Source organism: Gymnoscopelus microlampas, assembly GCF_963454915.1.
Source record: "Gymnoscopelus microlampas genome assembly, chromosome: 14".
NCBI lineage: Eukaryota > Metazoa > Chordata > Actinopteri > Myctophiformes > Myctophidae > Gymnoscopelus > Gymnoscopelus microlampas.
In genome coordinates, this window is record NC_139951.1 from 21,233,899 (window position 1) to 21,286,399 (window position 52,501).

At 41.1% G+C, this 52,501-nt stretch overlaps 1 protein-coding gene across 1 annotated transcript; it reads right to left on the reverse strand.

The window, feature by feature from the left end:
- Positions 1-6,302: 6,302 nt before the first annotated feature.
- On the reverse strand, positions 6,303-48,336 carry fmnl1b (formin-like 1b). Its single transcript, XM_084077700.1, has 26 exons — positions 47,338-48,336; positions 34,602-34,685; positions 33,294-33,377; positions 32,960-33,033; positions 31,994-32,077; positions 31,217-31,360; positions 26,644-26,731; positions 25,673-25,749; positions 25,099-25,192; positions 20,118-20,192; positions 19,219-19,329; positions 18,709-18,858; positions 17,923-18,024; positions 17,294-17,537; positions 16,377-16,628; positions 15,755-15,879; positions 14,318-14,520; positions 13,591-13,825; positions 12,215-12,283; positions 11,573-11,653; positions 10,909-11,038; positions 10,290-10,453; positions 9,577-9,678; positions 9,294-9,392; positions 8,761-8,884; positions 6,303-7,689 (listed from the first exon to the last, which is right to left on the reverse strand). The coding sequence occupies exons 1-26, from the start codon at positions 47,494-47,496 to the stop codon at positions 7,589-7,591; spliced, it is 3,255 nt and encodes a 1,084-aa protein (XP_083933826.1). The 5' UTR covers positions 47,497-48,336; the 3' UTR covers positions 6,303-7,588.
- Between the last annotated feature and the right edge of the window lie 4,165 nt (positions 48,337-52,501).

Genomic DNA, 52,501 nt, shown 5'->3' on the forward strand with positions numbered 1-52,501 from the left:
GCACTTAGGAGCACTGCATATGCTGAGTCCACATCAGCATTGTCTGGGTCCGGGAGACAGGCTGACGTTCTCTCTGTCTCTGCGGTGAATGCCTGCCAGTTGGCCTCACGGAAGTTCCACCTACGGACAGGTTTACCCCCTACCGGCTGCACCAGTGAGGGGACTTTGATGATAGACGGTCGGTGGTGTGACCGGGGGAACCTATCGATCCGGAATTGGAAACTTGGTGGCTCTTTGGGGTCGAACAGGAGCTGAGCATTGGCGTTGGAGGCCCACTCACACAGCGTCTCTCCGTCTGGTGTCGTGTGGGAGTATCCCCAGTCAGTGTGCTGGCAGTTAAAGTCCCCTGCATAGATGGCAGGTGCCTGGACAAGCGGTAGGGCCGACACGGTCAGTGTAGATGGTGGAGGCTTGTACACATTTACGACAGATTTTGCCTGTATCCTGGTGGACAGCCACTCAACGCTGGCACCTGGTGGAGATTGGCCAGTGACTGTCCACCCAAGATCAGACCTCACAAAGGTTGCAATACTGTGCTGAAGAGTGAACACCTAAACATTGTGGGCACCTCATTGTTAAATTGGCTATTCTTTGCAAAATGTAAAAATATAAAGAATTTGGAAAAGAATCTGAAGTAATTAAGTAAGTATACATGATATGAACATGCTTGAACATTTAAGGCCTAATACTTCTACACTTGCAACAAATTGCTACAAAACCTCTGATCAGCCAGTCAGTAGGAGCATAAACAAGTAGTTGAAGGGTAAATTTAGGTCTCTTAATGGTGTACCATGCATGTTCAAATCCTGTATAGTTTACATTACTTCAGATCATTTTCCAAGTTCTGTATTTTTTTCATTTACAAAAAAATAGCCGATTTAACATTGAGGTGCCCACAAGGTTTAGGTGCCCGCTCTTACGTATACCGTTCGATTAACTGTTGCACGCCTCCAACAAAGTTCTATTGTCATGTGAATCAGTTCATTTTTAATCAATTTTGTTTATGTATATATTGTATATATATCAGTATTGGTGTACCCACCTGCTCCGCTGTGCTGCAGAACCTCAAATGTATATGTAGGCTGTCTGATTCTGCAAACAGCATAATTCAAAAAAACAAAAAACATTATACATTATTACAAAAAAACTTGATATCAAGATATTCTAACATTTTACTTTATGTTGCGTAAATGGCTAAAAGACAATAATCTTTCATCAATTCCTTAGCTAGAGTAAAAAGGAGTCTTATCTGCCTACTATGTTTAGGTACTGTAGCTTGTGTTTATGGGATAGGGTTTAAGGCTGGATTCAATTCAGAAAATGTGTTCAAAGTAACTGATGTGTGATAAACGTACAGTAGTTTGCTGGTAATATACTGTACATCACAGGGTGTCCATTGTAGAGCAGCAGTGATGAACTGTAGGTCATGGTGGGATCGGGCTCAGTCTGTTCTCCCCCCCCCCCCCCTTCCAATGAATAGATAATTATGATCTCAGAGTTCAAGTTTACATCTGGTTTAGGGTGCATCACTCTCACATTTAGTGTGAGATTTCGGAGACCATAAGGGTCCATTTGGTGCCTAATCTATCATTTAGCTGGGAACTCCCTCAAGGACCCCTGGGGGTCCCCGGACCCCACTTTGAGAACCAATGACTTAACTGACCTGCTCCCACATTATGTGTCCAGCAGGACCCTAAAGTCTGCTGAACAGCAGTGTTCATTTTGACAGCAATTGTGAGCTTGTAGACGGGACATGTGTGCACATTTTTCAACATGGAAACGATTATGCTAAACAATTGCGATTAGGCGATTATGTAATCATTGTGACAGGCCTAAATGTCCACTAGTCTGACAGCCTATTATTCTGAAACCTCAGGAACCCATACTCTTCGGAACATCTCAACACAGTGGGCCACAGTGCTCACTGTTCCATCTCTGTTTTGATAGGTGTTTTAACCACTTAAACCCCATTATGGTTGAGCAGAGTCCCTCAGGGCTCTATGATTTGTCTTTGCTGTTTTCGCTCTACATTAAATATCTTTGCAGAAAATATTTCATGCGAATGTTTTCCGTCAGAATATGGATCCTGGTGTGTTTTAAGTGTGAGGAGTCAAATATACTTTTTACTCAACTAATGTTTTGACAGGCTAGCATTTGGTTACTAATTGCAGTAGTTACTTTGCAGATTTAGATTACATACATTAACCACTTAAGCCGTATTATAATAGCCAATCTACAAGTTCACAACACTTCGCATCACAATGTGTTGTGAGCTTGTATATCTGCAATTTTTAGTTGCCTACTTTTGCCTAGTTTATTTTGATGCCAATACTTTGTTACAAGTAAAAGGCCTGTATTCAAAATTGTACACGAGTAAAAGTACCAGAGTTTTTCTATGGTATTGCTTACTTACGTACAAATCGGAGTACTTCTTCCACCTCCACCACGGCAAAACACAATGTGGACTGAAAAATTCACCAACTTCATCAAACACTATTAACTATTCATGTTTATTGTGATCTTAATATACTGTATGACAATTCAATTGATCAGCTATCCTTTAAAGATTTCAAGTAAATAGACAAGTCTTCACTTGACAGTAACATCATGATGGCAAGTGTACAGTGGGATGTCAATGGAGAAATATTCATCTCATGGAAATAACTACTGCTAAAGATGAAATATTGTCCATGTTCACATAACTTCTATGTCATATTCAAATGATAAAAGGAATATATTGACAAATCTTGCCAAAGAAAGTAAAATATAGAAATCCAAGTTGTCACCAATTGTTGACATTCACATAAAAGAAAACAATAAACAAGCATTTGAATAAAATGCCATGTGTGTCTACTAGTTAAAACATTTTACACACAAACTCAATTATTTCTAAGCTGTACATAACTAACTTATTTTGTTATATACCAAAACATAAGTTTGAATGAAGTCCTATCAGTAGAGGATTTGTCCTCTAGCCTACACAAATAAATTAAAAACACATTTGAAAACAGTTTTGACAACTTACAAAACTTCACATACACCGATATAACACAAAAGCCAACCAGGGCTTCACATTCAAATAAATAACATCCAAACACACATTAATCTCAGATTTAACACAGTAAAGAAATGTTACATTCAGAAATTAGGTTGAAAGGTAAGAAAGGTTCTCTGTCTGAAGGATCATAAGATGCAGTTTCCTCTTACTTAGGCTATAGAACGTACTGATCAAAGACAATCCTCGCGTAATACCATATCCCCAGTTATCAATAATCAATGACTTGTGTTGGGTAACACAATGGCCAACTCTCAGCCTCAAAACCACTGGCAATGGAATTACATTTGTCTATCTCATCTTCCTAGACCACAACCTGCCCCAATTGCCTTACAAAGACAACAATTCTGCCTTGCAAAGACAGGAATTCTTAGTGGTAAGATACTTTACGAAGATCAAGACCTATATCATATGATACTAATGGTCACTGGATATATTCCTACTTCTCAGGGTCCTCCCACCCATGCACATAGGGCCCAGAACCTACCGTACATGCAGCTATACCATAGCTCGGAGTAGCCATAGATCAGTGATTACTTCATTATTATGATACAGTATCCCAACAGAGACAATGAAAGCATACAGGCATGAGGACATAGTACCTTGCTATTGCACTAAATCTTCAACATTACTTCTAGGTCCTTCACATTTCATGTGTACTGTGTATACACATAAAAACCCTCAGGGCCAAATCGTCCTCAGAACAAACCAAAAAAAGTGTCACTTAAGGTGAAATAAAGGGACTCACACTTCCATTGTGTACTGTTCCAAGTTAGAAGAGTGTTGTTAACATTTTTATATTTTCTCCTTGGACAGTACAGTAGGTGACTTGTTAAAGTGTGATTAAGTTATTAGAAATGTCATTACGAGGGACAGAAAGCGTTAATAATGAAAATTGAAAACATGAGCAAACTTGTGGACATATAATCTAGAAACAAGTTAGAAATTAGGGCCAACAACCAGATAACCCTGCCAGCAGAACCTTTTGCCACAGCAGACATGTCTGCCTATGGACAGTGCAACCCCGGCGCAAGCTCTCAAAAGTCCACCACGCGCAGGTCCCGACAGCCTGCCATGGACGCCTCATGCAAGAGGGAACTGCGGTTACAAAAGAACAAGGAACATGCCAAAATATCAAGGCAAAAGAAGAAGGACTTTATGGCTTCACTCAAGGAACGTGTTGAACAGCTGGAGGCAGAGAAGAAGCAGCTGAGTCCCAGGGTGCAGTACCTGGAGGTCATCTGTTCTCTTCTTGGATGTGATGACCCTTGATGGTTTTTTGCTCAGATACCTGTTTTATTTACCCATGTTTTTTATGTTTTGACGGTGTTTTGTAAATGATGTGGTTCAAAGGGAATTTATTAACATATGTATTTTTCAATCCAATTATAATTTATTGTAAATATACTCTTTTATGTAATTCTGTAAATAATAAATATTGCTTGTTATGAACATGTTAACTGTGTAAATATAGTTTATTATTAACATGTTAACTGTGATTTTAACACTATACACAAACATGTTTTGGATCTGGTCTATAAAAAACAGGAAACCGACAATTTTATCTAATTTTATCTTTTTAATTCAGCAGTTCCACTGCATTTCAAATTAACAAACAACCACAGCAGTATTTCTTAAAGCCTTATCTATACTCACGGGATCAAAAAAGGCCTCATCACACATACATGGTGTTAAAGGCTACATTTTGAATATCTACTGGGGATGAAAATATGTTTCAGTGATGCGAATTTCACTGATCAAGTCTTAAATGGGGGGAAAAAACACCACCAACTATCACCGAAGGTACAAAAACAGCAACTTTCATACAAAACAAATGACAGGAGAAAATACAGATGTCATCTGTGTGTATCCATAAATATCACAAGGTACAGTATTATGAGGTAGTGTCTGTAATTTGGCCAAACACTTTAGTGGGGTATTAAGAATACAACATTATTTTAACCAATCTGCATGGTATACAGTAGTATGTACATGTTAATACAATCTAATTAACACCCTGGTTTTGGGTAGGACACCTACAGTACTGCCATCTTGGCTGTAGTTTGGACATTGTTGCTATTACCTCTCTCCGTCAGCACCAGGGAGACAATTACATAAAACTTACGGGTTGTAGCTTTAAGAACACTTTCAAAGGATTGTTTGTTAGTGTCTCATATTAAGAGTCCTTTAATAAAATCTGAACGTCATTATGTCTACGTCGACATACATTCAAAGCCCACATTTTCTCAATAGTGTGCTCAAATATTAGTTGATACCACGCTTCATGATTTGGAGACCGTCTCAGGGTTAATGGGGTTACCCTGGGCGTCGATTCCTACTTGACATCATGCCACTGAGCATGAGACTCCGGCCCCTGGCAGAAGGACTGGAGGTCGTTGTGGAGCAGCTCCCTGGACACGAAACAAACGATTAGTAACATGTATTCTAAAGTCCCATTCACTTTCCAAGAGATATGGTGGTGTATGCGGTTCGGTTCAGTGTGGTTTAATGGCTATGTCTCTTGGTGCTGGTCATTTATCCTCTCCTCTCTCTCTCTCTTTCTACCCACACAAGTGTTTTTTTTTTCTCACTGTCTTGTTACAAAAGTTGAAAAATATAGTAGACAGGAAGATAGTGCCCAACTCCAATATGGATTTTTAGCCAAACTAATGACAACAGCACCCTCTAGAGATGATGAGGGAGGTTTGTGTCAAATGATAGGAGCCAGCCTCACACTACAGTATGGAGTGTCTGCAGACTTGGAGCAGGCAGATACGAGATCGGAAATAACCATATCTACACATTAATAACCCTGTTTATGGACATTGACTGAGTGGTTTTGTGTACTTTAATATAATAATGGAAAAGGCAGGGAGGTCACCGTTCATCATCCACATCATATTTTTCTCAAACAACCTGTTACTTACTGTAACAGAGTTAATGATGCATGTGGTCATCATATTATCATACATATTGATTGTTTTTTTGCATAGGTGGTATAATGTTATGAGAAATTATTTAATTGATTTGGAGATTGCACTTATTAGAGTTTCAGGAAATGCATCCAAACAATTGATAATATATATTAACTATTTAAAGTTAACATAAGTAACTCATATGACATTCATTTGATACACATACAAAGTATTATTTAGTGCCATATTATCAGCTGCACAGCTTTATTATATTATGTGGCGGCCCTCTCTTCTCAATTTTACAAAACACAAAAACATGAGGCCATTAATGATTTAAAAAAAGATGTTTTTATTTGTTCAATCCCCAAAAGCAGAAGCAAGGACTAGGGTTCATACACATCCATATTAAAAATAATTTAAATATAATACATATCTTGTTCTGGCTTCCTCCTGAACATTTCTTATTCTCTGGGACATACAGCCGGACAGATGGGAGAAGATACATAGCATTTAAGAATTAAAAGCAGTTGGAACAGATGCAATGTAAAATGCAACTAATAAACAAAACACTTGTGGCGTCCCCCCCCCATCCCCTAATCAATCAGCATGATTCATATGAGTGGCCTACTACATTATTTTTAGTATTATTTTTGAGTGTATTCAACCTTCCATCCAGTGTCTATGATCAGTTGCATTACAATGATATACATTATTAAATCAACCATGGTTGCAGTTCACTGCTCTAGATGCAGTTAAAGCAACAGTCCAAGTAGTGAACAGTAGGGGTTTGACCAACCATATTGTAAATAGGTTACTGTGTCTGAACCACAAATGCATAAGCTTAGGGGTGAATTTAGCGCTATAGCACTTTCTATAACTGAAGTACGGTAAATTGTTGTGTTTCATTTTGGGGTGTGTGCGTGCACAAACAGTACAGGTATGCAGGGTTCGATTTGCTGGGGATGGGGGGCCTTTTGGGAAATGTAGACGTTCTGATATTAATGTTTGATAATGTCACAATTTAACAATTTAATAAAAAAATAATGTAATCCATATTAACCCTGGAATCCCTATTTTGGGGAAAAAATAAAAATCTGTAAAATAAATTTGTCAAAAACTGTTAAATATTTCTATTTAATATTTTGTTTTAATAAAAAGTTAAAATAGCAGATCTACAAGCTCACAACACGTGGTGATGCCACACGCTGTAAGCTTGAGCATACCCCCCCCCCCCCTCCATTTCTTTTACGAATCGCACCCTGCAGGTATGGGTGAGTGTATGCGAGAATGTATTTTTGGGAGAGAGCATGCGTGTGAGGGTATCCACATGCTTGTACACATTTACTCTGCCTTAAGGTTAATCTATATACGACTGTGTTCTATGCCAAAAATTATGTATTTTCAATTAAAACGTGTTAACGTGTTTGTTTATGCATAACCCTTTAATGCACATCTGATCATTTCCATACTTGCTAAACGATAAAGCACAAAGCCATGCCCACCCCAACACATGCCCTTTGGACAGGCCTGGGAAGATTAAAGCTTTTCGACAAATGGCTGACAACCCAGTCTTCAGAGTCCAAGTGGCGTTTGTTCATGGTGGCATTTGTGGAGGGTTTCAGAGGGAGATGTCTGAGGAGACATGAAGCTGTTGTCCTTGTTTCCACTTGGAGCTGCGTCTGCCACCATCTGCCCTCCTGTAAGGCTGGTTTCTAAGATCTACAGAGCAGAAAGACTGTAAGGATGGTTCCATAGAGCTACAGAACATAAAGACTGTAAGGCTACTTACCAGGAGGAGCACTGTTTATTGATTGTGTATTTAACATAAATAATTTGCTTGTTGTGAGTGGGAAAACTAGGTTGCAACAAGGCAATACAAATGTATTGGAACTGTCCATAAATATATACAGAAACCATTAGAACACATTATATTACAACAAAGCAGTAAAGAGTTGTTCAGCAAGTCTACTCTCTAATTAAAAACAATGACAAAAACATTACAGGCTGTAATGACAAAGTGAAGCCCAATTTACACTTCATCATTGGCTGAAGATTACTGCTTTTTAAATGGATGAAAATCAGTTAGTTTCAGCGAGCACCATGATCGTAGGGCAAAGTATAAATTAGCCATGATCAAGAGAGATGGTGAGCAAAAGGAAATGTACAGTAGACCTACGTGTTAACAAAGGAACTAGGAGAGGCTGTCGTCACTGAAGCCAGCATCACAGAAAAGACGCGAGGAACGCTTGCCAGAGCGCGCAGTGAAGGGCACAGACTTAAGAGCTTGGAGACGCCAGAGATAAACAGATACAGAGAGAGAGAGAGATTATGAGGGAAAAGCAGGCAGGAAGAAATTGGGGAAAGATTGACAAAAAAGTTAAGGAGTAAAGATCTAACTACAAATACAAAAAGTATACAGGGGAGAGCGTTAATGAAAAATGCATGGGGATTACCAGCAAAAAATGAGAAGGAAAACAGTTGAAGGTAGGGAGAAGCAGGAGATTGGAGGATTTAGTAGCATAAGCACGTGGGACCAGTTGCATAATGATAAGAGTAAGGATTTTAGTCAGACTCGCTATAGAGAGATAACTAATTAAAAAACGTTTATACAACCAGGTCTTTGACCATTGACTGTGGAGCATGTCTTATGAGCATTACTGAATGATTCTAATGCTATGTTAACATTCACTTATGAATCCCACAAATTATAATAGAGTGATGGGACCTTTCTAGTGACGGACAGTTTGACCTGTGTGGCCCTGTCCCTCTTTGCATGGTACAGTATGATACCTGTGATGATGTCCTCTATGGCTCCGTCCTTGCCCTCCCTGACCAGAGGACTCATCTGTTTCCTTTTCAATTCTGCTATCAGATCCATCTGGGGGAGCCTTGGCATAGTGGAGGCCTGAGAATTCTAAGGTCAGTGACAAGAGATCTTTCAGTGAACTGGACTCAGTGTGTAATACTAACATCATCATGAACTTATAAAGCTCAGAACCCCCCCCCCCCCCCCCCCCAAAAAAAACACACACACACACACACACACACACACACACACACATTATCATGTGTGTGTGCGTGTGCGTGTGTGTGTGTATGGTGTGTGCATGCAGATATATGAATGTTGAAGACACGTAAATGTGCCCAGTTACATTGCATGCTTCACATAGATCTCCTTTCAGACATGTTTTGATGCCAGAATGCGAGTGCAACCTTTCTATTTCTTAGTTTGTTTACACACTTTGAAGGGGTGAACTAGCTCTATTATTTTACACGTATGTAGCTCACACTGTACTGTATCTGAAGAGAAGCTAAGGCAATACCTTATTTCCTATAGATACTTCAGGCTTGGGCTGAGTGGATGGAGCTTCCCTGTTCACAAAGTCCTGTTTTTTCCTCTGTTCATTCTCCTGTTCAGCTTGCTGTCACAGAGGACAATAATTTATATTGTGACATAAATGAATAAGTGCTGTAATGGCATTACTTGGCATTGTACTTAGCAGCAGTTTGAAATTGACAGGTTGTTTTGGCAGCGAAATCTTTAATTTTAATTTGACTGTCAACCATCAAATCATTTAATCCATCCAGGAGTACATGTCATCTGACCTTATATGCCTTTATGAAGCGGACAAAGACAGGGAAAAACACGGAGGGAGGCGTGGTTTTGGGGTTCTCTCCAAAATACTCCACAGCAGAGTCGTATGCATCCTGTAGGGCAGACCAAAAGAGCAATCACACTTTCATGTCAGCATACACAAATAATGATCTCCGCAGGAAATCATGTTTTCAATCCTGTGTGCGTGCCTGTGTGTGTGTGCGTCTGTCACAGTTAATCTTGCATACAACTAAGTCGATCAGCGCCAGATTTATTGTGCCCGTCCAAGCTGCATAAATGGTTGGCAAGTGGTTAATGCCTGAATTTAGTTCATTAGTGGCAGTGGCTCAGGCCAGCGGCCGCTTGGGTTCGTTACTGTCGAAGTGTCCTTGAGCAAGACACTGAACACTCAACTGCTCCTGATGAGCAGGTTGGTGCCTTGCATGGTTTCTTCCGCCGTCGGTGTCTGAATGCGTGCATGAATGGGTGAATGTAATGCACATTGTTAAGCGCTTTGGATGAAGACGCCATAAAAATGAACCATTTACCATTAGTAATAAACAGGTATTGCTGTTAAGACTACAGATGACAAACAGTGTATGTAACACACTAATGCATTGCATTTAGCAATGTGCATGCATGCATACAACATGTTTTTTAGTTACTATAGTTTAGTTTATTTAAGTTAATTATTTTTCCAAACAGCACTGCTTATAGGGCTGACCTGGGCAGTCTTCCCATCGGCTGCTACAGATTCCAACAGTGCATTGTTGTTGGTGAGGAACCTTTGGAGTACGGGGTTGTCTTGCTCTATGGAGAACTCTTTCTGGGTCACCTCCATGCCTCTCTCCAGGGCATGCACATCCTGCAGAATGCTGTCCAAGGATACTATAGGGGGAAGAAAAGGTTAAAGTAAGCATAATTGGCATTCGGAAGTATTCACAGTGCCGAGGTTCAGCTTAAAATGAACATACATATAAATTGTGTTCATGTACTATTACGTTTTTCCTTCTACACCAAATCGCTTCGCCGTATGGATCTATCAATCTACAAGCTCACACCGTGTCTTTGTTTTAGTCAATAAAGAAAACAATCAATCAATCAATCAATCAGTCAATCCACGCTAGAATACCAAAATTACACAAATCAGATGGTAAAGGTCAGAGATGTCCAGGTCGTCCTTGTAAATATGAATTTATTATTTAAGTAACCTGCCTGGTTAAATACAGGTTAAATAAGAAGAATAAAGAGAAAAGGCTTAAATGCCCTGACATAGTAAGTACTGTATTAACTGGCAGGTTACAAAACAGTGAAGCCGGCCAGAAGGAGCAGAGGCCTCGCACCCAGAGCAGCCTTGTCCATGAAGTGTAGTTCTGTGTAGAAGGACTGGATCTGGGGGTACTTCTCCTGGATGACGCCGACAATGAAGTGCAGCAGGGTCCGCTTGCGGTCTGTCGATTTGGTGTCCAACAGCTGGGACAGAGGAGAGAGAACAGCAATGGTGTGGTTGTACAACATTAAATAAGGCAAGATAAGCCGCTATAAGAATAATAGGTACAAGAGGGTAGATTATTTTACATTTAATTGATGACAGTGCAAGTGGCGTTGTAAATTCTGAACGTGAAATTTCATATGGGTAGACAAATGACATCTGTGGTTGTGGTATAGGGCACAGCAGTGGTGGCCATTTTGTGGTGCCACCAATTGAAAACCCATTCATTTCCCCCATAGAGATTTCCGAAAATATTTATATATTTATAAATTATAAATTAATATAGTATATAATAGAATTAAAAAAGTATTCAAATATTTGTAGGCACAGAATCAGGAGCCTGGATGGCTTGGTTCCAGGCTTAAAACATTTTTTATAAATATTTTCGGAAATCTCAATGGGAAAACGTAATGGGTTGTCTATCTGTGGCACCACAAAATGGCCGCCACTGCGATGCCCTATTGTAATTTAGAGGCTACTGAGGGGCTTTAATGTGACATCTTTTTTTCACTTACCAAGTCTAGACTTTGCAACCTGAAGCCATAGGCTGCCCCTCGCTTGCTGCTGTTCATGTAGTTTCCAAATGCCAAGATGATCTGTGGCACATCAGAAGAAGTCACAATTCTTGTCAAGGACACATACTGTACATACAGTACATGCTGGGATTTCTCATCTACAGTTGCTGTAAAATGACAGCATTGAATATGCACCGCAAGTAACAAGATATACAGTACTATCAACAGAGAATCATTAGTACTGTGCCTCACATACAGTATAGGGCACAAGAGATAGTACAAGTCATACTATTGCAGGTGCTAACTGTGGTACATTGTATTAATCTGCAGTTAGCCGCATAGTATTGTGCAGCCCACCCCTCCTTTTTCAGTAAATATACCTTTTGCTGCGACTGGAGCTTTTACTGACACTATGTATGACACTTGTATCGTATTGTATGTATTGTACTGATGAATTGAGTACAATGGACCACAATGGAAACATGCCCCTGGGGCTTTTTTGTGTTGTCCTTTTAGCATAACCTTTGACTGTACTACATGTACTGTTAGCGATCTTGTTAATTAAGTATTCAATCAATCAAAGCCAATGTTATACCTATACATCTGTGTTACTGTGTATAATGTATTGAAATATGACTTCACCTCTAAGATCTTCCTCAGCTTTCTGGATGATTTAATTGACATTGAGGCAGCAATGATGGCATCAAGTTGCTATCAGGACAATGAAGAATATAGTTACTTGTTTGTTAAACACGTAGATACAGTATGAATACAACCAGTCCAAAAATGTGCATGGCATAGAATAGTATAGAATAGAATCTCTATCCATGTAAATGCGCCTTTGTCTTTACTATGACAGAAGTAAAAATGGAACAGGTACAAGAGGACATACAGACATACAGTGTCTTCTACTGTAACAACTATAATATATATAATATAACTAGAGTTTCGGGGGGCTACGCCCCCCTCAACCCCAGCCGCGCACGGGGCTTTGCGTTTGTTGGTCCCTCCGTGTCCCTGTCTCTGTAAGTAACATTTGCAAAAAGGGAAAAAAAAAAAAAAAATTGTAAGAAAGTGTAATGTAAAAGTGACAAAATGATGAAAAATAAGTAGAAGAAATTATATTTTGTATGTTTCGCGGACCACCAGGGGGTCCGCGGACCCCCTGGTGGTCCGCGCGGAAATCGTGGGATGAAAATTTCCAAAAGGAAAAAAAAAAAAAAAAAAAAAAAAAATATGAAGGTGGTTGCTTGTTTTTGTGAAAGCTGGCGAATGGCAGCCCTTTCTGCAAGATGGCGGCCGCCTGGTGTTGTTGTGATTTGGTCGTGCGCACGTGCTCTCGGTTACACAGCGTTGTACTGGCGAAGTATAGTTCTCGCTTACACAGACATGTCCAGACATGTTGTAGGTCCCTCCGTGTCCCTGTCTGTGTGTCCGTGTAGCTGCAGCACAGAGTGGGCAGTAGAGATTTCTGGCGCAGGCTGTGCAAACCTGGCAACGCAGCGCATGCTGGCGCACGTTACACCAGAAATGGTGCCTGGAGAAAATGGTGACCAAAGAAAAAGTTTTGAAAAAAAGGAAAAAAACCCCGCAGCGGCTGGCTGGTGTTGTGGTGATGAGGTCGTGCGCACGGTAAACGGTACGAAGCTGGCTCCCCTTCCGTTTTGTCCGACATTTGGTGAGTAGAATTAATTATGTTGCGCGGTGGAAACGGTGTAGTGAGCAGTGAGATGTCCCCTACGCGAGGCGTAAATTCAGCGCGGCGGCCGTGGCGAGTCAGTAGGCGACATGTGGTCTGGCGGTGCGTTGTTTATTCGATAACAGAGCTGTGGGGTGTCATCACCGAGGCTGCGGAAGTTGCTCGCCATTTATATAGTTAGATATATATAATATAACTGAAACTACAGTGCAAACGCAAATTCATATGAACAAAGAACAAGATTCCTGTCAGGAAACCGTCTGATTCAGAAGTAAACAAAGTCTTTGAAGCCGTCTACTGAAGCCCCTAGGGAACTCACAGGCTGTATTAGCTGAATAACGTCAGGGAAGTTGCCCATGAAGGTGAGAGTGCTGATGCGCTGGGACAGCCGTGGGATCTTCCCAAAGCGCACCATGAAGTGGTCCTCCATGCTGAGCTCCTCTGGGGGCCGGCCCTCACTCTCGTAGTTGTGGATGAGCTTCAGCTCATACTCTGATGGGATGAAACGCTCCAACAGCTCCAGGAAGTCCAGGCTCAGAGCTTCCTGGTTGTATCTGGTATACGGAGGGCAAAAGGGCACAGTGTAGGGGCCATTATGGTTGTATCTACAGTAGCATATGGTGCTCAACAGGGCACAGTGTAGTGTAGGTGCCATCTAGTGTTACTACACTTGGGCCAACTGAACAAAAAACGTATTTGAGAAGACGGGAGGGGATGCAATCTGTGGGGCAGTTTGTAGACCAGAGATGAGTGACTACGTCAGAGAGTGAGGGGAGGGATACTGGCTGAAACTGATCAAAGACAGCAGCAGGGCATGGAGAAGATGCGGGATCTGGTACAGTAAATGTATGCTGACCTAAGATCAGTGATTTTTAGGAGGGCAACAGGTCTCAGCGTAGGGGCCATTTTGTGACCTGAAGGTCACAAACGGCTTACACTGAATGTTAAGTCTGGACCCATTATACAAAATAGAATGTACTAGTTGTTTATTGTTCACTAACTCAAAACATGTAGAATGAAAATAGAGAAAACAGGTAAGTACATACGTCTCTATGGCAGTGCAAATGTCAGAGTCAGCCATTCCTGCTTTGCGTAGTGTAATGGCCAGGTTTTTGGCCCGGTTGGGATCTAGTAGGGACACCTTACTGGGTGTCTTGTGGGTTGCCTTCATCTTGATAGTACCCAGGTCAGTAGGGGCTGTCTGGGCCTTGGTCTTGAACTGCTCCTCAAAGGAATCCATGTTTAGTTCCTGGCGGGGAAGATATGATAGACAGAATAAAAGGAAATGTCTTGTACATTTCAAAATATGAATAATATCTATCATTAAATTGCAAAAACCTGTGTCTGTCTGTCTGTCTGTCTGTCTGTCTGTCTGTCTGTCTGTCTGTCTGTCCCAGGCATAACTAAGGCAATGACCCGGGCGTGTGCACTGCCAAGTGGGAATCGGTCAGACCGATGATTGTCCAGAACCCAAAAATAACACAATGTCGACAACTCTGACAACAAGTAGTATTGAAGCACTGGAACAACTGCTCTATATAGGCTAATAATAATCTTTAATTATATAGCATCTTTCTTAACAAAATACAAGATTGGATCTAATAATGAATCTCTAACTGACATATTGATATCAGTCTTGGCCAAATATAGAGGGAATTCACAAAACTAGGACGATGCCCATTGGGAACGCACACCTTTTGGTTATGCACTATCCATTGCAGCACCCGTTATCAGAGTACTTAGTGTACAACCATTATCATTGTAGTACTATGACTTCAGTACCATGAGGCAGATTTGAAAAATGTAGGGTGGCATTTCTTCCTTGGCCTAGTGGGAATGTGCACGCAAAGTTTCATGGCAATGGGACGCTGCGTTCATGATTTGAGGCATTTTGTTCAAAACAGGGCACTCCTGCAAACTTTGGAAGCCAATTTTAGCCAATCAGGATGGAATATGAAAAGTTGGACAGATCCATCTTTATCACATGACTATAAAAACAATGGTTCAATTACTATAATGCTATCAAACTTAAATAATCAAAATCAAAATAGATAATAAGACAAACTGGTGTAGCCAAAGCCTACACGTCTGGTACGTGAGAAACGTAAACCGTTTTTTGGGTCTGCACAAGCTTGATAAATGAGGGCCAAAGTGTACCGATTTGCATGATGTTTGGACAAAATATGTAGGAGTAATATCCCAAAAAATGTTTTGCCAAGAATCGGCCTCCTGGTGGCGCTATAACAGTCGAATGTGAAAAATGTGGGTCAGAGGTTCTGCTCTGGCATTCAGGGAGTGTGTGTCCAGTTTCACGCCGATCGGTCCAACGGTGTTGGAGACTCGCTGTACACGGACAAACGGACACACACACACACACACACACACACACACACACACACACACACACACGGACGGACGAGACAAAAAGCTGATCTAGAGGCGGTGACGCAATGAGCAGTACAGTGTTGGTACCATGCTCTCACCTCTAGCACATGCTCATCATCCAGTTCATGGAAAATGGTCCCGGCCACCTGGTGGGGTTTCAGGGCCTGCCAGTTGAACAGTGGCATGCGGTATTTAGTCTGAATGGTCCTCTTCTTCCTGGGGCCTGAGAGAGAACAACTCACCATCACACACTGAAACAACATGGTGCAGTTTCTTGTAGGGCTGCAACTAACCATTGTCTTCACTATAGATTAATCAGATTATTCGATTAATCTATTCTATGCCATTAATTTAGATAATAAAAGGACAGTAAAATTAGGTAATGAAGTACAAAATGATGGGAAAGTTATCTGAACCCAATCAGACATCTTACAATTGCTTAAGCTCACCATTCAGTCAAAAGACATAACTTTTCATTTTATAATATACCATAAAGACAAACATTTACATTTTGGTTAATTTACATGATATATCACATAATTAGAAATGATCAGTAATACAGCATTTCTTTGACTAAAATAAAAATGATGCATTTTCTAATTGTTGACTAATTATTTAATAAGATCAATATTTGATAATATTATTTCTCACCCCTAGTTTCTTGATCAAATACAGTATAAAGGAAATAACAAAACAGTCTCAGCTCCATAAACTCCTCACCCAAGTGCCCGCTGGGTGCACCTCCTACCGGCAAGGGTACACCCCCTCCTGGGGCAAGCAGTGATGGTGGAGGTGGTGGAGGAGGTGGAGGAGGTGGTGGAGGGGGAGGAGGAGGTGGTGGTGGTCCCGTCGAGCCTGGGGGAAGAGGCGGAGGTGGTGGGGGAGGAGGTGGAGGTCCTTCTACAGAAGCTTCTGGTGAGAGGGGATCAGGTTCTGTGGAGGTGGCATTCTCACAGCTATCAACTGCATCACCTAATAGATTGGGAAGGAAAAGAAAGGCAAAAGAAAATGTGGAGTCATTTAATACAGAGTAGAGAGTTGATTCTGTGACCCGATCCGATCCAGAAATTAAAACATACCAGTGTATTAGTCTACCATAAGCTTTTTGGAGCCTTTTCAAAGTGTTTTCACAACATTATTATACTGTAGCAGAACCAAGACATGCAATTCTGATCATTTATAATGGTTTAGGACATTATGCAATATATACAGGCTTTATAGTGCTTAGTCAAACGCAAGTAAAGTTTTACTTTGTCTGATACGTTTGTCTGTTGTACTACTGTAGCCACTTTAGCAGACAAGTAAACCACATTCAATCAGTTCAAAAAGTTACTTTAGCTCCTAAGAAAATAAAACTGTCATTCTTAATGAATTAGCCAAAGGGGCTTGTGGATTGGAAGTACCTTGTCTTTCAGATTCTATTAGTTATTCTTGAATTGGCCAATGCTGTTATGCTCTCTCACACAATGTGGTAATTATGTGGATGAATTTCACAACTGAAAAAAAATGTTATTTCAGGCAAAGACAGGAAGCTGAGGACAGAGAGGGGAACAATATGCAGTATATATCTCTGGCCAGAATCGTGCTTCCCAAAAAACATGAAGACTCCACATCAGACTTGATGTAGGATGGCATACCTGTCTGTGGGATGAGTTGGATAACTGGGATCACTTGGATGTCCAGGCTTCCAGAGGGTCTGCGCTCCATTCGGACCAGACCCTGCTCCACCAAGCCTTGAACTTTGGCCTCCAGCTCTCTCAGTGCTTGGGCTGAACGATCCCTGTCCATCTCTCTCTCTCTCTCCCTCTCGCGCTCTATCTCTCTCTCTCGTTCCCGCTGCTGCAACACAGCTACTTGGGAGCAGGACTCTCGTAGACTCTCCTGTAACACAAATAACACGGCAATATACCGTATATGATACGATGGTTATAATTTGGCTTAATACACTGTATCATCAATAAATCAGAACAAGGTTATGAAACTGTATATATAATTTCTATAGCTCTACATTTGACCTATGGTGCGAGTTACTGAACAAAGGTCAAGGTCAAGGAGGTCAATTATTAACACATTATGTTACGTAACTTCTGATCCATTCACCACTGAAGGATGTGGTAAGATAATTATGTAAAGTGATCACTTTACATAATTATTGACATGTGGCACTTCACGGCCCAACAGCAGTATGCCAACCTCTACTGTAGGTTGCCCTTGTTCTATGTCACAGGAGGGTCAGTGTGATGTTTTATATTTGGGTGTACTGTACCTTTAATAGCTCCACGTCTTTGGTGGTCTGAATGAGTTTCTTCTCCAGTTCTGATACCTTTTCCACAGCCTCCCTTTCACTCTCCTGGAGTCTGATGTTGAGCTGTCACACACACACACACACACATACACATACACACACACACACACACACACACACACACACACACACACACACACACACACACACACACACACACACACACACACACACACACACACACACACACACACACACACACACACACACACACACACACACACACACGTTGAACACCATGAAGAAGAAAGATGTCAGGTTGACCAAGTACAAGCTGAAGATGGAAACAACAAGAGAAGGATACTGCATATGGTGTAATATTTAAAATATATTATTATTACATAAATAATAATAATAAAATAAATAAACCAAGCAGGTATTGCCTATTGGAATTCAATGTGAAAAGGAACCCCCAAAATATAAGCCCATTACACATTACGAACATCAACCACTTAAAGGGATAGTTCACCCAAAAAATGACGTATCTTCTATCAATTTTTGTCACATTCCAAAGCCAATAATTTGATGACCGGTGGAGTCTCCGGTAGGGGACTCAATGGAGACTCTTTGAGTCTTGAGACTTAAAAAAATGTCTTTAATTATAAAAAAGTGTATAACATAAACTCTCATTAATTGTAATTTAGGCAAAAGTTTGAAATCATCATATCGCCCAGCCCTATACAATATATTAATCCATTCAATCAGGGAGAGCATCTGTGTCATTTTATCATTTGTGTCAACACTCACCTGTGCGTTGTGTTCCTGCAGCTCTTCCATGTGCTCCAGCAGAGTATTCTTGGTCTCTGCATCCTCCAGCAGCGCCCCAACGTCAAACAGGTTGTCCAAATAGGCCTGGATCTGCACCAGCAGTCGGTCGCTCTCTGTGAACTTTAACCTCTACACAGGGGCACAGCAGGAGACAAGCATAGTTTGTAGTTGCATCAATAAAGGTGTTGAAGAGCAAAAATTCTGATTTATTTGCATTTTATAGATTTATAGATTATTGTGAAATGTATATAGTTTTCACACGGTTGAGAAAATCTTGGGAGTTGAATAATTTCACTGCTGTGTTCAATGTTACTATCATCTGTGTTATACAGTATGTGCAGGTGACAAATAAATAAGTAGAAATGATCTAAGGCCTCGTTTACATGTATTGCTCTTTGACCTAAATAATAAACAAATATATGAAAATAAAATCTGCACTTATGACTAATTATTATGGGTCATGTCTTAAGAGTGTTCAGAAGAACTTGCCTCAAGGTATTCATCGAGGCCATGGCAGGTGAACTCATACTGAAGGTGGACTCTGAAGTTCATGTTTTCCACCGAATGGACCACAATGTTGATGAACTGCATGCACGCCACCTGGTGGGCAAGGGTTGTAAGTTACCTACATACTGTACATTTCATGGGGAACATGAAACAGCATTGAATAGAAAGATTTTTTTTCTCTTACAGAGATTGCAAGCAAAAACACGGAAAACCTATAATTATCAAACATGAATAGACAATCTTCCTGTTAATGGCTTTATGATAAGATTTTGCATTTGTGTATAGTCTTGAACATCTTACCAAACCTATCAATAATTGAATAACAACAAAGATGTTTGAATTTTGTTAGTAAATCAATAAATATACCTTTGACAAAAAATAACCACACATTATTGTGTGTTGGGTTACCCATCTCAAGCAAGTCATGTCTCTGCAAGTCTTCCCTGATCTATTTTCTATTTGCCATGACATTAAAGGCCAAAACCACAAGTTCAATACGGCATTCTTCCATCCCAGTCTCACCAGTATGTTTATTTGAAACTGAAACTCTGTTTACGAGTATTGTAGTGCAGCTGAGCATCTACTGTAACTAGTGTGAGCCGTGATCGTTTTTGAAGTGGTACGGTACAACAACTGTCTATGTGCTGTTCAAAATGATATGGCATTTTGTACGACTTCAAATGACCCTTGGCACTTACGACCTTTAATCAGAATCAGAATCATGCAGAAATTATACTTATATTTTATATTTTAAGTCCACATTGTGAGTATCCAAACAAACAAAGGGGCTGGGGCTAAAAGCCCCCTTTGGATCTGACCTATGCACACAACTGGACATCAGCTATATATCTTAAATACATTTTCAGTCACATTAACTTTACCATGAAGTCAATATTGTTGTCCTCATTGCAGAAGTACTCCATAAGTTTTTCAAAGCGGCTCCTCTCTCCACAAACCTGGGAAACAATGCAAAAGGTCAAGATTAACTATTCATTATCAGAACTGAGGCACTTCGCAAAGAGAAAACAATGTTCCATCATCTTAAAGAAATGTCTGCTTCATAAAATAGCATAGCAGAGTACAGAGAAAGCAACAAGATGATGTACTGTATGTAGATAGGATGACATGCAGAAACAGGCCATGATCTGATCAGATTCAGCATTTGATAGAATCATCCTGTATCTATTTGATGTTGAGTCATAACACGCACGCACGCGCACACACGCACACACACACGCACGCACGCACGCACGCACACACACACGTCCCTTAGCACCTAGTGCAAATATCTCAGTCTTGTCTTTGTCTTTTTCATACTACTGAGGTTATCTGGTGAAAGTGAGATCTACAACTGCGTATTATGAGCATAAGAATGGCAGAACACATTGTGTCTCTGTATGATGGTACCAAGTGGGAGCATACAGTATAGTAGATTCAAAAGCAATGCACCAAGAACTGACCCTTGTGGGACCCCACAGAAAGGGTTGTCTTCATCAGATTTGAAAACCAGATAAGAACAGGAAGTACTTCACTCTAACCTAGTTACTTTGTTTATACAAACCTAAGGGACTAACTAAAGGAAGTGGGTGAGGTCGCATCTAGTGGTGCGGAAGTCCCACCCTGTACTATCCGCTGCCCCGTGTTTCTATGTGACACCACCCTGCCAGCCACAGCTTTCGCTTGTTGATGTACCGCAACTGTTTTTGTGGTTTTCTGAACCCTCCAAAGCAGATGGGGGAGGGGGGCATTTTCTTAACCACTTATGCAAAACCAGATCTAAAGATCCAAAAGGACGCGTCATGATGCTTGCATCTGCAAGATTGAAAGATTGTTGGAAAATGTTGATAATTTACCCAAAATAGGGACACTCTGTTAACAGGGTTAACATCATTTTGTTATTACATTGTCAATATATTATATTTAATTATATTTAATATATGGAATCCATCCAATTCCATAGTCCAGATGACATGCCATGTGTTTCAGAAAAAAATATTCTTTTTAAAATTGTGATATTATCAAACATAAAAATATGTCACAGTCTACAGTTCCCCAAAGGAAATGCATGTATTTAATTCAGTCTGACCAGAAGCAGGGATAATAATAAAAAAAAACAGAGGGGGGCATATCGGATCCCCCAATCCCCCCAACAAATCAAACCCTGCTCCTTGTCATGTCTTTAAGAGCAAAGTTACCGAAACCTTCATTTGAAGGTGTGAATATGAGACTAACTTCACTGTGTCCACATGGGGGCAGCATGTACACACTTAGCGCCTCCCTCTCTCCCTCTCTCTCTCTCCTTAACTTAACTCCACCATACTGTCACAATGTTTTAGCTTGAAGTTTTTTAAATGACAATGCTGAGCAAAGGCGTTTTTTTTAAGTGGTCCATTTTTGTGCAATAAGGATAATGAGACATGACAAGTCAGTCATACTGTACCTCAGTAACTTGACATGCATGCAATCTAATTAAAAGCTAGTGTATGTAGACAGTGATCAGGATTAATTGGCCTCTGTGATCTGCAAGTTCAGCATAGAGTTCAGAGGTGAACAAATGTCACTTAAAGCTAGTGGTGTGTGTTGTGTAAAGTACATACTGTATATTGTCTAGTGTGTTCTTGTATTAGCTCAACAAAACCTCAGTCTTGGAGCATGCCGGCAGCTAAAAAGGCTGGGTTTCCGAGGCTAGCCGGCAGCTGACTCAATATCAGATCAACCACATAATTGCAAGGTCCCCAGTTCGATTCAGACTAGAGTGTACTGTACTGTATGTTATTCCCCTTCTCAGTTTCCCATCTTTCTACTATCGTATCTAAATAAAGCAAAAGAAACTGCACAAAAAGGTAATTACAAAAACTCATTCTTAGTACTGTACAAAGTGTTTTTTTTATTCCCACTCGCCCAGAGTTGATGAAGATGAAGAAATTATTGCAAAAGCTATGACAGACTACTGGGTAGTTGGCAAGAAGTCAGACCAGAGAGAATTGTACGTCATCCTGAACCAGAAGAATGCCAATCTGAATGAAGTAAACGGTACGACTAACATGAACGACTCTCCTTGCTTTAGCTTTGTTCAGTGGTTTTCAGTGGCAGAGACCACTGATAGTCTTTTCTTCTGAGAAGGCAGTTGCCTTCACCTGGGAACAGGTGAAAGATAAGGGTACAGTGATAAGCACATTGGTTAAATACATTATTTTTTAAAGTACATCAAAGAGAGGGATTACAGATTAGTGTGTGTGTGTACACAGGATGAGAGAGACATTTGTCTCAAATTGTGACAACACACGCCTCCAGTCTGAACCATTAGCATCAGTCTGTGCTGTGCCTTAACCACCACCCCCTCGCCCACTCATGTCCTCTAAATAATGCACCATGCCAGGCCCTCCTCCCTGCGGAGCCCAAAACAATGCCCACGCTCTGCTGCCAAGGGTCACACGAGCCAGCCCTTGGCACAGTGCCTGTCCACCTCTACTTTACTCCTCCGCCATGTGCTCTCTGTTTATCTCTCCATCTCTACCTCCTCTCTCTCTCACCCACACACATTGCGGTCGTCGTCAGTGTACCAAAACAAGTGCCACTTGCTGTGTTACAGGAGATGCCATCGTGGTAACCGATAGGCCTCTTCTCGGCCTGGCACTGACCAGCCTCACCAGATGATTTGGTGGATTGAAAAGGACAGGTTCTGACATTGCGGTTGAAATCAATCTGTTCATATATTCAGCTCAACGACCACAGATTCTCATGTTATTTACCATCACTATGATCAGGTAAACGGTGAATTTTACTTCTAACCATACAAATTAGCCTCCAGAATACACCTGAAAATGTGCGGTGCAAAAGCCTCAAATGTGACTCAGCAGTAAGTGAAACGGCATCACAAACAGTAGTTAATCATGTCAATTATTAACTGCATTTATAGTTTTCTTGAAAAGTGTGGACAGGTGTAGTCACTCGTAGATGTAAATATTTCAGAACCTCGTGTATATCGTTGAGATGATGCCTATCGCTGACTGTGTCATATTACAGGCCCTTTAAAAGAAGTAAATGTACCCACAACTGCTGCATAGTGAGCCGTACTAAGACCAGACAGTGTATATCCAAAATGCAGAGTTACAGGAAAGGAGGCCAGAGGGATCAACCGTATGCCCCCATCCTCCCCATGGAGGATACATGGAATCCTTCCAATTCCATAGTCCAGATGACAAGCCATCTCTTTCAGCAGATACAACCCAAATGGAACTATGGTGCGTTCATAACAGTTTGTTATTTTGGGAACATTTTCAAAATAATTACCAAAATCTATTTAATAGATTTTTAAAATTGTGGAAATAGCAGATCTACAAACTCACAATGCCACACGATGTAAGGTGTTTTGGGCTTGTAGATCTGCTATTTTAGCTCTTTGTCATACAATGAAGTATATAGGGCTTATTAAATGATCTCTGAGAATAGACAGGGTAGGCAGTTGGTCAAAACAATGTAAATTCTCAAATTCAGATTAGTCCATGTAGAAAAACTATACAAAATGCTGATCATTGACACTACAAATGCATTAAAGGTAGTGGAAGTGATTTTTTGGGGTTCTTTGTAAAAAGAAAAAGCATATTTTCTGATAGTAATCATTGCTGTATAGAATGTTTGTTCAGTAACACAGGTCTCCACATCTCTCCAGTTCTTTAATAAACAGAAAATACATTTTCAGATGGTTTGCCAATTTCAGCCAATCAGGAGAGAGTACCCATTTATCACTTCCAATTTCTCTTGTGTATCCTGTAGCCTGCATGCGTTCTCTATCCTGATTGGATAACATTGGTATCCTGACCTGAAAATGCATTTTCTATTTACTAAAGAGCTTGAGAGACAGGGAAACCCACGTTATTGAACAAACACAATAGCAATGATTGCTATCAGAATATACATATTGAAACACTTTAAAAAGAAAATCGTCAAGAAATGTTTTCTGAACTACTCTGAGAGAATTCTAAATCTTCAGTGGCCATATGATGTAAGTTAACTTTGTGCCCTGTTCACAGTGACCAACCAACACCAGATACTGCTAAGGGGCCTGTTGCAGGGTAGGGTCCTAGCATCCTCCACCATTGCTAATAATAGCCTATCCTAGGTCGATGCAAGACTCCATTCTGTCTTGCTTGTTGTAACCACAAGAGGTGATCTGCTGACAACAGTTGCTGCCTTCTCAGACAGCGGAGAGAGAACGCAACAAGTGTTTCACATATCAATGTCTCATCACTCCATTTAGGCTGTTTGTGGAACAGCTGGGCTTGACAGCTGACATGAGGGTGGGGGGTATGGGAGTGAGCCTAACCTGATTTTCAACACGGTGTGAGAATAACCAGAATACCAGTCCCTAACATTCAATTGTAGGAATCAAAATCTACCCTATGTTTAGTTAGGGATAACTAATATTAGAAAAATATTCGTCATATCATTCATTATAAATAACTTTTGGTCAACTACAATACAGGGATTCCATTGTCAAAACTTTGACAATGAAATCATGCAAATGTAAAGCAATGTAGAACTTTAGGGGAAGCTACAGTAGCTGGCCAAGATATACTGTAAGTCCAAAAACTGTCAATCATCTTTTGATGCTTCTGTGCCATGCTGAAAAAGGTCTCAAAATTCAACTTTTAGCTCATAAGCACACAAACAAAGCACATTCTGCCATTAGGAAAACAATGACATGGTGACGTTGTAGATCTGCTATTTTCGCCGAATGTTTGCCCCCAGAATAGGGATGTTCATGCAGTTCTAATATTAGGGAAGCATAATAATAAATTCGCATTCAGAAAAGAAAAGAGAGTGGCTCTGAGCCTCCATCATCTTGGAGGGCCATCTGACCTCTTTGAAGTTGTCGAAGGCAGAGAGGATGATGTCATGGCCTCCTCTCACTAGACAAACAGCAGCTAGCAGCTCCAGCACCAGAGCCTTGGTCCTGGGGATGGAGGCATGGAACATTGTTTACATGTTGGTCTATGTGAAGTTATTGTCGCTGTCAAGTGGAAACCTTGTATGTCCAAAAACTGTTACTTTTCAGGAAATGGAAAGAAGAGCCTGTGTTCCAATGGATCTAATGTAGTTGTTATTTAGACACAAGCTCTTATTAACTTTTCATTGGTTCAATATTGTATATAAAACCCACAGACACACTTAGCAGATCTACAAGTTCACAACTTGTATATCTGCTATTTTTGCTACATTTGTGTGACACTGTAGTATGACGAAATAGGGCATTAATTAACACAAAAAAATAAAACATTTAAATATGGAGATACAAGGTTTCAGCTTGACAGCAATGTTATGTAACATATTACAAATTAACATTACTCTGAACACAGCACCTAGGGGGATGTGTGAGAGATCAAATACACACACGCCATATATTGTGTCCGCTACCACACACCACAAGCCTTACCGAGGATTCCTATTGTTGAGGCTAAGAGTGATCTCGTTGACACAGCAGGGGTGGGTCATCACCAAGTTGAAGCCAGACTGCACGCACACACGCGCACGCACACACACACACACACACACACACACACACACACACACACACACACACACACACACACACACACACACACACACACACACACACACACACACACACACACACACACACACACACACACACACACACACACACACACACACACACACACACACACACAGAGTATGCATTATGGGAAGGTCGCTATCATTATCATTACAAAACCCTACACAGTATAGAGGTTCCATCTATCATCTAAGTAGATCAATCAACCAGTTGGTTTAATGGTACGTATGCAATTTTTTTAAACATTTTTCACGTAATGGGCATTTGGAATTATGGGTCCTGAGGAAGAAGTTATATGGCTGCTTATATCTAACCTTGATTATACCATCCCTTATAATACTTCTACAATAAATTATATTAAGACAGCTTTCAGAGCCTAGATGTCCCACTAGGCCTAATAGCTATTGTTTTGGTACAGCCTACTGTATCATGGTTCAGTTTGTCCTTGAAGCAGCTACAGTATAACAATGATCTCTTCCTTGTGCTCGAGGCAGAACTACCGTACCACTGACATGAGTGTTAATGTACTTCTGACCATGATATCATGTACATAAAGCATAACCACCTCCACCTAGAATATTGTCGCGACTCCTATGTGCCTTATTGATTGCTGATTGATCTAGAATTCCACGACAGTCCAAAGACAACATATCAATGTGGACCCCAGAATAATAAGATCTATAAACCATGGTATCTCTGAGGGCCCCTGTCAACCCAGGGCCCTTATCCTAGGTGTAAGGGCATACAAGCAACAAAGGATAATGGACAGAAGGATTATGGACTATTCTGTGCATAGAGAGGCTTAATCATTCAGGGAAAGAGCCTGGTACCTGGTAGTTCATGATGGCACGTAAGCACATGATGCAGAGGTGAACATCATCTCGCTGGCTGGCAACGCGTGAGGTCCTCAGGGCTTTCCTGTGGTGGAGAGAGTTCAATTCCTTCCATTATCGCTGTGTCTCTCACTACATAGCTAGAGCAGTGATAGCACATAACGTAATAGTCGGCGTAGTGTAATTTTGAGCTCCCATTGGATCACATATTATTGTAAAATGTTTGGGGAAAAAGGAATAGCATGAAATGGTTCAGAATGGTTCACACCCCAGCGTATATTAAATCCATATCTTAAAATGATTTTAATCAAAAATTACAATATGGTGAAGCACAGGGAAGTAAGAAATGTTTTGGCCTAAGCCTTCATCAGCGTATATGTCATAATGCACAGTATGTCAGAATAACAATTATTTTCATTGCCAGGTATGTTTGAACATACAAGGAATGTATTTTGGTGAGGTTGGTGCATTACACTGAAAGCAACACTATAGAAACATTTACTCATTATTTACAGCAATATCCTCAAAGTATCAAGATAAGCCAAAATAAGCTAGAAACTATATAAATACGATATGCAATAGTACACTGTAAACAACAGATCATAGAGGCTGGTAAAGTAGCAAAGGTGAGAAAAGAGTTCTTAATCAACCCATGAGCATTCAAAACAACTTCATGAATGAATGAATTCAATGCATATATGAGAGAGGTGGGGAGACGATGGGAGAACAAGTGAAATAGAGTTGAAATAGAGTTGAAGAGCTGACAGACACGGAGGCAGATGGGTGAAAGGCCTTCGCGGGGCCAAGGGCGACGGCTGAGACATCATCACAATCACACCCCCGTTGGGACATGGGAGGCATCAGTGACAGTGTGTCCTCAACAAAATGGAACCGCCCAGTCGCCGCACGACGAGCAGGAGTTTCTGTCAAATTGAGCATTGCAGACATTTCTGACATTCATACACTCATACGTTCAAACCTCACACGGATGCAAGGATCACGTTGCCAAACTGCAGGTCCCCTGATAACATACATAAGTACAGTACAGTACATAGTAATTATCCTGACAAGAATGCAGTTGTTCCAGATGAGAAAGATTAGACCTCTGAGACAGTTTGTTGTCTTAGATTGTGTGCATGCGGTTTGCATGCATGTTTATTCGCACGCTGTGTGTCAACATCATTACAAATACACGGACATTATGAAGACTAGGACACCGCAAATGTAATACACCACAGGACAAATTACACAGCCTAGCTATCTTCTGTTCAAGCTATGTGCTAAATGTAATTAGACGTTTATTATTACCCATCACAGTTTATGAAATATTCACAGCGCTGATTATGAAGGAAAACCAGAAAGCCTGTCAGATTTTTCTAACGAACATACAATTTCCAGACGTACACCGCACCGTACCGAATTTTAACCACTCAAAGAGATTCTACAAGCATACAATGCACCGGGAAGTCACACGTGAGCTTATATATCTGCTGTTTTTGCTAATTTTGAATCAAAAATCTAAATATGAACTATACAACACCAAAATCCCAGATAGATGAGGTTTTCATGTGGCTAAATTAGTTGTAAAGCGGTTGAAGGACATCTCTATACGACTGACATTTTAATTTAAGTGGAATGCCACAAGAGAACTATAGGAATGTCAATGTAGTTATTTGCTCTGCAGCTGCAGCATAATGCATTCCTCTCCCTCTTTAAGAATAGTACAATTCTGATGATTATGAAGAGAGGGCACTGTTCCTTTATCCCTTTGTCCATTGTAATTGTCTTCATTGTTGTATAATGATGAATCTGTGATATAGTTTATGACACAATGCACAATATATTGTGGATTATCATATTAATACATTTAATTTAATTCACACGTGCAGGTACGCACACCCATTGATATGATCACTTATTTTCTGTCAATATATGGACCTAATAATAAGAATGATTTTGAAATCTAGATTGCTGTGCATGAATTTGAAATGCCTAATTCCCAAATTAAAATCAAATTAAACTAGAAAAAGTGCTCCTCGGAGCACAGGTCTCCGCCAGGTCAGGTAGGCTATTGTGGCCTCCTGGTGGCGCTATAATAGGCCAACGTGAAAAGGGTGCCATTTCTTCTTAGGCCTTGCACGACAATCGGACACTGACAGCATTCATGGTTTGAGGCATTTTGTTAAAAAACATTTGTTTCGCTAAATTAGACCTGCTGGTGGCGCTATAACAGGCCAATGTTAAAAGGGTGGCATTTGTTCCTCAACATAGTGTGAATGTGCGTGCAAAGTTGGACCGCAATCGGACGGTGCGCGCGTTCATGATTTGCAGAATTTTGTTCAAAACAAGCCAATAATGCAAACTTTAGATGTCAATCTTAGCCAATCAGTATGGAATATGAAAAATCAAACACATCCGTCGTGATCACATGACTATAGAGATCATGTGTACCGATTTGCGTGAAATTTGGATAAAACTGGAAGGAGTAGTATAAAATAATGTGTTTTACGTAAGTCGGCCTCCTGGTGGCACTATAAAAGGCAAATGTGAAAAAAGCAGGGCAGAGGTTTTTCCTTGACCTCTAGGGAGTGCGCATACAAAGTTTTACACAGATCGGTGCAGTTATAGCGCCACCATGAGGCTGATTTGAAAAAATGCAAATGGTAGTTCTTCCTCGGCCTAATGGGAATGTGCGTGCAAAATTTCACGGAAATTGCATGCTGTGTTCATGATTTGAGGCATTTTGTTCAAAACGGAGCACTCCTGTAAACTTTGGAAGCCATTTTTAGCCAATCAGGATGGAATATGAGAAATCTGAAAGACCCGTTTCGTTTAATAACTATAGAGATACTGTGTACCGATTTGCGTGACTTTTGGACAAAATCTGTAGGAGTACTGTCAAAAAAGATGTTTTCCACAAATCGGCCTCCTGGTGGCGCTATAAAAGGCCCATGAGAAGAATTTGGGGCAAAGGTTCTGAATTGGCATCCAGGGAGTGTGTGTGCACAGTTTCGCTGCGATCAAGACAACGGTGCCGGAGATTAGCTGGTCACAGACGGACGGACACACGGACGGACGGACGGACGGACGGACGGGGTGGAAAACATACTCTCTCGCATGCCTTTCGGCCTGGCGGAGACAAAAAGTCTTGATGAAGACTGCTGGTGAGATAAAAAAAAAGGGTCAAAATATCTGAATGGAACTCCCCCCAAAACGTGTAATGTTCTGGTGTCTCTGAAGCAATCTCCCCTAATTGGTATTGGAAACTAACTTTGATACTAAATGTGTGTGTGTGTGTGTGTGTGTGTGTGTGACGGTCTACTAGAGTTCTCAAAATCTGCCCGAACCCGACCCGCCGTTTTCGGGCGGGCCGCCCCCAAAATGTATGCTAATTAGTCGGACCTCAACTTCCGAATAAAAAAAATAATAATAATCTATTACCCTCAACAAAGAAATTTCAACTGCCCCTAGCGGCCTAACGGAAATGCCAGTGGATGTGTTGGATGCCGCTCAAAGTGAACACTTATCTCTGGAAAGGAATATCCAATCTGCTCAGTTCAAAGCTTGTTGGATGCGTGACTTTGAGGACATTAAGCACATAATGACATCTTTTCGTTTTTTGGGGGGGTTTCGGGCCTAAAAGTATGATAATTGTTCAGGCCGGGCTGAGCCTCAGCCGGCCCAGTAGGGCCCAGTCAGGGCCGGGCCTTAATTTTCAGGCCCGTTGAGAACTCTATAGAGTGTGTGTGTGTGTGTGTGTGTGTGTGTGTGTGTGTGTGTGTGTGTGTGTGTGTGTGTGTGTGTGTGTGTGTGTGTGTGTGTGTGTGTGTGTGTGTGTGTGTGTGTGTGTGTGTGTGTGTGTGTGAGCAAGCATGTGTTTGCATGTGTGTAAATGTATCTACATAAACAGCATGAGAGCATGAGCAAGCTGCCAATGCACACACTCAGTGTGCTATACATGCATTTGTGTGACCTGCTTTATGTAAATACAGTGAAACTGGCAGCCGTTCACAGTGACTCTGAGATTCAACGCAACACATGAAAGACAACACGCACAGTGTTTTACTCCTTTTTGACTGGTCAAATATTACTCAACTACAAGTGAAAGTTGCTCCGTCAAATGTGTACTTCAGTTAAAGTAATGTAATACTTGCTTTTAAAAAGACTTAAGTATTCAAAAGGACATGCTTTTAAGTATTCAAAATGAGACATTTTAAAGTAATATATATACACATATATATTCCCCCAAAATCCCCAAAGCTTTAACAAAATATCAAATATAGTGAAAATAGCAGATCAACAAGCTCATGATGATGCGTTGTGAGCTTGTAGATCTGCTGTTTTCACCATATTTGAAATAGGACTGAAGTGGTTCATTCATAATGTACTTTCTCCCCCCTCCCCAATGTAGTGGAGTCAATAGTTAAATATTTGTCTTTGAAATGTAGGAAAGCACAGACTCAACATTTACTTGAGTACAGTACTCAAGTAAATGTACTTCGTTACTGTCCTCTGCTGAATGAAACACATGAAAGCCAACAAGCAAAGCACTCAAAACTGGGATTCTTACCTGACCCCGAAGCCTTTGCCAGATTTGGAGGCACTGTGGGTAGGCGAGTTGCTGGCACTCCTGCTCAAGTCTTCCAGCGATCTCTCTACAGGTTTACTTTTATCTGTGGGCACAGCACCATTGTCCAAACTGTCCATGTCATACCTGCAGTGAAAAGAAAAATCATGAATAGAAAAGTCTGCATTTATACTGCATGAACTGTCATGGAGCTTCATTTTCAGTTGACTGGCAATTAAAAGATCCTTGTCTGAGCTCCACAAATCTTCAGGCCATTTGGCATGCTATCTCTCTGTAACCCACTGTTAAAAGATCCTTGTCTGAGCTCAACAAATCTTCAGGCCATTTGGCACGCTATCTCTCTGTAACCCACTGTTAAGCAGGGAAGGTCAGGGGTCAGTTGGAGTGGCTTATTGTCAGTATCGTCCTTAGAACGAGGGTGTCTGTCCCCTTTACCCCTCTGGAAGATGGATTGCTGAGGTTGAGCACAACACCTACCATCAGCTCCCAGGACTTACTGCAGAACTTTGTTTCCCAAGCCATGCTACTCATACACTGAGTTGGTGGTGGCCGGAATCGGACCCAGAACCTTGCGGTCCAAAGGCGAGTGCTCTACCGACTGAGCTACCCAGACACGAAGCAGGGAAGGGTTTTAAGTCAATGTCGTTCATCTGCTAAAGAGTTCTACTGCTCTCTGTAAGTGACATGATATCTACTACTTGTAATTTGGTGAAATGTTTTCAACTGTCATTTAAAAAAAGAAGAACGTATGGAACTCACATGACAGCACACTGAGCGAAAGACAGGTAATCCACAAGAACATCCAGACCTCGGTTCTCCTCACTTAGGAACTCCTGGGCCCAGCTGTGAGAGGAAAATACAGATGATAAGATTACAGGTATTGTACAGTATTAATTATCTCATCATATACAACCTAAGACTAAAGACAAAGCCACAATGTTATCCATTAGATTTACCTGCTTAAGAGTATTAAAAGTACTCAATTTTAAGTAATCACATAATAATAACCTTTATTTGTTTACCACTGTTCAACACCAAGTTACAAAGTGCTTCACAATCAGGGAAGAAAATGTATCATCTAAAATAATTAAAATAAATACAATTGAATAAACAGAAGGTTTCAGCCACAACAATGAAACGACTGAAACGGTGGCAATGAGATCTATTAAGACAGATAAAGGACTAGTATCCTCCATGTTTAAAGTTTGATCATCTGGGGGTTTCTTTTCTCACAGTTTTGCTGGACAGTGGATGGCACACTGGTAAACATCAATGATTTTGTTCTTCTTGATTCGTTTGATCAATTCTATACTGTACATCACTGATTTAGGATCAGAAGGTTCACCAGAATAAGAATTCATCAGATTTGATCAATTAGATAGCCTGATAATGAAATAGCTTACAAAGCTGAATAGGGCAGATATTTGGTTACAGTACATCTTTCCAGGATCTGCTGGAAGGGAAGACAATCAAATCTGTTTTAACACTTTAACACTCTCAAAACTTCAACCCTCAAGCTGAACAACTTTGCTTTGAACAACAGCAACAATACTTTATCCAGTGTTGACACAGAAAGATATATTTTATTGTCAGAATTGATAGTTTTAGGCCTCCTTTGCCCAATACACTCAGCGTCTTTGCTTTAGCTACTGTAAGATTTGAGCTTCTGAAATGCATTTCTTTCAGGAAAATAAGGTAAAAAAGGAGGCTGGAGAAGGTCCTCACCCAATGTGATTTGTCCTCAGGGAGATCTCCAGTTCTCTCAGGACCTGGGTGGATTCCTGGACACGCCTCTTAAACTGCCAACACATACAAACAAGATCATAAAACAGAGCAATGTTTTTAATTATTATTTTTCAAAACACAGAGCTGACTGCGGAATGTTCACCCAGGAGACAGGCAGCTATATGGACTCTTCCCTAAATAACGCTAAAAGAAAGCATGCTCCGTCACGATTTATAATTGAAATACGAATGCAGTTATACTTATTTGGCTCAACAAAAACCCAAGCTGTATTTGGGACCTGAATGTCAGACTATTGAACACTGAGCAGTGGTACCTTCCTGGTGACCCCTCCATGGTCCAGATAACTTTTCAACTTGTCCAGATAGGCAGAGGGTGGATTCTTCACTTGGAACCGTTCCTGCATACAGAAGTGTACACGCACGCACACACACACACACACGCACAACACACAGACGGCACACACACAAACACATACCTTTAATTATGTTTGAATAGACCAAAGGGGCAGAGCCCAGCTGGAACCTTTACACAGACATACGTAATGACACTTATCCATGCACAATTCATTTTAACTAGCATCCACAGAGACACATTCTTTTGAAGTACATCAGAGCCCATGATGTAACTCATTTAACTGGACCACGATTTTTGACGACCTCACGGAAAGCATTAGCATCACCATTCAACTAGGACGTTATACGACGTATCGCGTGTCACTCTCCCACCAAGACATTATGGGCCTCACCACAGTTGCCACAGCAACCTGCAATATTGATGGGCTGTGTGTGAGAGAGCATGGGGGGTATAGGCACAATACTGTGTTAGTATGTCAACTGGAGGTTTCACTTGTCTTCTGTTACAGTGTAGAGTAAGGATACTACCTTTTGATCCACAAAGTACTGTACGTGAGTCTCAGCACATCAACCGCCAGGCTCCGTGGCATGTTCTGCAGTGCTTCTAAAACTTTTTGTCAAGGACCCCCTAAGTTATTATGTATTTGGCTGCCGACCCTCATCTGAAAATATTTGGTGCCAGGGACCCCATACAACATTTGGGTTGTTAAAATGTTACAAAAATATTCCAAACTTTTAGAAAATAGTAGATCTACAAGCTTGCGTTGTTAGCTTGTAGATCGGATATTTTCAAATAGCCAATGCACAGTACAGTATTTAGGGTTAAAAGTGGTTCAACTGATTTGGGGACCCTTTGGGGATCCCCTCAAGGACCCCTAGGAGTCCCCAGACCCCACTTTTAGAACCACTGCTGTACTGTACAGTATGTAGCTAAAGCCTGAGTTATACTTGGTTGCACGTGTGAGCTTGTAGATCAGCCATTTTCTGTGTGCAACACTAGCGTGCGAGTCAGATAGTTTTTTTTACAAAAACAGAACCACTGTGAAGATATAAGGTGACATTATTATGGTAGTACAGTACTGTACATACGACTGTAGTGTACAGTATGCCATCCAAGAGACCAAGATGTCTGGGGCATCCACTTCTTCTCTTTAGTAACCAGGCAGAGCTTCATTCATGGTGACAGATGCTGGTATACGTGGCCAGCTGTTGGCTGGGTTGGACGGAAAACGTCTTTCAGTGTTATAAGAAAAGGCTGCATAACCCACCTGATCACAGACCAGGTCCCATTTCTTCTCACTGTCGTACTGACTGAGGATCTTCACTTTGTCTGGAGGCAGATTCATAGTGTTCTGAAACAGAGAGAGAGAGACAGACAGACAGACAGACAGACAGACAGACAGACAGACAGACAGCGAGTGAGTTAAGCCAGGGTTCTCAAACTTTTTCATGTCAAGGACCCCCAAAATGTTATGTATTTGGCCACGGCCCCTATAAAAGGTAAAAATTATTGGGATGCTATATTAACATATTTAGCTGGGGACCAGCTAAATGACCCCCAACAGACAGACAGACAGACAGCTTTCATATGATAGTTTCATGATAGATAGAGAGAGGGGGGTTGAAAGTCTCCATGCATGACTCCAAGCTTTTGATGCGTGCTGTATCTGTAGATTTTTGTCAATTTCTGTTTCTGTGAGAGAACACTATTATTTGACATCAACAATGACAACACAGAGCCGCTGAACTGGCTCTCTTCATGACAAGGAAACCTTCACATAATGGCTCCTCCTCAGCCTGTGTGACTGTTCAAGGAAATCTTCAAAGGTAGATTTCATACAATATTTTTGAGCGCTTGACAGGTACTGTACATCAGTAATACATACTGTTTACACTACTGCTGACGTAAGGTCTGTTTGCGAGTTCTGCTGATACTTGCCATGTTGCCATGCGTTACCTGAAACCCCAGACAGACCGGAGAACAACAATAAAGATACAAATACACTCATCCCCCAACAATGCCGCCGGTCACTCTATCATTATGGAGCTTCTCTCAATAATGCATGGCTCCGTCGTCGATGATTTCATTACGTGCCAGTCAAGGCAGACAGTGGCTCTGTGACACAGAGGTGAGTGGTGATGCATTCTGGTAGCATTACAGGCTATTAGAGCAGACACAGATGGCTACTGTTGCTCCCCGGCTGGTTGCCATAACATAACTGTGTTTGTACCCAATGAGGCAAAAAATATGAGAGCATTTCTCAGAAGAAGGCTTAAGTACTCACAAGGCAGGGAACTAGTTGACATTTTGGGCCCCATGATATCACCGGGTCCTTGAGATTTACTAAAGAATACGATCTATAAACTGGGGCCCTTAGTTAGCACTAATGGTATTAAATGTTAATTGTTTGAAACAGTAGCGCACTGCTTGTAAGCAGCCTCAGATTTAAACCGTTGTTGCCTCATCAAATCAATACCCTTCTCCAAAATGTAATGTCTAGTCTTATCTCATGTTTTGGAAAGTGGAAAGTGATTAATTATAGGCCTAAAACAAGCTTGTGTCTCAACTAATCAGTGCTCACACAATATCATTGCACAAAGCCAGACTCAATGCAATGGCTTCATATCCAGAGCTTGACCTAGGTTGTTCAACTTGTTTGTCATTCATTTTCTCTGTATACGCGCGCGCACACACACACACACACACACACACACACACACACACACACACACACACACACACACACACACACACACACACACACACACACACACACACACACACACACACACACACACACACACACACACACACACACACACACACACACACACACACACACACACACACACACACACACACACACACACACACACACACTTTCTTGCTCTAAAGCAGAAATATCCTTAGAAACTAACACACACTACAGTGTCATAACTTTCACATGGATACCCACAGCTCTCTGTTCCTTGCCATTCCCTGCAAACCAACAAACGACATCTGTGTCGACACTAAGCCTTTAACACCAAAAGCAGTCGATGCATCAGACTGCATAATGCTGTCATTGTACAGGCTACTGTTGGTTGATTGCTGGGACTTAAGGTTTCACTTGGTTTATTTTGAACTTTTAAAACAAACACACAGCTGTAACCATGCTCTCGTCACCCAGGAGTATATACTGTATGATTTATGGACAGGAACAGTGACTGAAACCTCAGCCCAACCCTTTGGCATGTTATTGTGTAAACACAACATGCAAGCTTTTATCTCCAAAGGCTTATTTGCATGGGGAAAAGGCCTTGAATTGCCCCTTGCTGCTTAAGTAGCAATTGTGAAAGTTTAGAACGAAAGGTGCTCGTCACCCAGACATGGGCTGACACACACACGCACACACTCAGTAGTGTCCTACATAATGACAGCGGTGCCTGAAGCTTCAGCCGCCTGTCCCGTCTAAACCACACACACACACACACACACACACACACACACACACACACACACACACACACACACACACACACACACACACACACACACACACACACACACACACACACACTCTGTACCAATTATAACTCATACACATCCGTGCCACACGTCGTGAAACTAGGCTAGTCGACGGGAGACTGACACTCAAGGACAAAACATAGTTATCTCTCCGCTTTGCTTACTCCTCCTCCTCCTTCTTGCCTCATCCTCCTCTCTCCATCTCTTTATTCCCTTCCCACTCCTCCTCGCCTCATCCTCCTCTCTCCATCACTTTATCCCCCTCCTCCTCCTCCGCCTTGCCCACCTTATTCCATATCCCCCGCTGCTGTCTAAGTCACTGTAACCGAGTACAGATGTCCTGGCTCGCAGCAGATGCCACAAGGTCAGTCAAAGTGTGGAGTCATCAATGCTGGGATGGTGAGTCTGCCTCTCAGGACCGTTGCAGGCTTCAGGGGCTGCTTAGTGGTGCTTTATTGTAAGCTTTTTAACGCAGAGCCTCCCCAAGGAGCTCACGGCGAAATCTTGCATTCCACAATTTAGCCGAGATAATCTGTGAATTTGAGTCTTGTTGTATGATATTGGTCTGGGCCGGTCGTCTGTTTGAGTTGATTGTTATGGATACACAGTATACAGCAGTGGTGGATATTGTAACTAAGTACATTTAATTGAGTACTGTACTTAAGTACAACTTGGGGGTATTTTTACTTTACTATTACTATTACTTTACTAACTTTACTATTTCCAATATTCAATACTTTTACTAAAAATATTGTACTTTTTACTCCACTTCAATTATTTGAAAACTGTAGTTACTAGTTACTTTGTAGATTTGGATTATCATTACAAAACATCCATTAACCACTTTCAGCCCTATATAATATGGCTATTTGAAAATAACAGATCTACAAGCTCAAGCTGTGAGCTTGTAGATCTGCTATTTTCAAATGATTTTCATTCATTTTGAAATCTTGAAATGGGACATTTTGCATATTGAGTACTTAAACTTTTGGTACCTAATGCACCCATCTAAAGGCTAACACATTAGAATGGATGGCTGAAGGAGCATTGTTTCAGATCATTAGACAACTAAAGCCTCAGTTATACTTTGTTGCCGGCGGGTGTCGCACACCAAAAATAGCTCCCAATACGCTGCACTGTGACGTATTGTGAGCATGTAGACCTGCTATTTCAGGTGCTCGACACCGGTGCATAACTAATTATAATAAGTCAGGCTTAATACACTTTCGCCCCCCCCCCACCTCATATCTACTGCATTATCTAAGCCGAACATTCAACTTTAATGTTCTTCAATGACTGTAATATTATTAGCTCTGTGCTGAATAACAGGACTAACAGTGGCTAGCACGTGACGTAGCGAATCAATGGCACTCTCCACAAGATAAATCAGCCTTGATAAATGATGCTGGTGAATCGATAGGGACTGGTTGGAAATAGCTGACTGGGCCCGGATCGCTGGCCTAGCGGTCCAGGCACTTAGACTCTGGTGTAGCCTGACAGCGCGTCGCGGGTTCGAGTCCCGTTCCCAGCGGCCTTTGCTGTGTGTCTCTCACCGTCTCTCTCTCCCTCTTTCCTGTCAATCTTCCCTTAATAACTATCAATAAAGGCAGAAAAGCCAAAAACAAATCTAAAAAAGCTGACTGGACGATCTTGCAACAGAGGATAAACCGGATCTGTTTACGGTGAATACAGCTGTGTTACAAAGAGCTGGTTTATTAATGACTATTCGTTTTGAGTTGATCAGTTTGTTAGTGGTCTGTTCATTCAGTGATCTGTTGCACTTGCGTAGTGTTTATGGTGTATACGTTCATTTTTCCGCTGTGTGAGTTCAAGTAACACTGAGTTCAAGTAACACTACGGATGTCACTCTTTATAATCCTCCTATAACCTAGGTGCATTAACCCTTTAAGACCGGGAACGCATCTGTGTCATTTTAAGATTTCTTTGGCTATTCAAAAATAGCAGATATTCAAGCTCATAGCGCGGCACCGAGTTCCGCGCTATGAGCTTGTAGATCTGCTATTTTTTAGAAAAATCGTGAAAATGTGTGCAAATCTTTAGTTTGAATATATATATATATACTTTTTTAAAGCAAAAGTTTTTAACTCTAATCTTTGCTTCTGGGGATTTTACAAATGTCTTCTAAATCCTAAAGTACTTTTTTCCGAAAGTTTGAATTAAAAAAAATGTTTTTTTACTTATGTTGCTATATTATCAATGGTTTTCAAACTTGTCAAGGACCCCCAAAATAATTATATTGTATTTGACCGCGGACCCCCTCCCATCTAAAAATATTTTGTTCCAGGGACCCCCAGAAGCAAAGATTTGAGTTAAAAATGTATAAAGATTTGCACACATTTTCAGGATTTTTCTAAAAATAGCAGATCTACAAGCTCATAGCGCGGCACTCGGTGCCGCGCTATGAGCTTGTATATCTGCTATTTTGACAGATGCGTTCCCTTCCCAGACTTAAAGGGTTAAACCAGGCACAGAATGAGTTATTCTGAGTTATGAGGAATCTTTCCAAATGGGGGTTGAACTTTGATGCTGATCAGTATCAAATGCTATACACAGACGTCACTGTGAGAAAAGGTACCATTAAAAAAAGATGTGGTCACTTTTGCAATCAAGCCCAGGCGTTTGTTAGCACTAAGAAATCTCTGGTATAAGGAATAAGGAAAGGAACACAACACTAATTCCTACAGTAATTAGATCCTATCGATTTAACCTTTCTCACTATCGCACACGCGCGCGAAGTATGTGTGTACACACTTCCTTTGCCTGTACTGTACAATTTTTACACCTACCAAAGGTGAAAGTAATCAAAGCTGTGATATGGAACCTATTTTACTGAATAATAAAAGTAGTATGACAAGACACTATAACTAGCACATCAGCAGTGTTTGGGGTGGTGGAGAGAGAGAGAGAGAATACTGTACATACATGCATTATGATTGCCTTTAGCACAATTCTGCCATTGTCACAGTAAAGTGGGACACCCACACTAACATTACATATTCATAAAGTACTAGCGTACCTAGGCTTAGCCTGAATTCAGGTTCCAAATCACAGCTAAACCGGAGGCTTTGTCAGAAATCTAACAAACCATGGAATACTGTGTAAAATGGTTAAAAGGCTATCATAGTTTTACTAATGCCTAGTTGTCTACCCTCAAAGCACAGCACTAGTCTAGGGACAGAGGCTTCGAGTCCTTTTAGTCCAACTGATGATGATCTCTATGGGCAGAACAGGGCTGTGTCTGATGAAAAATACTAGATTTTCTGGCAGTTAAAAAAAGAATGGAGGGAGCAGAGCAAGAGGAGAGAAGTGGAATATGGGCTATGAGAGGTACTGTAAGTGTGTGTTACTACTATATGCATGTTGAAATTGAGATAAATGTGAAGCGGAGCAGGCCTGTTTACAGACGCTTGGGGTCATGTTGGGTACTGGAACAGTATCAGAAAATGTACGGTGGAAATGCCTGTTATTCATAAAATGCAAAGCAATTAACTTCACAGAAAAAAAAATAGGACAGTCAGTCACAGTACATAATAAAAGAGAACAAAAAAAGTGTATAGGTAAAAAGGTGAGTTTTAAACTTTCTTTTAAAGATATCCACTGATTCAACAATATTCTGAAATACCTTACCAAAAAATGAATTGTATTTATTGCTATTAAATAGCTATTGCATTCTATTATTGACAATATTGATGAAATGAGAAATGCTAATGGAGGTGATGGTTAAAATGGTCTATTGTTAATGTACAGCAGTCATCGCCCAAAATATCAGGTACCACATGTGAACGTGCGTAGCAAGCTGACAAATGGGTGTGAACCTACGAACTACATAAAAGGAATTAGAATTAGGTAGGGGTGTGCCGATATATCGTCCCGCGATATATCGCGATACGTTTTCGTGACGATATGTATCGTTTTGAAAAAAAAAATATCGTTTTTGAATTTTTTTTTTTTTTTTTTTTTTTTTTTACAATCATAATAATCAGGCATGCAAACGGCCCCGAAGTGAAAAGAGTGACAACATGTTTTTTTTTCGGGTCAGGTGTCATACTATTTGGATTCAAAACGGCTATTGTAGCTGAAAAGCTACAAGTTTGCATGTCTGAATAATGCAAAAACAGAATTATTTGTTTGCATTTTCTTTTTTTCTCCTCCATATATTTTCATAATAAAAAAAGTGCGTATCGTATCGTATCGAAATCGTATCGAAGTTGTGAGCCAAATATCGTATCGTATCGTTTCGTGAAATTAGTGTATCGGCACACCCCTAGAATTAGGTCTTGCAGGCAAAAGAAAATCCAGTGTAGCACTAGCAAGGCTTTCATTATTATGAAATCTCTTCCACTGCAGTCTGAGGGCGGCACCATTTCAACATCCACATATCTACCAGAAGGAAAATCCAACATAGAACTTATCTTAATAGGTATTGTTCTAGTCACTTATACAATCCAAGTAGGAGGGTAGGAAGTTTTGTGGTTAAAAATCCTTGTGGTAAAAAAAATATTATACTATGTACAGTATGTGCGCCTAGAACAATATCAGAACATTTTTGAGAACCACTGTTCTAAAATCCTAAGAGTTATTTTTTTTAAACGTATGTTACTAAATAAATATATATATAGCTAAAATCTAAAATGACACAGATGCTTTCCCGGTTTTAATGGGTTGACCCATGGATAAGACTGTGGTTGCAATGGACAGTTTCCAGGTGTGTGAATGCAGTATTACAGCACTGTCTCATGCTCCTCCTATAAATAAAGCACAGTATATTACCAGGCATTGTGTCTTACGCATTGCGACCGATTAAATAATCATGCTTAGAAATGAAAGAGAAGGAGTTATACATGAAGTATCCAGTAGACGAAAAGGAGGTCTCAAGAAAAAGAGAGAGTTCAGCTGAAGTAACCGTACCCTGTGCATCTCCATTACAACACTTTCACTTTCAGACGTTGGACTTATATGGAACAAAACTTGTCTCATGTCTCAGACACCTCATGGCCCGGAGGGCACACTTGGGCTCAATGTAGCCAGACAGCGCGTCGCGGGTTCGAGTCCCGAGCCCGACGGCCTTTGCTGCGTGTCATTCCCTGTGTCTCTCTCCCCGTTTCCTGTCTCTCTTCACTAATACTATCCAATAAAGGCAGAAAAAGCCCAAATAATATAGCCCCAAAAACATAAAAATAATAAACCTCTAACACGCTAAAGTCTAATTAGTCCTCGAGTCAAGTGTCTCCTTGTCTCTAATCCTGGCCTGTAGAAAGATGTTGGCTTAAGGAAGTGGAGAGCTGTATGGTGTGGTTGACTGCCATACCTGTACCAAAATTCAACATGTTTTATGGTTCTTTGGTCTTATTTGGGTCAAGAATATGCTTTTTTCTTTTTTACATTTACATAGCAGATTTGGGTAGTGCTTGTCACATTTGCATAATTGGTCAGATCTTGAAGTGGATCAAATAAAACTTGCTTTCACCTTGATTCACCTGGAAGAACACACCCGCATGTACTTGTACACACAACGTATAATCATAATCAAAATAGACAGAGTTAAAATGAAATAAATCAAAAGCACCTCTTTCAAAATGACCCATCTCAAGCTGTTGAAAGGGTACACAATAACAAACAGGTGTTTGAACTCGCTCTCTGTTTCTCTCTCTTTTTAAATTCTCATATTCTCTCACACAATTACACCCCCATCCACCACCACTTTCCCCAGTTGGGAGAATTATGCAAAGTGTTATGCAAAATACAGAGGCAAGATGCTCAATATGAATTTGAATAAAAGGGGTTATTCTAGTTCAGCCAAGGGAAGGCCCTTTGTACTATAGCTTCATTAGCAGTTTGTGAAGAATCTTTCATGGTTTAGATATGGACATTTGACTTATGTTAAAGATATTGATATGATATCAGAGAATCAACCAGTGAATGTCACAACGTTAGTACATCTGCTTCAAAGGAAGCCCTATAGACTTCGTCATGTGACAAATAGCGTAAATAGCAGATCAATAAGCTCACAACTCGTCGCAATGAAGCATCTGCAAATTTCGCTATTCAAATGCAGACACAACATACCTGCCAAAATAAGGGTCACAAATAAACTGAATTAAGGTGTTCTTTGTGCCTCACTGTTAAAGGCATTTTTAACATTACTTCTACTTATGCTAATGTTCCATTCACAGCCATAAAACTCTGCCTTGTGTCTCCGCAACTCCGCCAAAAAGCTACACAAAGGTTCAGCCAGTTATGTCACTGGAAAAATCTCTGAATTAGTTCAATGCGGATTTATGGAATAATAGTCTGTGTGACTTCATAAAATATGAATCCGGTTGATGTAATGATGGCCATATAGACCATAGCTTGGCATGCAAAATTAATCGCAACAATTGAACACTGACACCATGATAATCATCAACAATGAAATTAAATGAACATCAACAGTGTGAGTGTTTTTCTTTAGGTTGAGATGCGTCTTTTCCAGGCATGGTTTAGGTCAGTGGTTTTCAACCCTTTTCATGCCAAGGACCCCCTAAATTGATATACATATGGCCGCGGACCCCCTTCTGAAAATGTTTTGTGCCAGGGACCCCACAGAAGCAAAGATTTGAGTAAAAAAAATTGCTTTAGAAATATGTAGATGTTCAAAGGTATGCATACATTTGCACGATTTTCCAAAAATAGCAGATCTACAAGCTCATAAGTGCCGCGCTATGAGCTTGTAGATCTGATATTTTTGTGGTTAAAATGATTGTGACGCTATATGAACTCATGGGTACCCCCTGATACCCCCCCCCCCAAGGGTGGGGTCCCCGGACCACTGGTTGAAAACCACTGGTTTAGGTGCATGCCAACCTACCCAAAGTGCCATTCCATTCCATCCTAATAAGAGCAGACAATACCAGCAAGACAATGCGAGTCATGAGGGCTGAATGGTTCATTGATGGAGTGACTATTCATTCACTGTGCGCTGTGTCCAACACGATGAGGATGTTAGTCCCATGTTTGATGCCGAAACTCAATGCCACACTGTACCGAAAGCAAATTCCGCCACAGCGTTGGCTGTGTGGACATTCAAGTATATGAATCTGATTACATTTGAATAATTCATCATCTGCCATGACCTTCTCAATCACCAGGCCACAACAGAAAATGTACATTCAATGATTCTGGACCTGTATGTATGCACCCTGCCCTTATCACCCCACCTTTCTCGTACCACTGGTCTAATCTCACATGTTTGGCCTTTCTGACCTCCGTATGACAACAGTTCTACACAACCAATGTTCAGTCTTCCCATTCTGCCAGCTATGGTGTCAACGGCACCTCTTGGCGCTCCCATAACTGGACCTGAAACCTGGAATACAATTATGTTCCTACACACAAAGGTTAAAGGGGAGATTCATTGATTTGAACCTAAATCACATTGTGAGGAGGACATGTGAAACTCTGATACACTTTCACGCGCTTTGCTCTCAAAGGTGATGGAAAAACTCTACCGGCCAACAGATATATTAAACAATACATTTTGTTTAATATACCTGTTTGTTTTCTGCATTCAAGTCACTCCTCAAATCAACGCCCTGGTCAGAAACTTCGAGAGATTGCAGACTTAACTGCAGGAAAAGAGACAGACAGCCACAATCTGAAATCATATACGGTAGCCCACAATAACTCACAAAGCCACACTATGAAAGCAGATGCCAAATGAGACAAATAGATTCTCTGTCAATTAATAAAGGATGTTAAAACCCTCCACACAGCCTCATTTCATGTCATCATCACATCAGCCCTACAGAGGTGCATACAGCATCTACAGTAGCAGCCAACTGGTTTGTATGCAGGTGGAGTAGCATGTCCCCTTGGCTAAAAGGAGATTTGCTATGCAGAGTCAGCAGAAGAAGTGCAGAGGATGGGAGGAGATGATCTGTGTTTGGTTCAATGCCATGGTGATATAGTGACAGATGGTTTTAGAGCTGATAAGAGAGGATATGCTGCACATTGGTTTTGAGAATGGGAATGGAGGGCTAATCAGTTGTCTGGGTGGGAAGATAATGGCCCAGGAGCTATACGTCAGGGAGTTTTTTAATCTTCCTCTCCTGTCAGGACCAACCCATTTTGATAGGCCATTAGAACTGACATGTTACAACATTAGTATCACTATGCACTGCACATCTAGGCTAAATGTTGATTTAACCCTGAATTAAATGAACACTACGGACATTGCTGTGTACTGGTGACACTCGTAATGCGGTAGACGGTAATTTTCACTTGCTGTTGTGTGTGCATGCGAGCGGACACATCTTGGATTGCTTGCAGACTCCAGCTGGCACGGTGTGCGTTCCAAGCCCCTGACCTCATCCAAAACTAGTGTGACTACAATAGCACCGTATCATCAAGAGCATCCTGACATGCTGCATAACTGTGTACCACCCTCAATTGCAGAGCCCCACAGAGGGTGCTGCGGGCAGCCCAGCGCATCATTGGAGGTGAGCTTCCGTCCCTCCAGGACATATGCACCAAGCGTTGCGTGGCCAAGGCAAAACAGATTATTTAGGACGCTAACCACTCCAGCCACAATCTGTTCACACTGCCGCCGGCCAGGCGATACCGAAGTATCAAATGGCACACAAACAGTCTAAGGGACAGTTTCCACAGCCAGGCCATCGGGCTCATCAGGCACTGAACCCTGCCACACGTCTGCACATATCTACCCATATAATTACCTGCTGTGCTTTTAACTGTAATATCTATTTTCTTGCTTCTCCACTGCACTATTTTGCACCCACAGGTACATTGATGTGAGAAGAGAAGAGAAGAGAAGAGAAGAGAAGAGAAGAGAAGAGAAGAGAAGAGAAGAGAAGAGAAGAGAAGAGAAGAGAAGAGAAGAGAAGAGAAGAGAAGAGAAGAGAAGAGAAGAGAAGTTATCAGACAGGAACTATTAAGTATAGTTTGAGTTGAGGGGAAACACTCCTTCCCCTCACCTTTCTGTCACTCTTTGCAGAGCTTGTCGTTAAGCTATATTCACTACTTTTGTGCGACACTGTGATACAACTAAGTATAAAATGCTTCATATATGAAAAAAACATTAAAAGTTGAAATATGCAATCAAAGGCAGAGGATGGATTCCCCCCATACCATTCCCTACAGCAAATCAAACCCTGCTTATCACACTCCACCATGAGATGGGAGATGAGTTGAGAATAAAACTAAGGAATGTTTTAATGCTACCGAAGAGACTTCATAGTTGTGTGACCGCATAACAAACATAGTGAGCGCAGCCGCAAACACTCACATACTGTCAACACTCAAGCACAAGCTCGACAGTCATCGTCCAGGACCATGCTGAAACAGAGGACAACTAAACATGCAGGGATGGCGGTAACAAGAAAATCAAGTTAGGGTCGAGGAATGCCAGGGCCCGTCCTGAATTCTGTCATCGTAGAATTGTTGTTGACGGGCAGGAGAAGAATGAGGAAGACTAGCTGAACTTTCTATACAATGTATCTACGAAGATACATTTGTTTAACATTTGAGAGACAGTTTTTCCGCAAAACTTTACTCACATGATATACAGCTCTGTGCCTGCTAGCTCCTCAGTGAAAACACAACATTCTCTTCACTAATGACCATGTCCAGTGAGAGGGGTTAAATGCCTTGCTCAAGGGTAATTCAACAGCAGTTGCTGAGAGAAGGGAAGACGCATAACTTGTCATATACCTACTTTTTCCCAAGCCTCCCTGGGGATTCAAATTGGTGGCCACCTGGTTACACAAGCACTTCTCCAATTTCTTTACGCTTTTGCCACCTCTACAAATAAGCAACTTTTCCAGAAGTAAAAAAAAATACCTTCAATTCTTTACAAAGAATAACACACGCGTACAACACACTGCACAACCGCACTGTTCTACACTGTGTATTCAAATCAAACCAGTCTGATTCTTAGTTGTAAAGATAATGCATGTGGATGTGCATCTTTTACCCCAGTTAATCCTATGGTGCAGTATAAGCCTTAGCATAAAGCATGTTTTATGTATCTTTCCACAGCCATGCTGGGTACCTGGCTCTGCAATGCGCCTATCCTGAGAGGATCGGGTCATTATCTAACATTATCTGCATTCTTTGTCTTTGTAGTTTGTCACAGATTGTTTGTCAAGACTTGGTGTGGTTTGGTATCTCTCCTTTGGTGGATGTTTGTGAAAGTCTAACGCTTGAAATATACTAAGTTGCCTGCAGGTGTCGCACACTGGCATGAAACTCAGTATAAATCAGGCCTGACTTGCTCCACACTGTGACGTGAGCCGATTTGGGTGGCGTGAAGGGTTTTGTGAATGTGCGTACACGTGACACATACTGTTGCATATTCAAATGCTGTATTTATGCACATGCATGAATCATTCTGTGCAGGTGCTTGCTTATGTGTATATTGTATTTGTGTGCGCGCGCGCGTGCGTGCGTGTATGTGTGCTTGCAAAAACTCAACTCACCAGCACGGCACTGAAACGCTCCTCCAGCTCCTCTTCTGGGGGCATGGGGAGCTTGGGCCCCGCAGACTGTTTCTGGGGTCCCATGGAGCCTAGCTGGGCAGAGGCTGTCTTCCCCTCCTTCCCGGGAGGCACTTCAGGGCCTCCTGCTGCGTTCCCCATGACCGTCTCCCCGATGGACCCTAGTGATCCACAAGTACTTCCACACAGCACCCAAAAGCTGCACTGTAAATCCACGCTTAGTTTAAGACACTTCTAGAAACCTTGCGGTGTGCCTCTGTAATCCAACAAAGTATGTCTACTTATGTAAACTGAAAGGCAAGGGTCTATGTGGTGCTGACCTGTGATATTTGGCTATTTCCATGACCACAGGCCATGGACCTTCAGGCTAAGGTTGTGCAACGTAAAGTATTCACTATTTCTTCATCTTCTCAAATGGACAACGCACTGGCATGAAATTCACCCCGCAGTCACACAAAAAAAGTGGTTATATCTGTTTTAGGTCTTGATGCCGTATAAACCCATGAGAGACCAGGAGGTTTAGGGGAGTCATTAGAGACAGAGTGACAGCTGAACACAGAGAAAGAGAAAGAGGCTGTAACAAATAAGTCAGAGACAGAGAGAAAACAGAAGGAGTACAAAACAAAAACATTGACAACAGGTAATGCTTCCGAGTTTCCCGGCACACTTGAGGAGAAAACTCTTGAGACAGTGTCGCCTAGTAGTCCCACAGCTGCAGTGGCCATTGGTGAAGAAGAGACTTGTGCCGGCTTGCAGGTGATCTATGGAAGTCCTCCCCCTGCTGAAACGTACGCTGGATGCTGGGAGTCACTGGTCCTTTGGCTGCCATTGCCAGAGCATGAGAAACACAACAGAAGAGTATTGTGGGCAGATATCCAGTGATCAGCTTCTCTCTGTGTATCCAAAACAGAGACAGAGGCAGAGAGGTGGCAGCGACAGCATTAGTTCTACCAGCAGCTAGTGTTGGACAGGACTGAACAGGGGGAGATGGGTGCTCTCTGGGTCCTAATGCCTCCATGTACGTGCATACCCAACCTGTTCAACTGCTACTGGTGAAGTGCAGTGCAATCTCCCTTTGGCCAAGAGGGATTCCCCTTCGGTTGGGCGGCAGATGTTTGGTTTCCCCTGCAGGAGACCTGTGGGTTCAAATCCAGGTATAGTTACTGTACCGATAAGGAGAGATGGCACCTAAATGAGGAAGCATCCTTTCCCAGTAAACTACAATAATTGTTTATCCTAATACAAGGGTTCCCAAACTTTTCAGGCCGCGACCCCCCAAAATAATCATATTTGAACTGGGGACACCCTGACAAGTACTTGGAATTGTAGGCATTTAATTTAGTTTGACTCGGTTCCACTGATAAATAGTGAAAATAGCCGATCTACAAGCTCACAACGCCTCGCACTGCGAGGCGTTGTGAGCTTGTAGATCGGCTATTTTCACAATGTTTGCCTCTTTCCTACGTAATATTTGACAATTTGGTATTAAAAAGGTCTTAAAAGTCATTAAATTGTCATTTTAGAAATGTGCAGATACCCCCTATACACTTATACCGTATGTTGGTTTGTTTACTGTTGAGTGAGAAAACAATGTTGTAAGCAAATCATCTGGGGACCCCCCAAAATCATTTGGGGACCCCAAGTTTGGGAACCACTGTCCTAATAGACATACTGCAGAGACAAAAGGAATAAAGCACTGGAGCATCTTGGACGATGAAATACCTTTTTATTTACACGGTGCTAAGTATACAGGTTTCGATACCAAGTGCATATTGATCAGAGTCATGATGACTCTACATAAGTGCTATAAAACTCTTAACCGACTATGATTTAACTGAATGCAAAATGTGAATTCCTACCACTGATAAGTGAAGATAGCCTTCCTTTCCACTGTAATTAAAACCATGCCTATTTCACAAATACACTTTTTGAGGCTTAATGTCATTCTGCTCATTTTCAGCAGGCACTTCTAAATAAAGTAAACAAAAGGCTTCAGGCTGGAGTTTCAAATAACTCTATAATTCAAATAACAGCCACGGTTCTGCAACTCGTACAGCCAGATCACGCCGTGCCAGTCCCTTTCTTTCCAAATAAGCTCGAAAATCCCCATAACAACACACAACAACAGCCCACATACCCTCAAACTGTCCTCATAATGAGGTGAGCTTATGCACGGCGTCTGAAAAACAGGATCAGACCCTTAATCAGAGTCATAAGTTGTGTGGTAGCTGGTAACACATGGATGACTGACAGCCTTGTTTGGAGTCAGTGGTGGAAAGTAACTAAGGACATTTACTCAAGTACTGTACTTAAGTATGATTTTGAGGTATTTTTACTTTGAGTATTTCCCTTTTTTTTTATATATTTCATACTCCACTCCATCTCAGAGGCAAATATTGTACTTTTTACTCCACTACAATTATTTGACAGCTTTAGTTACGAGTTACTTTGCAGATTTAGTATATTATTACAAAACATACATTAACCCTGGCCTATACTTAGCCTATTTGAAGTTGTGAGCTCATAGATCTACAATTTTTGGAAAAGGTTTAACAACATTTGCAGAATTTGAGTAGGCCTACTTTTACTTTGGTAGGTTATACTATACTGTATTTTGATGCCAATACTTTTGTACTTTTACTCAGGTCATGTTTTTAAATAATACAGGACCTTTACTTGTAAGAGTATGTCTACATTGTGGTATTCCTACTTTTACATAAAGAAATCTGAGTACTTCTTCCACCACTGTTTGTAAAGGGCAAAGGCTCTACTAAGCCACTAGCAACAGAATGAATAGGCAGTGGTGTTAAGTAACTAAGTACATTTACTCAAGTACTGTATTTAAGTAATTTAATTTTGTGGTATTTTTACTTTACAGGAATATTTCCAATTTTCAGGACTTTTACATCTTACATCTCAGAGGCAAATATTATACTTTTACTCCCCTACAATTATTTGAACACTTTAGTAACTAGTTACTTTGTAGATTTTGATTATTATTACAAAACATACATTACCCACTTGCCACTTCAGCCCTTTATTGTTTGTAGTAGGGCAAAGGCTCTACTAGCAAGCCACTATAGTGCACAGAATGAACAGGGTGCTGTTACTGAAGGTGGATTATACCTGGATGCAGCTGGTCAATAAATAATGAGTGTTATGTTGATACCCCAGGTCTGGACACACCTGGTCAGCAGGACCAATAATAAATGCACGCTGCCCAGTAATGTAGCTCACATCTTTAGTGAGGTAACTTGTCAACCAGCGAGTTTGTTCAAAGATAGCCTATTTGCAGTGGTGGAAAAAGTACTCCCATTTTTTACTTAAGTAAAAGGTATCAATACTGCAATGTAGAAAATACTCTGTTACAAGTAAAAGTCCCGGAATTCAAGTACAGTATGAGTAAATGTTACTTTCCACCACTGCCTATATTTGTCTTTTTGACATCCAATATGGCGACATAAAAAAATGCATCACGTAAGTGGATGGACACACGCACTCACACTAAATAAGTTAATTAATTGACTGGTTTTAATGTCATAAACATATTGTCAGAAAGTCATGACAAGATGTTCTATACAGTGAATTTGGTATTTGACAACTGCAGACACTGAGCAAAGTTATGGTATAGTAAGTAGGAGATGCTATAACTTACCCCTCTTCACTCATCATTCATTAGCCTCTGTTGTTCAATACGTATATTGGGTCATAGATGTTCATGAGTCCTTTTTGCGTTATCTCCCGTCTAAGCTCAAAGCACATGGCATGGGGGAATCCTAGCCAAAGTAGCCATGGATCACACGACGGTCGTCGTCTGTCACGACCGTCACGGATAAACTTCAACCTGGTGTTTGCGCTTTTCCCCCTTTTGGCCCGTACATCTACATAAACGTTCAGATTTAAAATATAAAGTGCTGACCCCATGGCCACGGATGTTACAATTCTGTACGGGTTGGCAAAAGTACCCGTATCTTCCGTATTGTTCAATAAAAAACATTTTAATTCGATCGGTGGCTATTTTCTCATAGAGTTATAATGTATCAGAGTGCAGTACACCTCCCAACCGATAGGGTCGCGTGGTTGAAAGCATGGAGGAAATACGGAGAAAATGCCACCAATCGGATTAAAATGCTTTTTATTGAACAATACGGGTACTTCTGCGAGCCCGAACATAATTGTAACATTCGTGGCCATGGGGTAAGCACTTTATATTTGAAATCTGAACGCTTATGTAGATGTAGGTCTACGGGCCCGTAAATGGAGAAAGTACAAACACCAGGTTGAAGTTCGTTTCAGGGCGAGGGGGAATCCTAGGCTAGCTCTGACTATCACATCACATTTAGTTCATGAATCATGCTAATTTGGAGTCAAAACTAAATTAATTTTGAAAGCCAGGATATTATCAACTACTAATTATTGTGGTATCATCGACAGACAGACTTTTTGTTCTTCATTGGTTTTAATAAATAGTGGGAAACAAACCGCCATCTACACAGGCCCAAACAAATGCAAATGTGATTACAGCATCTGCATTAGTGTGCCATCTAGCGGTCAAAGGCGTTATAGTACCAGTACAGAACATAACATTGCATTCCTCTTGTTATGTTCCTGAATGTGTAATCAGTAAAACAAACTAAACCATCACCAGAAAAAGGACAGCAGTGTAACAGCATTGTATGTTTTTATATTCTCCTGGCCAGTGCTACCCGAACACTTTTTAATGGGTCCAGCTTTTTAACTTCTAAAAAAAAAAAGGATTGTATATGTCTGTGTTTTTAAACCCTTAGTGATAGCTGTATTTGCATAGGAACAACCCCCCACCCCCCACCCTCCATGTTTCCTGTCAATCTCTGTACTCCTACTATAGCCTACTATAAAGTTATTTAGATGCATGTTGTTTAGACAGATACTACTGGGTTTGATGTTACCTGCTAACACCTGTTTACCTGGTAATTTCTTTGAAGCACTACTTGTTCTTTTTGCACTTTACTTATGTGACTTTGCACTGTCATTTGTTGACTAGAATTTATCCGTACTCTGATTTTGTACTTTTATGTCGCTCTGGATAAGAGCCTCTGCTAAATACTTAAATTGTATGTTGTATACGTGTATTGTTAATGTTGAGCAGATATGTGCCATGCACACT

Coding starts and splice junctions, on each gene's coding strand:
- fmnl1b (XM_084077700.1), bottom strand. CDS start 47,496: ATGGGGAACGCAGCAGGAGGCCCTGAAGTGCCTCCCGGGAAGGAGGGG. Junction 33,378..34,601: donor GGGACCTGGTCTGTGATCAG/GTGGGTTATGCA, acceptor TTCTGTATGCAG/GAACGGTTCCAAGTGAAGAA. Junction 14,521..15,754: donor ATGATGAGCATGTGCTAGAG/GTGAGAGCATGG, acceptor CTTCCCCGCCAG/GAACTAAACATGGATTCCTT.